This window comes from Sus scrofa, chromosome 5 (assembly GCF_000003025.6).
Source record: "Sus scrofa isolate TJ Tabasco breed Duroc chromosome 5, Sscrofa11.1, whole genome shotgun sequence".
In the NCBI taxonomy this organism is placed as follows: Eukaryota; Metazoa; Chordata; class Mammalia; order Artiodactyla; family Suidae; genus Sus; species Sus scrofa.
Window position 1 is genome coordinate 62061211 of NC_010447.5, and position 60948 is coordinate 62122158.

General features: G+C 36.3%; 2 protein-coding genes across 2 annotated transcripts; both read left to right on the forward strand.

Annotated features, from left to right (window-relative positions):
* CD69 (CD69 molecule) lies at positions 16924–23751 on the forward strand (the record flags this gene model as incomplete). Its single annotated transcript, NM_214091.2, is given in 5 exon segments — positions 16924–16993; positions 20673–20795; positions 21848–22050; positions 22399–22502; positions 23585–23751. Coding segments are annotated over 5 exon segments (603 nt in total). The 5' UTR covers positions 16924–16929.
* LOC100520491 (killer cell lectin-like receptor subfamily B member 1B allele B) lies at positions 45489–60184 on the forward strand. Its single transcript, XM_003481689.4, has 6 exons — positions 45489–46132; positions 49611–49697; positions 51214–51312; positions 55191–55360; positions 59126–59238; positions 59844–60184. The coding sequence occupies exons 1-6, from the start codon at positions 46051–46053 to the stop codon at positions 59959–59961; spliced, it is 669 nt and encodes a 222-aa protein (XP_003481737.1). The 5' UTR covers positions 45489–46050; the 3' UTR covers positions 59962–60184.

The following is a 60948-nucleotide window of genomic DNA, read 5'->3' on the forward strand; positions in this document are numbered from 1 at the left end:
CTGCCCCTACACTAGTCTTGAATACAATTATTTCTTTATGGCCACAGTTTATTCCCGTTCCTCCTGTGTTGGTTGGCCTGAGTGATCCCTCTAAAAAATGAATATCTGATCCCAGTTAGTACCCAATTTATAACACTTTAGAGATTTATCACTGTACTTAGAACAGTTCTAAACCACTTAACGGCATTAATTTGCTCCTATGTAGTTTGGCTCTGTTTCCTGCTTCACTCTCTAAATTTATTACAGCTTCTTGGATTTATTCAGTCCCTCTATCTGGTTATTCTCCTCCCATCTCTGAGACTTGTACTATTTATACTATTTGATCTCTTCTCCTGCCTTATTAACCTGGAAAATCTATGTTCAGCTTTACCCTATATTGAATATTCCTTTTCACATAAACCTATCCTCATACTTGAGTAAATCCCTCAATGTGTTTCTATAGCTCCCTTTATTTTTACTATCAAAAAAATAAATGTACTTCATTATAATTACATGTTTAATTATCTGGCCAAACATCAGCAGGAATGGAGTTATGACCTACAAAAAGCTGTCCTGTTATAAAATCAACAGTAACACTGACAAAAAAGTCAAAAATCAACTTCCTCAGAATGCCAGATATTAACCAAAGCCTTGTAAAAATCTACTATAATTTATTGAAGAAAACAGTTGCATCTCATTAAGGACAGTGATTTTTTTTTTTTTTTTTTGCCTTTTTGTCTTTTTAGGGCCACTCCCGCAACATATGGAGGTTCCCAGGCTAGGGGTCCAATCCGAGCTGTAGCTGCCGGCCTACACCAGAGCCACAGCAATGCAGCCGAGCTGCATCTGCGATCTACACCACAGCTTACAGCAACATTGGATTCTTAACCCACTGAGCAAGGCCAGGGATCAAACCCACAACCTCATGGTTCCTAGTCGGATTTGTTAACCACTGCGCCACGATGGAACTCCAAGAACAGTGACTTTTGTGGTGTTTTCTCTTGCTCTGTTCCCATCCCCTTCTTCTCACCTTCATAATAGCCTTAAAAACCAACAGGCTGCCAGTTACATTAGCTGTGGAAAACAGTAGCATAACAGGAACTGAAGGGGCATAATAAATTTGGGGTCCCCTCAAAAATGATACTCAGAGTAGTCATTATTTGAACTAACTGGCATTTCCCTGGAAATTCCCACCTGTCAGGTATACCTTTACTTAACTTGAAACAGTCAAATAGAACTTGCTCAGGCAAACAGCTTTTCCCCAGGGGAATTTGTCAAAAACAATCAGTCCCAGTTGCTAAATAGTATAACTTCCTGAGATAGAATTAAGAATTAAGGCAAAGAGAGGGCTGATTTAAAAAAAAAAAAAAAAAAAACTTGAGATAAACTTGGGAGATAAGCTGTTTATACAAGGCTTTGAAAAGATTTAATACATTACCAGGAATATGGACTGCTACGTGCATGTGTAGGGCTGTGCACATGCTCAAGGAAGACCTGAGAAGACACTAAATTCTCACTGCTGACTGACCTTAAGTCCTGTACAAGAAAAGAATGAGGCAAAGATTTTCAATCTGCTATTTTAAATATTTTCAAAGGACTAAAGCAACCATGTTCTTAACCATGTGTGAGAATAATGTATTAGCAAGTAGAAAATCTCAATAAATATATAGAGATTACACAAAAAGAAACAATGAAATCTCTAGAGTTGAAAATTACAAGTGAGCAGAGCCTTCTTCCCTGCCCACCGGCATCTCTCACAAGTGTCCTATCTTAATAAATCTATTTCTTGCCTATAAAAAATAATAAAATAAGTGAAATTAAAAAACAACTAGAAGGGCTAAATGGAAGTGTTGGCTGAAGAAAAATTGATGAACTTGAAGATAAATTGATTGAGATTATCAAGTCTGGGAAATAGAAATAAAAGGAATGAACAGAGCCTCAAAGAGCTGTGGAGCACTACAAGCATATCAATACGTGCATAATACGAGTTCCATATTGTTATATAAGTTTCAGGTGTATAGCATTATAATTCAATATCTGTAAACACTAACACAAGTCTAGATACCAACCATTTCACCCACCTCACCAACCTCCTTCCCCTTTGGAAACCAATAACCTATAAGTTTGTTTTTGTTTATTTTTGTTTGATTTTTATCCACATATAAGTGAAATAATATGGTATTTTTTCCCTCTAATTTATTTCACCTAGCATATCCTATAAGTTTGTTTTTGTTTATTTTTGTTTGATTTTTATCCTCATAAAGTGAAATAATATGGTATTTTTTCCCTCTAATTTATTTCACCTAGCATATCTTCAGGGATATCCTATTGTTACAAATGGCAGGATTTCATTATTGTAATGGTTGAGTTTTATTTCATTTTCTATATATACCACAGCTTCTTCATCTTTTAATTCATTGATAGACACTATGTTGTTTCTATAACTTTGCTACTATAAATAATGCTACAATGAACATAGGAGTGCATATATATCTTTTCAAATTACTGTTTTTGTGCTCTGCAAATAAATATCCAGAAGTGGAATAGCTGAGACATAAGGTAGTTCTAGTCTTAATTTTTTGAGGACTCTCCATAGTTTTCCATAGTTGCTGCACTAATTTACAGTTTTACCAACAGTGTACAAATGTTCCCTTTTCTCCACATCCTAACATTTGTTAATTTTTGTCTTTTTGATAATAGCCCATTCTAATAGATGTAAGTTAATATTCCATGGTGATTTTCATTTGATTTTGCATTTTATTTGCATCACTAATAATTAGTGATCTGAATATCTTTCCATGCACCTGTGGGCATCTGTATGTCTTCTTTGGAGAGATGTCTATTCAGATCTTCACTCATTTTTAATAGTGTTGTCTGGGATTTTTATTTTTGAGTTGTATGAGTTTTTGGTATGTTTTAGGTATTAACTTATTGATGGGCATGTGATTTGAAAATGCCTTTTATCATTCAGTAGGTTGCCTTTTTTGTTTTGACAATGGTTTCCTTTGCTGTGTATAAACTTTTTAGTTTAATATACTTCCATTTGCTTATTATCGTTTTTGTTTCCCTTGCCTTTGGAGTCAGATCCACAAAAATGTCATTAAGACTTAATGTTAAAGAGTGTACTGCCTATGTTTTACTTCTAGGAATTATATGGTTTTAGATATTATGTTTAAGTTTTCAATCCATTTTGAGGGCTTTTTTGGTGTGTGTGTGTGTGTGTGTGTGTGTGTGTGTGGTGTAAGATAGTAATCTAATTACATTATTTGTATATAGCTGTCCAGTTTTCTCAACATCATTTATTAAAGAATCTATCCTTTCTCCATTGTGGTTCCTTTGCCATAAATCAAATGTCCATGTATTTCTGGGCTTTCAATTCTGTTCAACTGATCACTGTCTTTGTTTTTTTTGTTAGTACCATACTACACATATATTTTTTTTCCTGTAACTTTGTAGTATGTCAATATCAGGGGACATAATACTTCCAGCATTGTTCTTCTTTTTCAAGATTGCTTGGGCTATTCATAGTCTTTTTTGGTTCCATATCAACTTTATGATTATTTGTCCCATTTTTTGAAAAATGTCACAGGTATTTTTGATAGGCATTGCATTGAATATGTAGACTGTTTTGGGTAGTACAGACATTTTGACAATATTGGCTCCCAATCCAAGAGCACTAAATATTTTTTTCACTTGTTTTTGTCTTCTTCAAAATCTTTCATCAGTATCAGTAAGTTTTCAAAATACAGATATTTTACCTACTTGGTTAAATTTATTCTTAGGTGTTTTATTCTTTTTGTGCAATTGAAAATGGGGCTGATAGTTTCTCTTTTCCGATGGTTTGTTGTTAGCATGTAGAAATGCCACAGATTTCTGTATATTAATTTTGTATCCTGTAACTTTACGGAATTCATTTACTATTTCTAGCAGGGTTTTTTTGGGTGGAGTCTTTAGGGTTTTCTATATATCATGTCATTTACAAATAGTGAAAGTTTTACTTCTTCCCTTAAACTTAGGGTGCTTTTTATTTCTTTTTCATATCTGATTGCTGTGGTTAGGACTTCCAATACCATCTTGAGTAAAAGTGGTTGGTGAACGCAGACATTCTTGTCTTGTTCCCGACCTTATAAGAAAAGTTTTTGGCATTCCCATTATCTATGGGTCTGTCATATATGCCTCTATTACGTCAAGGTGTGTCCTCCCATGCACACATTGTTGAAAGTTTTTATCATAAACGGATGTTGAATTCTGTCAAATGTTTTATACATCTATTGAAATGATCATGTGATTTTTATCTAATTTTTTGCTAATGTGGTATACAATGTTGATTGATTTGTGGGTATTGAATCATCCTTGTATCCTTGAACAAAATTTCACTTGATCATGGTGTATGATCCTTTTAGTGTAATGCTGATTTCTGTTTGCTATTTATTATTTTGTTGAATATTTTTACATCTATGTTCATCAAGAATATAGACCTGTACTTGTCTGCCTTTCTTTCTTTTTTTGTAGTGTACTTGTCTTGTTTTGGTATCAGGGTAAATCTGGCTTTGGAAATAGAAAAGTGAATCCAACATTAAATTTTTAAAATGCATTAAAAATATGCAGAAGACTTGAATAGACATTTTTTTAAACAAGACATGGAGATGGACACAGGTCCATAAAAAGATGTTCAGCACCAGTAAATATTAAATCCAAAAGCAAAAGCAAAATCAAGTGAAAAACCACCATAAATATCACCTCACACCACCAGAATAGCTATTATCAAAAAATAAAACAAAAATATTAGAGACAATGGGGAGAACATAGAAGTTTGTACACTGTTGGTGGAACTGTAAATTGGTGCATCCACTATGGAAGACAATATGGAAAATCCTCAAAAAATTGAGAATAGAACTTCAATCAGCACAACCAACTACATGTTTTAAACATTCATAGAACATTAAAAAAACCTCAGCATTATTTTCAAGTGGACACAGACATTCTACAAATAGACCATATGATAGGTCAGCATAAGTTAAAACAAGTCTCAATCAACTTAAAATGACTGCCATCATATAAGTTATATCCTTGGACTACAAATGAATGAAATTAGAAATTAGAAGCAGAAGGAAATTTGGGGAATTCATAAATACATAGAAACTAAACAATACACTCCTAAATAACAAAAAAGAAGTCACATAAAATTAGAAAATATTTTAGATTATAAAAAATAAGTACATACCTATAAAACAAACAAACAACAAAAACAATCCTTGTGGAATGCAACAAAAGTAGGGCTTAGAGGGAAAATGTATTGCTATAAACACCTATAGTAAAAAAGAAAAGAGATCCAAATCAATAAGCTAACTTCTCTCTGAAGAAACTAGAAATAAAAGAGTCAACTAAACTAAAGCAAGGAGATGGAAGGAAATAATGAAATGTGAGAGAAAATGGAGAATGAAAAAGCAGTATAGAAAAATCAATGACACCAGAAGGTTTTGTTTTAGTCAATGACATATTAAAACTTGAGCTACAATGACCAAGAGAAAATGAGAAAAACTAATTACTAATTGTCTACTTGATAGAGTGCATACTCCTTAAAAGCATAGATATCATAGCTGTTTTGCCAGATCTGTATTTCCAGTACCTAGTTTAGTGTTTTGCACAAAGTAGGTGCCCATTAAATATGTGTTAAATGAGCACAGCCCAGTTAAATACAGCAGCTTCTCTAAGTTCATCCAGTAATGGTGATTAATCTTCAAGTTGTATCCATTTATGATTTCCTATCCAAGGATCTATCATTTGTATCACAATACATGTTAAATTCTTCATTTTAAGCTTTTACTCTTGATATGAACTGGCTTTATTTTGTTTTCTTTTTATCTAATATTGCTACTCCCCACCCACTTCTTTAAATTCTCTACCGTAGAAAACCTCCATGGTGTTTGGACAATAGCACTTAATTTTGTTTTTTCAAGTTACCTGATGTGGTTTTAAAATTTCCTGTTAGGAGATCAAGATAAATGTAAGCTAGGACATAAAGTTCCAGATCTTGAATATGAAGAACAATACAGATTTCTCTTTGATAAATCTTTTTCAGTAGTTGTTGCTGGTTGTAATGATTTCCTATCCAGTAGACAATTTGTCTCTTCGTCCTTTCTAATAGAAATTAGAGTCTATTCACCTTGTTCTTTGTACCTGGGTCACATATAGACTTTCGAAGAATTATGTAAACTTAGTACCAGTTTGTTACTTTTCATTTAAAAAGTAATCTGTTAAGATTTTTGAGGGAGTTGAAATGAATTTTAAAATCAACTTGAAAAGAGAAGGCAAGCTTACAATGCTAACTTTGTTCATTCTCAAGCATGATATATCAATTGTTTGTGTCAATATTTCACAGTTTTGTCCTTTGAGACACTGATTCCCCAATATTTGATGTTTTTTTCTTTTTGGCCAAGCCCATGGCATGTAGAAATTCCCCGGCCAGGGATCAAACCTGTGTCACAGCGGTGACAATGCCAGATACTTAACAACATAAGGATTATTTTCAAGCGGATGTGGAATATTCTCCAAATGTTCTGCCAGATCCTTAACCACTAGGCCACCAGGGAACTCCAAAATTTGATTTTTGATGGAGTTGAAATTTTCTCTCTTTAAAATTTTATGCTATATTTCTTATCCTTTATATAAATTCAATTGTATATGTATATATTTATATTCACCTACTATCAAGAAATTTAGGAGTTCCCACTGTGACACTATGGGTTAAGAACATGACTGCTGCAGCTTGGGTTGGAAGAATTAATAACATTTTTTATACTATCTCTTCTAGAGAAGAGGATGAAATAGTTATTTTAATGAAGCTAGCTTTATATTACTTTGGTATCAAAGACGGTACCCAAAATAATTCATAATAGAAAAAATTCAAAAAGGAAAAATGTATCATTTCAACCTTTATCAAAATTAAAAACTTTTATTCTGTGACAGATTCCATGAAGAGGATGAAAGGCAAGCTGCAAACACATATCCAACAAAGGATTAGCGTTTAGAATACATAAAGAGCTTCCAAAAACAATAGTAAAATCACAAATAATCCAATTAAATCTGGGCAAAAGAACAGACACTTCACTACGGAGGACATACAGGGACAACTAAGCATGTGAAAGATGTGCAACATCATTAGCCATTAGGAAAATGCAAATTAGAACCACAATGAGATGTCACTGCATACTCTTCAGGATGTCTAAAATTAAAAAAAAAAAAATAGTAGCCACACCAAATACTGGCAAGGATATGGAGCAACTAGCTCACTCATACATTGCTAATGGGGATATAAAGTCATACAGCCACTGTAAAAGCTGAGAAATTTTGTAATAAACTGAATATGCATTTACCAAACAATCCATTATTCACATCACAGGATATTTATTCCAGAGACATAAAAATGTATCTTAATACAAAGATCTATACACAAATATTCACATCAACCAATTTTATTCATAAAACCCTAAAACTGGAAACAACCCAAATACCCCTCAAGGAGTAAATGGTTAAACAATCTGTGGAATACTATTCAGCAATAAGGAAGAACTGCTTGGACAAATCTCCAGAGAAATATGTTGAGTAGAAAAAAAAAAAAAAAGCCAACCCCAAATGGTTACATACTTTATGATTCCATTTATATAACATTCTTAAAATGACAAACTCACAGAAATAGGTTAATGGTTGCCACGGTTTAAGGACAGCAGCTGGAGAAAAAGGGGTAAGGGATAGGCTGGAGGATAGTGGATCTGACTCTAAAAGGAAAACCAAAATGTTTCAGGTGGTAATGGATTTATTCTGTATTTAACTGCATCAGTGTCAGTATCCCAGTTGTGATACCAGTTTTGCAAAACGTTGCCACTGGAAGAAATTTATTGAAGCTTAAAGAGATATTTTCCAACTGCATTTGAATCTACTATTACTTCAATTTTTGAAAAAACTAATTAAAATGTTTGATCTTTCTTTTCCATTTTTGCCTGTTTATTTATAATACATATTTGTTTATCCTTACTGCACTACTACTTCAGTAATGCACAACAATACAACCACCACAGCAACAACATTGGCGGTATTGACCATCATGTCATATTTCTGATTTCTCAGGAAAGCTTTCTCAATTATTCATCCTTAAGTCTGACACAATTCATAGGTATCTTTCTACAATCATTAAGGCAGTTCCTATGATTCTTTGTGTATTATGGCTTTTATCATAGATTTATGACAAATTTATAAACTACCATGTACCTTTTGAGTTAATATTTTTTCCTTTGAATTTGTTCATGTGGAAAACTGTGTTGATTGGTTTTTTGAATGGAAAATTAACATTGTATTCCTGGAATACATCAATTTTGCTGTGTTATATTATTTTTTACATTTTGCTGAATTTAGCTTTCTGAACATACATTCAAAAATATTACATCCATTTTTTTGGAGGAAGATTGGCTGGTCGTTTTTTGATTGGAGTGCTTTTCTTCTCCCCCTCCCCCCCGAACTGAAGTATACTTAATGTAAATATGATATAAAACCATGTATGTACAACATACTGATTCACATTTTTTAAAGTTATGCTCCATTTAGAGTTATAAATTTTTGGCTCTATTTCCAGTGGTGCACAATATATTCTTGCAGCTTTTTTATACCATACTATAGCAGTTTGTAGCTTTTCACCTCCTACCCCTATGATTCCCCCCGCTGCTTTCCTCTTCCACTAGTAATCACTAGTTTGTTCTCCATATCTGAGTCATTGTCGTAGTGTTTTCCTGACCTGATCTTTTTATATTCTCTGAAAGAACTTACAATTTCTTTTTTCTTCCTTAAATGTTTGGTAGATGGGAACACAGAACTATCTGGGCATCTGGGCATAGTGTATTTAATTTATGTTTTCATGTTTTATTTATTTCCCAAGGAGGATGTATTTAATTATGGATTCAACACATTTAATATTTATAAAACTATTACTATTTTTAAAAATTCTTCATATTTCATTTTGGAAGAGATATTTATCTAGAATGTGTTCATTTTTCAGATCCGAAGCATGTCTGCAACCTACACCACAGCTCATGGCAACACCAGATCCTTAACCCACTGGTCAAGGCCAGGGATCAAACCTGCAACCTCATGGTTCCTAGTCAGATTTGTTTCCACTGGACCATGATGGGAACTCCTGAAGGGCCTACATTCTGTATGATTCTAACTATATGACATTCTAGAAAAGAATGTATAGCATCAAGAGTTAACCCTGATCTGAAGGATTAAGATGGCAAAACAGAAGGACTGGAGCTCAACTTCTCTCATAAAAACAACAAAATTACAACCAAATGCTGAACAACCTTAAACCAAATGGACTGGAAACTTTCAAAAAAATCCTACTTCAGAAGACAAATAGAGGCCACATCAAGAGGTAGGAGAAGTGATTACACGATATAAGCAACCCCATACCTCCAGGGTGGGCAGCCCACAGACTGGAAAGTAACCATATCAGAGAGACTCACCTACAGGAGTGAAAGTTCTGAGCCCCACATCAAGTCCCCATGCCTGGGGATCTGTCATTGGGAGAAAGAGCCCCCGGAGCATCTGGCATTGAAGGCCAGTGGGGCTTGTGCGTGAGAGCTCCAAGGACTGGGGGAAATGGAGACCCCATTCTTGAAGGGCGCACACAGACTTTCATGTGCACTGGGTCCCAGGGCAAAGCAGAAACTCCATAGGAAGCTGGGTCAGACCCGACTGCAGTTCTTGGAGAATCTCCTGGGAAAGAGGGGTGACTGGCTTGTTGTGGGGGAAGAACATTGGAGGCAAAGCTCTCGGGAATATTCATCAGTGTTTCTGGAGGTGGCCATTTTGAGAAAATTTGGCCCCACCCATCAGTGCTGAGAAGCCCCAGGCCAAACAATAATCCAGGTGGGATCACAGCCCCATCCATCAGTAAACAGGCTGCCTCAAGACCCCCCTGACACACAGCTACCTCTAATCTCACCCAGAGACAAAGCCCCACTCACCAGAGGGCTAGGAATCAGCCCAACCTAGCAGTGGGCAGGCACCAGTCCCTCCCATCAGGAAGCCTACAGCAGACCTCCCATACCAACTTCAGCCACAAGGGGGGCAGACATCAGAAGTAAGAGAGGCTACAACTCTACTGTCTGCAAAAAAGTCACCACACCAAAAACCTATAAAAATAAAAATGAAAAGTCAGAGAACTGTACCTCAGATAAGGGAGAAAGAAAAACACCCCAGAAAAAGAGCTAAGTGATCTGGAGATTCTCAGCCTCCATGAAAAAGACTTTAGACTGATAAGGCTGAAGATGATGCAAGACATTGGAAATAAACTGGAGGCAAAGACTGATAATTTAGAGCAAACATTGAGCAAAGAAATACAAGACTTAAAACAAGCAAGCAGAGATGCAAAATACAATAACTGAACTAAAAAATTCATTAGAAGCAACTGACAGCAGAATACAGGAGGCAGAAGAACGAATAAATGAGGTGGAGAACAGACAAGTGGAAATTGGTGATGCAGAACAGAAAAGAGAGAAAAGATTGAAAAGAAATGAAGAGAGTCTCAGAGAACTCTAGGACAATGTTAAATGCACCAACATCCTTATTATGGGAGTGCCATATGGAGAAGAGATAGGGAAAGAGATAGAATGTGTTCATTTTACTTAAATTGTCAAGTACATTAGCTTAAAATTATTCATAATATACCATTTCGATATTTCACATCTGCCTTAACCTCTCCCACATTCTGGCAAATTCTTTTTTAGGGGCTTCATTTTTCTATCCTAATATCTTGGCTGAGTAAAGGCCAATTCAATGCATCAGAAATACTTTAATACAGACACTGAGCCAAAATGGGAACCCCCACATTGATTGCAAAAGAATATTAATGATCCCTGAATGTCTTTTACCTAGAGAGTTTTCCTGCACTATGTAAGTAGGTACAGACACATCCACAGGAGGTAGGAGAAGCAGTCCTGTTCAAATTCATTGTGCATTTATCAAGATTCAAATACCAATGGATATTTTTTTTTCCATCACTTGGTGATACAGGCCCTCATCTACCTAAAATTTCTATATGTTAAATTTGCCATTTCAACATTACTGTCTTTGAGAATATTCCCCCCAAATATTTTCTACATTTAAGAAGCCTGGAATTCATTTACCTAAAGTACTAAAGTGTCGTTAAGGACTGTAGCTCATCTTTGGTATAATTCTTTTGGGTCTTTTACTTTCAAAAATAGGCAGATTTTTCAGAGTCCATGTTTATGTATTCACAAACATTGTATTTTACCTTCACTGCCTCAAGTGAAGAAGAAGAAACTCATACCAACTCATACTTTCCAAACCAACTCACTTCTCTGTGTTTTAGGAGATGTTCCACACAAGAGGAAAATTAGAAAGTTCAAAGAGTCAGTTCAGAGAGGAGATAAGGTTGGAAAGTGGTGAGAAGTGGAAATTCCCCACTTCCTTACTCACGGTTACCTCTGCTGACCTTTTAAGGTAACCAATGGAGAGCACACACACATCTGTGATTTAAAAATAAATGTTACCATTTGCATAATTTGTATTAATTCCACAGGTGAGACCTTATAAATAGAACTTTGATTCCTAAGAAGATTGAAAGCAGTTCATAAATCTAATTCAGCCTTTGAAATTAAAAAAAAAAAAAGATGAACAGGTTGTCACCGGAAATTATCTCAGGTTTGCAGTTTGCGGTCTCTGAACATGGGCTGCCAGAGCATCCTGCTGAACTGTTGCCTGATAAGGACTGTATATCCTGTCTTCTCTGCATCACTTTGCATGCAACTCACATTACTTCACTTCCTTTCTGGAACCTTCCCCCGGATTCTTCATATAAGGTCAAACAGAGAGAGCTGCATGGAGCTCTGGTGTCCTGAGCAGCTTCTTCTAATTTTGTCCAGGCACTAGTCTCTCAAAGCCTCAGCTTTCTCAACTGGACTATGAAATCTTAATGCTAATCTTTGCCCCATGGAGATCCCTTAATGTTTTTTATTTTATGTATAAAATTAAGCATAGAAAATACCTCTGAAAAGTTGAAAGTTAAATACTATTATCATGTGTATTTTATGAGGATTTGGGAAAGATGGAAAGAGTTTATTTGCACAAGTATTCTTTCTTTAGTTTTTTTTTTTTTTTTTTTTTAAATGGGTTTCTTTGCTTTCGAGAATTGAATCCAGCAGGGTTGACCACACAGGAAGCTGGCTTCCATATTTAGATGAACAAGGAGCAACTGAAAAACCCTCTGACCCCAAAGTCTCTCCCACACTGCATCCTGACCCTCTCTACAATTTGCTCTGTCCTATTTAGTGTAATTTCAAGTGTGAGACACCCTCCTTTGATTTAACAAATACTTATTAGTAATATAAACATCTCATTCACTATACACGGGAAGACACTCTTAAAGTGGAAAAAAAAAACAAAAACAAAAAACCCTGCTTTTTTAATAATTAGGACCACAGGTATTAATCAGGACTGTGTTGCACAACCCCTATTCATTGTTTATGCCTCTACATGAATTTAAGTTGACTGCTTTCTCAAATCTAAGGCAGATTTCTTACACTTCAAAGATGACTGCAGAAGGGGAGAGAGGAGTGATGAGATAATTAATTTTGCAATAAAGGTCAAGCTACTATAGAGGACTTGAATAGCAGGAGGGCCAGCGGGTGCTTAAAAGGTCCACTGATAACAGATGTTCTTGGTAGTTTGGCTAGTTTTTGCGTTTGCAGGGTCTGCTTAACTCCCAACTGTACAAGTGCTAATTTCAACAAAATACTTTGGCTGCTTCCATAAAGACAAGCAGAGAAAAATGATTTCAGAACAAAGGTAACAAATTTTGATCAATGTTATAATGTTTAAATACTTTTACTAGCATAAAATAAGATCTCTAGACATTTTTCTATGTCCGATGGCATATGTAATATCTATTACATATATTATACATAAATATATGTTAACATACTTATGAATGTATATAGAGACATATATAAGTATATATGTATAACATCCATTTACCTGATTATGGCTGAAGAAACAAGAAAACATGAGCACATAAACAAGTGTCTTAATGTCGTGAAAGCTTATTGGTGGTTGTAGGAGACTACGAATTCCTCTGTCTGTCTGTATCCTAGACAGACAGGAGTCACATTGCATCATATAAGCAATTATGCTGTGACTTCTCAGTTATTATCGCTTAATCTCTTACATCAAATGAGGAACTCTTCTTTCTCATGACCTGAATCGGACTCAGGTCATATGTCATCAAATGCCTAATATACACAACGACTGGTAGAAAACCAATTGTCTTATTTACGATGTTTTCTTAATGAAAGCCTTATAAGCTGGATGCTAATATTTTCATTTTACACATAACACAGCCAAAGTTCAGTGCAGTTGTATAACTTTCCCAAAGCTGCATAGGTAAGAAAGGCTTCAGTTGATATTCATTATTTCATGTATCCACCCAAGAAATATTTGCGGAACTCCTCCTATGTTCTAAGTCCTATTGTGCGCACTGGAGATTCACTGTTGCATAAGACAGCCTTGTTTCTGCTCTTCAAGACCTTATTTTCCAGTAAGGAATAAATAATAATTATTATTATTTTTAAAACTATATATATTTATATAAAAATGAACTGCAAAATCTTAAATGATAATATGTTCGATACACTAAAAGTGTGAGCTAATAAATCATGACTAATAGGAGGTAGTTTGTGCAGATAGTCAGGGACGGTCTTGTTGAGGAGCTGACATGTACGGTAAATATAAGCGAGAAAAAAGACTTAGCAGCATAACTGAATCACTTTGTTGGACAGCAGAAATGATCGCAACCTTGTAAATCAATTATGCTTCAATAAAACTTAAAAAAAAAAAGAGCCATGAAAAATATGAGAACAGAGGGAACAAGAGCAAAAACACATCAAGTGAAACGAGAATAAGCTTAGCTTTTTCAAGGACACAGTGAAAGTCAACATCGCTGGCATAGAAGGGGTGATAGGGACCATTGTGGAAAATAATGATCTTCCTGTAAAAACTGCATTCTTTTCATAACATTAGCCTGCCTACTTGTTCTGAAGTATTCAAATGTCACAGGTCGTTGGTGTTCAGCTAAGAAAATTAGAGTTTCACACTTCCATGTGAATGTCAGCGGGAGAAACGTACATTAGAAAATGGTATAACTGTACCATGGTGTCTGTGTTAGTCCAATAAGCTGTTGAGAAACCCTGCTTTGCCCTGGAAGAGACACACAGCAAGGATTATTCATGTGTGTAAATATATTTTCTTTCTTTCTTTTTATATCCCACAAATGTGGAAAAGTTCCAGTGCTGCAGATTTCTAACAGTGGTATTTTCTTACGTATTCTTCACAACATGGTGTGTATAAGTTGGTCAAAGTGTGGACATTAACTCAGATTCCCAACTCAATGATACTTAAAAAATTGAAATTTATTTAACTCAAAGAAACTAACAGAGACATCAGCTATTCCCTTAAGTATCAATCTGTATGCCCCCTTTGTCTTTCATAAGCAGTATTCAAGTGTGCCCTTGCTACCTGATGGCAGTCTAAAGCCATATATTTCTCAATCCTGCAATCCCACTAACCTCCCTGAGCAGCACTCTCTATTTCAGAACTTTTATGTTTTTTATACATACCCTTTCATTAACTCATATTTATTCCATCCTTCAAAAGTATGCACTAAGTACCCACTAGGCTCCAGTTACTATGTAAATGTTAGAGACACAGAAATGACAAGTCAGAAAAAGTGCTTGCCCCCAAGCAGCTTACAGTCTAGTAAGGAAATTAGATGATAAACAACAATGTAATATCAGATATTGATAAGTGACATAGAGAAAGATAAAGGCATGTGGAGGCATAGAGCAGGAGGTTCTATTTTGCATAGAAAAAGCAATCGAAGACCTCTCTGGGTAGAAGACAGTTGAACAGTGAATGAACCGAATTTGAGAGAGGGCAAGACACGCAAGTAGGTTAAAGAAGAAACTTTCGGGAAAATGCATGACCCTGTAGTAGGAGTATGCTAACATTTTTATGGAGGAGACAAGAGGTGACTGTTGGAGAAGGCAGTGGCTATAACAGGGAAAATGGTAGGAGAGGTGGCCTGGGACCAGATGATGGATAAAGCAAAGTCTACTCAAATATGCAAGGTCTTTGGATTGTATGGTAATTTTGGTAGGAAGCTTTGCAGAGTGGGAGAAGGGAAGAATTAAACATCTCACCAAAATTGTACTAATTATAAGGCAACCCCTCTAGCAGTTCCCTTCTGGCACAGTGGGCTAGGGATCAGGCATTGTCACCACAGCAGTTGTGGCATGGGTTTGATCTCTGGTCTGGGAACTTCTACATGCCACAGAAACAGTCAAAACAAAACAAAACAAAAAACAAAAATCCCTCTAGCAGCTACATGGAAAACATACTATGAATTGACTGAAAAATAGAATGAAAGCAAAGAGAGCTTTAGGACTAAGATGCACTTCTCCATATCTTAGGTAAACCAATAAATATGATGGTTTAACTAGCCTACAGTAGATGGTAATTTCCCACCCACTTAACCATAATGTTTTCACAAAGGCTTTATTCTGAAAACAGGATATCCTTACTCTAAAGTGATATTAATGATAACTTGGGGCACTAAGATTATTAATCAGTATTTTGATCCCCTCCTTAAATCACCATATGCAGCCATTCTGCATTCATTTCGCATTAATCTTAAGAAAGTTTCCAAAGGGTATTGATACCATAGCAATATGTTTTTATAGTAATCACACACCAAAAGTCTGAAGTGGCAGAGAGAAGTTCCTGCTGTGGCGAAGTGGGTTAAGGATCCAGTGTCGTCACACAACAGCTTGGTCGCTGGGGAAGCGTAGGTTCAAATCCTCACTGGTGCAGTGGGTTACGGAGCTGGTATTGCTGCAGCTATGGAGCAGATCTGCATCTGTGGTTCAGATTTGATCCCTGGCCCAGAAACTTCCATCTGCTGTGGGTGCGGCCAAATAAATAAAGTGTCAGAGGTACATGAAAATAATAATCTAGCAGACAGGAGAAAAATAGAAGAATAAGATATTACTGAGGAAACATAAGGGCAGTGTAAATGCAGTAAAATATCACAAGAAAATTAACAGGAGCTGAATGAAACAGATAATTTGAGATAAATAACTTTAGAACGTAGAAAGGAAGTGCCAGCCACAAGGTTTCTATTTCCTGTATTAAAGCAACTACTTATTAAATGACACCTTAAAAAAACACTAGTCCCCAGGGAAGAAGTGAATGACACTTCTCTGAAAGCCAGTTTATAGCTTACTATGTAAAATTCTTCCAGACCCAAGAGAGGGCCATGAAAATAGAGATTTTAATTTTTTATTCATCAATAAACCCTTCAGCCCCAAACAGCATCCAGTCTATAGCAGATGTTCAATAAATACTAGTTGTCAATGTATAATTAAAGGAATGAACAGAATTCCAGGGAAAGAGCGTTCTCCAAATTATTTCCATCTCAAAGACAGGAATCCCTAACTCACAATTCTTTACTTAGGTATTCTGTTTCCTAAACTATTTGTTGTCTACAAATTTAAGAAAGGAGATCTCAGATTCCGGGAAAACCCTGCTTGTCTTTTCAAACTGCACCTATAGTTGTGAGAAAGCACATTTTAGACAGCAGGGAAAACCCAAAGCTCACCACAACAACACATTGTAAATTGTCTGGGTCAGTGGAGCATAAATTAAAGAGAACAGGTGTAGCTGAATGATTAGGAGGGAAGAGGAAGGGGGTGGAGACAACGCAAGTGAATATAAACACTGAGATATCTCAAAGACTCAGAACTGAACAAGAGCTCCAGCAAAGACGTCCACCGTAGACTGACTTGACCTGGGATTAACCAGAGGATTGTGACGAAGATAAAGATGAGTTTAGAAGATGCTTCCACAACAGAGACCAACTCCTTGCATCCGAATAGAGGACAACCAAGTAAGCCATGTCCTTATGTGTATTTGCCTCTATTGATCTATGATATATAACAGTAGTTGGGGAAAATGAAACTTGTCTTCTGAAGAACTTGGTTATCTTCTATTTCGGTTGGGATAAAGGAGAAAATGGGGAGAAGTAAGTATTTCTTTATCTATGAGAATACAGACCACCTGAGACTTGGGAGGAAATCACAGGGTGAATTTTAGAAGCTCTTTAACCAGCAATTTCTTTGTTTTAGTTTATATCATCTCAATTTTTCAGAGTTAAATAAAAACCCCCTTTGCCCTAGACCAGGGAACTCTCCATCATTTTTGCATATCCATCTGGACATCCTTTAGGAAGCTCTGCCCCTCTGTATGGAAAATTCTGTTTTCCACGTACACAATTACATTCTTGGTTGTCTCTACCTTGTACCATTTTGTGCTCTCGGTGTGCCTTATCTTATGTTCTCATGACAGCATCTTCTGGTTGCTGGAAACACAAGTTGTTTCCAGTCTTTGAGAGAATAGATTTATAAACGTCTGACTATTTAGTGTCCAGTTCTAGTTTATTAGGAGAATGTATGAAAAAATTCTTGAAAATGCAGTCTTCTTCTACATTCTTCATTAAGACACTTCCTCCATTTCATTCTCCTATTTCATCCTTCTAATCACTGGCTTCAAATTCTTCATGAATCAATCATTTTTTTTTCCTTTTTCTTATTTTCATACGATCATCTTTGCTATATACCTTTTCCTCCTTTCTATTTGCCTAGTCTGTCCACAGACCTTTCTATTTCCTAGTACCAGAATTTTCCCATTGTTTTATGATAATTTGCTTCTGTGAGGCTTTCTTGATTTGTTTCATCTATCTCTCTTGTCTTCTCTAATTAGTGAGGTGCCCCAAACACTAGCTTGTAGGAACTAGACTTTACTTGTAAGCAAAACTATCCAGTAACAAAGGAATGCATTATCAACAGCAGAGCTTAAACAATCTAGAGAAAGGAATTGTTTTCTGAGTATGTGTTTGTTAGAGTGGTTTGTTTTAGAAAATTATCAATTACCACTGGTAAACCCATCTTTTACTTAAGAATGCAAAATCAAGTGTGGAAAACAAGGATAAGTCACAGAAAATTTTTGGTAACCAGATTAACTGTAAATTTATGGTTCAGTTGAGCTGCCCCAAAGAAAAGAATGTAATTAAAAACAACAACAACAACAACTGCTCAATAGAGAACCCAGTTGAAAGAAGCTTACTTAGGTATTCTTAACTTTCCCCGAGATCATCCCAATTTTTTGTTGAATAATTTGCGTGGAAATATTTATGATGCTCTTGTTCTGGCTTCATTTGTTTGAACGATTATTGAGCGCCACCCTTGGATGATTCAGTACCTACCGGTGGATTTGTTTTCAATTTCTCTGTTAATGGACAGGGCTTGTAATCAGAGTGGAAGTATGCTTGCAGGGGAGTGTTTTGTCACCTAGGTGACAAATCAAACTGTGAGTAACAATAGCCCTCACTAATGGTACAAAACACTATCTGAAGGTCACCTGCACAGCTTACCCACTGGGTCAGCCAATAGATGAGTCCAACCGATAACCCATGGACTATGGAGTCCATGAGGTACTTGGATGCCTTGGTGTTTGCTCATGAGGCAGAGATGTTGCTACATTGAGTTTAAGCAGCATGATTGAGTCCCACATGGCGAGAAGTGAAACGAGACAGAAGTTCTGAACTTGCTGCCCTAGCTATCAAGAGCTGCTTCCGGTGACAGTGGCATGCCGGCATGCAGGTAGAAAAAAAAAAAAAAGAAAAAAGAAAAAAAGAAAGGTTTGCTTCAAGAAACTGAGAAAAACAGAACCAGACAGGAGTGAGGTAAAGTCCTCTCTTGCAAAATCTGAATGCAGATCTCTGCTGGGAAGAACAATCCTCAGAAGAAGCAAAAGATGATGTTGACACCTAGTTCATGATAAATTTCTATGAAAGAAAGCAACATTCCCTTTGCCTAGTTTAACTTTAGAAAAATGTTTTAAGGGAAGAAAATACATGAATTTCAAGTTGTAGATAACCTACCTATATATCTTTTTAATTATGAAAGTCATCTATGCTGAAAAACAGGATATTTTTTGCATATTGAGGTTATTTTGGGTAGTAAGTTTTAATATCATTCAAGTAGACATTTTACATTTAAGTTTTTGGGAACACAATAGGGAACTATATATTTCTAGTGAGGTCAAATTTAAAAAATCCTGATAGCTCATCCTAGCAAAAATCAAATCCAAACTCTTGGATCACAAATCCTCATTCTCTCCTTTCTCTGTTATTTATCTTCTAGAACAGATATCCTAACTTTGTTGCTGTTTTTGTTTGTAACTAAGAACCACCATTCACATCATACTCACATTCTAAATCCTTCCACAAAAATATTTTTTATTGATGAAATAAAACTTTTACTTTGTTTTAGCATTACACAAAGGGTAAACTAAAAAACTAATTTCCACCCGTATTTGGTCTATAATAGTTATATCTCAGGTATTATTTTAACTTCTCTTGGAAAACTCAAACATTTTACTTTTCACTGACATATTTTCATTGAGGTGTAATTTACATACAGTGTACGCACAGATCGTAAGTGTACATGAGTTAATGAGTTATTACTACAACTCCAATTAACATTGGACATTTTTCATCACGCTAGACAGTTCCCAGTCAAATTAGTCTTCCAACACATAAAAGCAACAGCTTTTCTGATTTCTATCATCATAGTTTAATTCAGCTATTCTTGAATGCCATCTAAATGAAACTATAGTATTTCATTGTATATTATCGTGGCTGGATTTTTTTCACTCAACATTTGTTTTGAGATTCAAACATGATGTTGCATGTACCAGTTGTTACATTTTTAAATTGCCAAGTAGAATTTGCTTGTATCAATATACCATCATTTGTTTATCCATTTTCCTATTGATGGATATGTGAGTTATTTCTAGGATTTAGCAGTTAAGAATAAAGCTGCTATTAACATTATTGTATAAAGCATTTTGAAGACATATTTTTATTTCTCTTGAGAAAATAATAGGAATAGAATTCTGGATCATAGGGTAGGTGTATATTTAACACAAAATAGTTTTTCAAAGTAATTTTTTCCATTTTACTCTCCCATTCAGTAATTTATGAAAAGTTCAATGCTTCACATCTGCACCAGATTCAATATATATCAATCTTTTTTTAAATTTGTAGTCATACTAGTGGTATACATTTTTATATCAAAATTCAACTTTTTTATTATATTACCCACATTTATACCATCTTCTTTAAACAGTAACTACAGAGAACTTAAGAGGATTATACTTAGGTGTTCTATGTATATGTCTTCTAGGTCATCAGGTATTTACTAAAAGTTCCTATTGTGATGAAAACAATGAAGTTATATTTTTAGTATTTTCATAGCTACTGTATATTTATTTGTGGGAGATATTTCATGATCTCATTATTATGATTGGACTGTTTCATTTCTAGCCAAAAATAAACTATCCAGATTCACTCAAAACTTGAGGGAAGTTAACTTATAAATTTCATGTAAGATGGGGAGACACCTGGCTTTTTTAATTATTATTATTTTAAATATCTCAAAGAAAATCAAACATGCAATCTGACCTCTCTAGCCTACCTAACCTCATCAGTGACTTTCTCTCTTCAGGTAATGCCACCGGGCCTCATTTTGCAACACATCATGAAGGGTCCCTTCAAGTTCCTATCCCATGTGCTGTGGTGAATGTGGTCTTCATCACTGTTTTAATCATAGCTCTCATTGCTTTATCAGGTGGGTGGTACTTCATAAATTTATCAAAAATTCTGATTAATTTAAGATCATCTCATTTTTCACACATGACCAACTTCTGAATAAACGCCATTTATGATGCCACATTCTTTGGACAATATTTCTTTTGCATTTTCTAAGCTTTAGAAACATGAAATGTGTCTGTGATTTATCTAGTACTGTTGGAGACACTTACATGTGAGCAGGTGCTTAAATCTGGAGTAAGAGGGGCTGATTTAAAGATATAGACATTTACCTGGAAAAATGTGGACTGCACATTCATAGTTGATGAAAACAATAAATTCTAAGCCAGAAATTAATCAGGAAGAGGCCAGTCTCTTATCTCAAAAACCACAGAATGATGGTATGAGTAATTAACAATACAGCTAGAAGCTCCCAGAGAGTCAGTTACAATACCGTATTCAAAACATGTAACTGTACGGATACATTTGTGTTCTGCACAAACATGAAATTTTACAATGTTATGAAACAAATCTTCCTGTATTCTGAATGCTTCTCTGCAAACTGTTCTCTCCTCTACCTCCCACTATAGAGTTATATATACTACATCTTCAAATTCTTCCACCTCTGCATTCAGATGCAAAACCTTACTTGAAATGTATAATGTATTTTACCCTTTCTAGTCCAAAGACTATTTTCAGGATTTTTAAATTTTCCTACCACTTTCTGACCAAAGTGACACCCTCTTATTTCTTATACCTTCTACAAATGATGATTAGGCACAACAAGAGATCCAGATAAGGCGAGGAACTACCTCTTACTCTTCACAGAACTTGCCTTCCTTTTTTATAATAACTTTAAATGGAGTATATAATCTATAAAAAGTTTGGATCATTATGTTGTACCCTAAAATTAATATAATATTGTAAATCAACTGTACTTTGATAAAGTTAAAAAAAAAAAGAATTGACCTTCTTTCCTCTCATCCTTTACTCTGTCACCTAGCACAGCATAGCATCCCCCGAACTGGTTTTGTACACTGTGGGTACTTGGTTTCTGATGTTACTAAAAACAAACTGTTTTTCTGTTCACAGTGGGCCAGTACAACTGTCCAGGCCAATATGTGCCCTCAGTGCCATCCAACATGCATGTTTCTTCATGCCCAGATGATTGGATAGGATACCAGACGAAATGCTATTTTATTTCCAAGAAAACAAAGAACTGGACCTTGGCCCAAAGCTTCTGCTCCAAACACCACGGTGCTACCCTTGCTCTCCTAGAGTCTAAAGAGGACATGGTAAGATAGTATTCAAAAACAATGCCAGAAGCTATTGCTGTTCTGTTTTATATCATTAATTTGTGGTTTCCTTCTAAGCGAAGACATTGTATGTTTCCCACGAAGGAAAATTTGTCACAGAAAAGTCACAGAATCAATTTGAGGTCAAAATGAGACTTTTTAGCCTTTGAATGTGATTTGGTTGTTTATCTTCAGAGGCCAGAAATCCAAATGAGCCAAACCTACATAACATTGAGAACTGGTCAGCTTAGCTTTCATGGCTCAAGTTGCAGATTTGAGAAACAGGATTTACTGCATACTTCTCAGGAGAGGTGCTTTAACATGCACTTCCTTTGTGCTTTCTTCAAGGTCTTTTTAAAACAACATGTGGGGAGAGCTGAACACTGGATTGGGCTGAAAAATGAAGATGGCCAGACTTGGAAATGGTCAAATGGCAAAGAATTTAACAACTGGTGAGTTTCAAGATCTCTCTCTATCCTCCCCTAGGCTGGCAGCTGGGCTGCGGGGGGAGGAACCACTTTCCTTTTTTCCTTTCAAAGCTCTCTTCTATATAAGGTGTGCTCTTTATAAGCAAAGCTTTAACAATCTCTTTTGTATATTATCTCTATGGAATTATTTAAAGAAGGGCTTCAATATTATCTTTTTTTCTTTTATCTGCTTGGAATTCATACACTAAATGCTTCTAGTAATTTGATCCCAATAAATTCTAGCGTGAGTAATAAGATTCAGTTAGAAATATATTCCGAGAATGATTACAAGGTGAAAAAAATCCAACATTTCCAATCTCATCTTTATATCTTATTGTTAGTTTAGTTTTTGGAAAATAATTCCCTCTTTCACTTTCCCTGTTCTTATTCCACAGAGATAAAGAACAATAGTTTCAGTATTTAATTAGAAGCTCTATGGATCTGAGAGAAAACTTGCCCCAGCATTAAAGATGCTCACTTTATTTCCAATACCTGTAATTAAACTACATTTGAAAGTGTGAAAGACATTGTATAAGTTTCATGTTAATCCTTGCCGTCTGCAGATTCAGACGTGTTTAAATTTCTAGCTGTTTAAATAGTTTTATGATAATTAGAGATATGGGGAATTAGTTTAAATCCCTAGAAAAGGAATTCTTACTATGTGTCCTATGGTATCACACCCACAAATGAGCATCAGGGGCCATTAACTCCCTGAAATTATCTGCACTAGCAGCATGATTGTTGAATGTGTATACTCTCTGGGAATGGTTTCTTGAAGGATTTGTGAACGCAAAAATGAACAAGAGTTACCCCTCTGGTGATATGCCAGCCAAATGAATACAGCTCTTTTCTCTTCAATCTACATACTATTTTTTCAATCCTTGTCTACAGTCTCTACAAATTAGTTGATGACCTGTGATCTATGACTATGATCATTTGACTGGCACACTTGCCTCTAAGGGCGGGGGGGAAGCAGAGGCCACCACCACCAGCACAAAGTTGATTCTTAGGTAACTGAAAAGAAATGATGAACTGAAAATAATTCTAGTTTCTTTATTGTTTGACAGGTTCAAACTTACAGGATCCAAGAACTGTCCATTTCTGAATAGCACCGAGGTCGGCAGCATGGAATGTGAAAAGAATTTACACTGGATATGTAGTAAATCCTCCATATAAAGAGGACTCCTATCTGTTTATAGACGATTCTATCGTGGAATTGAAAGAAATGTGTGTGGCGAGTGCTGCTCTGTGGTCAGAAGTTTTCCATAAAGACTTTGTGGAAAAAAACAAACAAACAACTTTGTATTATTTTGGAAACTTTCTTCCAAATAAGACTGTGGAAAAAAGGGGGAAAAATTCCAGGAATATCTACATTATGGAATCCTCCTGCCATGAGCTGAAAAAGTCACAGGTTGACTGATAATTTTGTCCAAGAATGAGAAGAACGACTTCAAGCTTACGAATGCACTTTATATTTTTTAAATTCAGAAATAATAAAATAACTAGGTTAAGAGTTATTATTTATTGTTGAATGACTACGAACAATGAGTGTCCCTCATGCAGCTGCACGATATGAAGGAGTTAAATGATGATGGTATGAAAAACTGAATGTAGACAAACGATATTTTAACCAGGAACACAGATATTTAGTCTAGATGCCTTTTCTTTAACTCAGAGAACATTTGTAAGGAGGCAAATGCTTACGAAACGAAGCTTTGTAATATTTCTCTCTTTTTAAAGAAGTGTCTCAAGTTACTTTGTCACTTCCTCCCCCAAAGAATGGGATGATCCTGTATGTATGTTGTTTATTTTTTTACTTCTTCATTGTAGACTTGTCTTTTTTGATGGTACATGGTTCACTGCCTTATAAACAGTGTTTTATAGAGATAAAAACAAAAAGCAAAGAATAGGAAGAAAATTTGTAAAACAGATAAAAGTGTTGGAAAATGTGCAATATGAGATGTGGCAAATCTGTAACAGGAAAAAGTCTGTATTGTTCAAATCTAGAAAAATTCTAGTTCTATCCAATTATAAATTAGTGCCTTTCCCGATCAATTCTATCATGTGCAATACTTCATGTAAAGTATTTTCTAAGTGCAATAAAGTGTTTTTGTTTGTCTTTGTACTCAGTGCAATTATAAGCTGCTTTTATGTATGTTAAAATAAAACAAACAACAAAATTGTTTCTAAGAAGTGTTCATTCCTTCAACATACACTAAAAATTATATCTCATACTAGAAAGCAGGAAACAGAATATTGCAATTTTTTTGAAGACATATCTATAGTACAACCTTAACTTATGGTTTATAATTTTTAAGTTGTTTTTATGTGTGTCTCAAAGGGCTGTGTCCACTTTTCTGTATATAGCAGACATTCAGTATATATTCTAATTGAATTGAAAGAAATTTATGTCATTTAAAGTTTTTGAATCTATGATTTTCTTCCTTTTTTTATTGTTTATCATGCTGACAAGATACATAGAAATTAGGAAAGACCTAAAGTCACACAGCAGGGATTTTTTATAAGCTCATCCTCTCTCCAAAAACAGAATAATTGGTCCTCATAGCTGATGCTCTGAAAGCATCTTGTTCAGTTCTGAAATGCTATACATATTGTAGCTATTTCCAGAAAATAATTCATTAAATAGAAATAAGGCACTATATAATCTTCATAAGCTATTTCAATCATGGAAAATAATATTACCTTCAAAGTTGTTTTATGAATGTCTTTCATAGTATTATCTTTTTCCAAAAGATGAAACTATAGGCCGTAGGTGGTACCTTTAAACTGTTGTCACTGGTATGGCTTACTGAAAAGAAATCTGGGTTCCGGACACTGCTTAGTGAAAAACAATATAGAAATTTCTTAATCTCAGGGCCCTTCAGGTTCCATAGCCTCCCAACTCTAATAACCCGTCCTTAAAAAACAGCAAACCGCTCCTCAGTCTTGTTAGAAAACAGCAGCTTGGATCCATGCCCTGAGAAATGTGCAAGCAGAAAGTGCAGCTGTTAAGAGCTCAAGTGAAGAAGAAATACTGTCCCAGTTTCATCTCTGCCACTCACTGGCTTTCCAGGTATTTTAGTTGGCACTGGGTATAAATTCAGTCAAAATTAGCTAGAAATTAAGTTAGCTAATTCAAGAAAATGGACTGAGACCAGTACTTGGCTCGAAGTGAACTGCAAGGATGTACTACATTTTAGTGATAATTATAAGTGGAAACATCATGTCATCAAACTCCCAGTATTGGCATAAAGCAGCATCACTACCTAGCATGTCTATTTCTATACAGCATTTTTTTTGGACAGACTTGTTAAAAAATTTATTTAAGGAGTGAATATTAGTCAACAACCGCTATAGTGGACAGTAGAGTTAAAATACTAAGGAAGTGTAGCATGACAACTAGCCTGGTGGAATTTATGGCCTGTTTATAAAATTAACACTAAGGTAAACATTTATATTATGGTGGCAATGAAGCCCTAGATCAGGGAATATGTAGGGTGCTATGAAAGTGTATTACAGATATCCTAATTTATTTGGCTTTGTAGTCAAATTGTTTGCTTTCAGTGATCTGTATTTTATTTGGCTGTGCCAACATAATTTCCTCTGGAAATGGGAATAATAGTTTACCTGCTTATCTCAGATAACTATAGGGATTCAATAAATTTAAGAGTATTTTTTAAAAAAGATAAAATGCCATTGAAATGTTAGATCCTATAGTCAGTATTTAAATTGATTCAAAGCTTTTATAATACTAATATAACAATTTTTTTCCAAGTTTATTCTCAATTTTCACAATTTTGACTAGATTTTCACACCTGAAAATCTATCATAACTGAGATTAAAATTCTAATAACCTTTCTAGAGAAAATATTAGAAAATAAATGACTAGAAAGGCTCTTGGTGATTATATAAACTGATATAGTTCAACCTTTGGAAAACAGTTGAAAACTTACCAAAAACCTTAAAAAACAGATTTCTCATCCTGGCTCAGCAGGAACGAATCTGACTAGTATCCATGAGGACACAGGTTTGATTCCTGGCCTTGCTCGGTGGGTTAAGGATCTGGCATTGCTGTGAGCTGTGGTGTAGGTCACAGACACAGCTTGGGTCCCCAGTTGCTGTGGCTGTGGCACAGGCCAGCGGCTGCAGCTCCAATTTGACCCCTAGTCTGGGAACCTCCGTATGCCTCAGGCGTGACCCTAAAAAGACAAAAAACAAACAAACAAACCAACAAACCTTAAAAAGATTCTTATCTTTCCTATGAGCTAAGCTTTTTTTTTTTTTGAGGAGGGGGAGCTTTAAAGAAATGATCTTGGATGTTCAAGACATAACCATAAAATTTTTTTTTTTTTTTTTTTTTTTTTTTGCTATTTCTTGGGCCGCTCCCACGCACATGGAGGTTCCCAGGCTAGGGTCAATTGGAGCTGTAGCCACTGCCTAAGCCAGAGCCACAGCAACACAGGATCCGAGCCGCGTCTGCGACCTACACCACAGCTCACGGCACCGCCGGATCATCAACCCACTGAGCAAGGGCAGGGATCGAACCCGCAACTTCATGGTTCCTAGTCGGATTCGTTAACCACTGCGCCACTAACCATAAAAAACGCCACTAACCATAAAAATATTTATCAAAGGTCTAATTTTAGTCACGATAAATCAGAAGTCACTAAATAGTCCAAAACAAGAACTAAGTTAAATAAATATGACTTTACTACATGATGAAATAATGTACTAACATTGAAAAATAATGTCAGGGAATTCCCACTGTGACACAGTCGGTTCAGGATCCATCATTGCTGCAGCTGTGGTGTAGGTCACAACTGCAGCTCAGATTTAGTCCCTGGATGGGGAACTTCCATACGCCGCAGCAGGTGTGGCTAAAAAAGAAATAATCGTGAGGAGGAATGTTTGTGTATATGAGAAACCACACAAAACGTTAGTGCTAAACCAGCTAAAATAAGAAATCCAATAAGATTGTACCCTGTTAGATATTTAAATGATCCATGTTTCTATGTGCTGAAAGAGAGACAAACACAAAGGTAAGCACAATGGTTTTTCCTGCAAGGTAAGCATACGGATCGTATTGATTTTCCTCTCTATGTTTCTCTACAGTTTCAAAACATTCTATAATGAATAGTTATTTTACTTTTAATTAAAAAAAACCTTCTATTTTAAATAAGCCTAAGTATAGTATCATTAAGGAAGTAATTTCATTATTAGAGGATAATTCTACTTTCTGGTGACCAATTGAAACGGAGTCCCCCTCCAACTGAGTTCCCTTGCTGAGTTAATGCTTCATCTCTCCATCCAAAACTTTCTGCCCATTCTTGTCCTGCCCCTGTTGCCTTCAGGATTAAGGACAATCAAAGAAAAGGGGGATTGAAACCAAGAAGAATCCTGGGGGGACCCTCCCAGGTGCAAAATTCTTTCTGTGTCCCCTGTTTCTTTCTTTCTTTTCTTTACTTTTTAGGTCTGTAGGCATGGCATAAGGAGATTCCCAGGCTAGGCGTCCAGCGGGAGCTGCAGCTGCTGACCTACACCACAGTCCACAGGATCTGAGCTGCATCTGCAACCTACACCAGAGCTCACAGCAACCCCAGATCCTTAACCCACTGAGCGAGGCCAGGGATCAAACCCATATCCTTATCAGATTCGTTTTCGCTGAGCCACAACGGGTTCCCCATTTCTTCTGTGCTGAAAAAGGACTTTAGTCTCTGAGGCCTTTCCCCAGTTCCAGTGAACAAGTTCTAGTTAACGATCAGGACAAAACAGTCACAGGATACCTAGTTCCTCCTGCAGGGATACAGATAATCTGATGCATGTCTTCGAGTTGTTCTGCAGAAACCAAAACCCACACCCACGTGGAGGGTGATGACTATATGTTGACCACAAGCCTGCAGAGCCCAGTCTGGCTGGAACCAGAATGTTGAGATTCTGGAAACATCACCCTGTTACTTCCCCCACCAACCAATCAGAATAAGATCCACAAACTGTTTGTGCATTCTATAACACTCTTTTCTAATGCTAACTTCAAAAACGCTTACCTGAAAGCATCAGAGTTTGGGTTTTTTGAGCATGAACTTACCTGTTCTTTTTGCTTGGCACCCTGCAAATAAACCTTTAATTTGCAGCAAACAGCCACTATCAACATTTGGCTTTCTTTGCAGGGGCACAGGAGTCCATGCTCTGTAGCGCAATTACAAGTATTAAATATAAGTTTGGGAGTTCCCGTCGTGGCACAGTGGTTAACGAATCCGACTAGGAACCATGAGGCTGTGGGTTCGATCCCTGACCTTGCTCAGTGGGTTAACGATCCGGCGTTGCCGTGAGCTGTAGTGTAGGTCGCAGACGCGGCTCGGATCCTGTGTTGCTGTGGCTCTGGCGTAGGCGGTGGCTACAGCTCCGATTCGACCCCTAGCCTGGGAACCTCCATATGCCGCAGGAGCGGCCCAAGAAATGGCAAAACGACAATATATATATATATATATATATATAAGTTTGTGTAAAGAATCTCCCTTTGCGGTCTTCTTTCCCAAACACTGTGTGGGCATCCACAAGCTGCAGTGTCATCTAGTGGCTGGTTAGAGTCACTGCAGTTTTGTTTTGGTTTGGTTTGTGTTGTTTCTTGGTCCAGAGGAGGTATTCAGCCTGAGAACAGTTACGGGTGTTTTTTTAAAAAACAGTTCAAAGTTTATAGGTTATATAAAGTTTCAGGGTTTCACTATAGAGATCTTGCACTTGGTTTCTGCCGCACAGTGCAGAGCATGGAGATGATTTACATCCCAGATGATAACACCTGACATGTATTTTTGTTTCATTTTGGGGTTTTTCCCAGCTTTACTGTGGTATAATTAGCATATAAAAAAATCCACCTAATTAATGTATACAGTTTGGGTGAGTTTGATCACACATATTCTCTCGTGTTACCACCACCACAATCGGGTAATAAACATACTCGTCATGTCCAGAATTTTCCTTGTGTTTTTTGGGGATTTTTTGTTTGTGTTGTGTTTCAAGAATGCAACATGAAATCTAACATCGATGAATTCAGTAAAGCTGCAAGATTCAAAATCAACATACAAAAATCAGTTGCATTTCAGATACCAGCGGCACTCTCTCCGAAAGGGAAACTTGAAAACAAGCCTATTTATAGTAGTACCAAAAAGAATAAACCATCCCATTTACAATAGTATTGAAAAGAATAAAATGAGAGTTCCCATTGTGGCTCAGCAGTAATGAACCTGACTAAGAACCATGAGGATGTGGCTTCCATACCTGGCCTTGCTCAGAGGGTTAAGGATCCAGCGTTGCCATGAGAGGTGGTGTAGGTTACAGATGAGGCTCGGATCACGCATTGCTGTGGCTGTGGTGTTGGCTGGTAGCTGCGGTTCCAATTCAACTCCTAGCCTGGGAAGCTCCATATGCCACAAGTGCAAGCCTAAAGAAAAAATGTTTAGTATGTTTGTGCGTGCGTATATGTGTGTGTGTGTGTGTATGCATACATAATTACAACCAGCATACAGAGAAGTGCACATTATAAATGTACACTCATTTTCACAAAGCAAACATCTATGAAACCTCTACTCAAATCGACATGAAATGTTGCTAGCACCAAAGACAGCCACCTGTCCTTTCTCAGTCTCTATCTCACTCATCTCGCCCAGAAACACAGAAATTATCCATTTTCCTATTTTCTAAAATTAAGGTTTGAGATTTGTTCTTGAGCCCTCTGTGGGTAGAATCATGTGGTATGCTTTCGTCTGGGCATAATTTCCTTCAACATAGTTATCCAGTTTGAATTCATGATCAACATTATGTGGATGAGTTCTATTGGTGCTGTTATGTGTGGCTATATTTAATTACTTTTCATTACTGTGTAGTATTTCATTGTTCTAATAGAAAATATTGATAGATATTTGGTTTGTTTTCCTGTTTTTAAATAAGGCTGCTATTGGTATTCTGGTACTTTTTCTTTAGGTATATGAATGTACTAACTTCTGTTGACTATTTATCTGCATCATGTAATGCAGGCATATTGAATTGAAACATAATTTTTTATAATTTATTTACATATATTTTTTTCTACTGTACAGCATGGTGATCCAGTTACACATACATGTATACATTCTTTTTTCTCACATTATGTGTTCCATCGTAAGTGACTAGACAGTTCCCAGTGCTACACAGCAAGATCCCATTGCTGATCCAACCTGAAGGCAATGGAACAGATAATTCTTAATAGATTTCAAAAGTGGTTTTAACCATTTATTTTCCCATCCATAGTATATCATTTCCCATAGCTCCATATACCTTGCCAAAATGTGATAGTAGAGTCTTTTAATTTTTAGCTATTTTAGTGTATGGATTGAGGCATCTAATTGTGGTTTGAAGCACTTGCATTTTCATTATTACTACTGAGATTGAACATTTCTCATAGGTTTACTATTCATTTGGCTATTATACTTTGTGTTATGTCACTTTAATCCATTGAATTTTTTTTTAAAGGCCACATCTGCAGGATATGGAAGTTCCCAGGCTACGGGTAGAAACAGAGCTACAGCTGCTGGTCTATGCCACAGCCACAGCAACGTGGGATCTGAGCCAAGTCTGTGACCTACACCACAGCTTATGGCAGCACTGGATCCTTAACCCACTGAACAAGGCCAGGGATTGAACCCACATCCTCATGGATACTAGTCAGATTCATTTCCACTGAGCCACAATAGGAACTCCTGAATATTTTTCTTTCACTTTTATGTTATTATTCACTTATAGGATTTTTTTAGGTAGATAGATATAGATGATAGATGGACAGATACATAGAGATAAATAGATCCCTTTATCAATTACATGTGCTACAATATCTTCCCCTTTCCTGCTCTGTGACTTGCTTTGTCACTCTATTAATAGTTTCTTTTGAAAAATACAAGTCTCTGATATTAACGTAATATGGAATATCCATTTTTCTTGATTTTTGTGCTTTTACTTTTTTAAGGAGATATTTTCCTACCCTGAGATTGTGTTTTCCTGTTATCTTCTAGAAGCCTTATTGTTTTGTGATTAATTTGCATTTGTACGTATAACTCATCTGCAATTACCTTTTGTGTGTATGGTTTAAGGTATGAGCCAAATTCTCTTTCTCGAATGAATATCCAATTGTGCCAATATAACTGACAAATTTTACTTTCTCCAGTGCTGTACAGAGCCACTTCAGTCATAAACCCAGTTTTCGTTTGTGTATAGTTATTTTCCAGTCTATCTATTCTGTTTCATTGATATGTATGTTTATTATGCCAAACTATGTTTTCTTCATTACCAACACTTTATAACAAGCCTTGATATTTAGTGGAGCGACTTTTCCCACTTTGTTGTTCTTTATGGGTATCTTGATTACTATTATTATTTTTTGGCCATGCCCATGGCATGCAGAAGCTCCCAAGCTAGGGATCAAACCCAAGCCACAACAGTGACAGTGCTGAATTCATAACCAGTACCACCAGGGAACTCCTTGATTATTCTTAATTTTTAATTTTTCCATATAAATTTTAACTTTTTACATTTTTCAAAACAGACTTACTGAGTTCTTAAGTGAGAGTCAATGAATTGATTGACCAACTTGGCAAAAATTAGTATTGTAAGTCTTTTACTCTATGCCATAATTTAATTCTCCACCTATTTCAGTCTTCTTTAATTTCTATCTTTAATTTCTTTCTATACTTGTGCAAAATGCATGTACATCTCTTTGCATTTATTCCTAGATATATTATATGCGTGATGCTATTGCAAATGGTGTCTGCAGCAGAATGGAAGGTGTCACCTCAAAATAGTCTTCTTTGACTTAAGGATTATTTTAGGCTGATTATTGTTTGAAAAGTAACACTCACAGGTGAAGCTCTGAAAACTGAGTAGATGTCACATTTTTGTAAGAGACATTTACATTTAAAAGGGAAATCTTCATTTGGAAGGGTGTCTCCCTCTCTGTATAGGAAGAGAAGGACAAGTCCAAATCTCTAGAGACTTTTAACAGCGGTGCAGACAACTTAAATCTGTGTCATAACTTTACCCTTGTTTCCTATGCTTTTCGTGGTAACCTCTGTCTACTTAAAAAAAAAGTACAACCTAAAAGTTGAGAGTTAAGTTTTATTTGTGGCAAAATTAGGACTTAACCCTGGGAGACAGCATCTCAGGTAGCCCTGAGAAAACCACTCCAAGGAGGTGAGGCGGGAGCTAGGATATACAGGCTAAAGATGAAGGGAGAGGTGAATGCAGCCATAAACATGTTTTCCAAAAGGTTGCTTCTGCTCTCAGGAAGGTAACTGTTAGTCACAAAGAGCAGACATCACCATGAAGGATTTTCGTGGTTTTCTAGTTACAAGGAGACCCAAGAAGTGGGCTCGTAAAATCGTCTCCTAAAATAACTAACTATCTGATGATCTGTTCTTCCAGTTTTCCCAGTGCACAGAGTGCCTCTCTCCTGGTCTCCACCCTGAGCTCCCTCAGGGGGTGTGGCGGGTTGGTGACTGCAGTGGCGCATGATTTAACTCATGCAGAGGCTGCAGGCAAGTGCCAAACTCCAGTTCACACCTCCATAACTGACCTCCCCATTCTCTCCCCTGCATCTTCTTTTGTCTTCACCTGGAGATGTTATTTAAGGCTGCTGCTTGGGCCATTTTGAAGAGTGACTCAGTTTTCCTGGGTCTCTCCCACATATGCAGGAGGTATGCATGTAATTAAACTTCTGTATGTTTTTCTCCTTTTATTACAGGAAGTGTCTCAGTCAAGAACCTAGAAGAGTAGAGGGGAAATTAATTTTTCCTCCTCCACATCGGCAAAAGAGCCCCTCCTCCAGTATTCCCATCTTTGGAAAATATGAATATGTTACATTACACAGAAAAAAAAAATTTAGAAGCAATTAATGTTACAAACTTTCAGATAAAGAGATTATCTTGAATTGTCCAGGGGGTCTCAAACTAATTACAGGCATAACTCATTTTATTGTGTTTTGTCTTTTCACAAACTGAAGATCTGTGGCAATCCTGCATCAAGTAAGCTTTTTGATGCCATTGTTTGAACAGCATTTTCTCACTTCCTATCTCTGTGTCACCTTTTGGTAATTCTCATATATCACTATATATGTTATGGTGTTCTGGGATCAGAGATCTTTGGTGTTACCACTGCAGAAAGATTATGATGTACTGATGGCTCAGACAATGGTTAGCATTTTTGAGCAATGCAGTATTTTTTCATTAAGGCATTTACATGTTTTTAGTCATAATGCGACAGTTCACTTAGTAGACTACAGCGTAAGGAAACATACCTTTTAAATGCACTTGGAAACCAAAAAAATTTTGTCACCCACTTCATTATGACATTCCCTTCCTTGTGGTGGAACTGAACCTGCAACGTCTCTGAGGTCTGCCTGTATATGAGCCTTTAAAAGCAAAGAAATTTATCTGCCTAGAGATAGAGAGAGCTGGCGGAAAGAGAAGTCACAGAGAGATGAGAAGCATTTTTGCTAGCTTGAAGATGGAGCAGGCGGCATGATAAAGAATGCTGTTAGCCTTGAGAAGATGAGAGAGGCTGACAATCAGCAAGCAAGTGAGGACAAAAACATTTCAGCCAAAGAAACTGGCATTTCCAACAACTTTTCCAAGGTCCTCCAGGAGGAAGGGAAGTGCTGTTGACACTTTGATTTTGGACTCAGACCCTCAGCAGAGATCCAGCTGCGTCACACTGAGACTGACACTGGACTTCTGAATCATAGAAGCTGCAAGATAATAAGTAGATGTTGTTTTAAGATGTTGACTTTGTAGTAATTTGTTATGGCACCTTTTATATTGACTTTCTGTCCAGGTAGCTTCTCAACTCACTTCTTGATGCTAAGACTGTATCAATAGATTCCTTCAGAATTTCCAAAAGAATTGTTATCTGCAGCTGATAAGGGCTATGTTTCTACCTTTCAAATCTTTATAACTTTAAAAAAATGTATTGTATGTCTTAAGGTTGCCAATAATGACATTAAATAGACATGATGATAGTGAATATTTTGTCTTGTTCTGAATCTCAACACTTTAAAAACTAACACTATAGTATTTTAAAACATTTTAAAAACTATTACTATAGTTTTCTTTGGTTGTTTGCTCATTTTCTGGTGATGGTGGGGATACATATTATCAGATTAAGACAATTTCTTCTATTTATTCTGAGAACTTCATTTTAATTGTTATAGTTTTTAGTTTTAGATTTTCCATTTTCAACTTTTTTTATAATCTCCAAGTTTCAGCCTAAATTCTAATATACGTATTTCTTCCCTTGAGCTCATTTTAAATATGCTATTATTTCAAAATATCTACATTTTAAAAATATAAAATACATATATTTAAGAAATAATCCTATATATAAATCTAATTTTCTTTTAATTATATTTGAGCATCCTTATGTCAGTCTGTGTCTGACATTGTACTTTCTGGAGCCCTAGGAAGCATTCCCCTGCTGTCTATTATTTCTATTTGTTATTTTTCATGTCGTCTTATTTACTCAAATATTCCTTTTTTTTTTTTTTTTTTTTTGGATCATCATTGTTGAGTGCGAGATTTTGTCTGTGAAACACCATAGTAATTGTCTGAGAACTGGATCGTGTTATATCCTTTGACCAAGTCGGACTTAACGTCCCTCTCAGTGTAACTAAATCTCAGACAGGTTTCTTCCTCATTTCCTGCCCTCCCTTTTCCTAGAGTATTTATTTGAAGAAAATTGTAACTGAAAATTCTCTCTCTGTCCCTTTAAGACAGAAATCTTCTCCCAACCTCCTGCCAGTTTGACAGCCCATAAAGGTCTTTTTCAAGGACTTGGGAATTATCCCTTTGAAATGGAGAGAACACTTTTACCTCCCAGTCTCTGTGGACCATAGGGACCTATTTTAGAAGCAAAATATCAATGGACAAATTAGCACCAATTAGAAAATACAAATGGCCCAAGCACACTGACCAGCCTCCCTAACATTGTCCAGTACTTTCTAACCCTGGCACTTAGAATCCTCTTGCCTCTTGTTTCAATAGAAATGAGTTCAATCTCCCTTATCCATTGCAACAGTCTTAATTAAAGGCTTCCCTTCCTGTTTAACTTGTTCAGTATAATTTTTCTTGGACATCTTATAGAAGTTAAAATTGCTTCTAGTAAATCATCACAGTCACTAACGATCTGGGATCAATTCCTTTAACTCTAGCCACTGAATGGATTTGAGGTTGAGCTTCCTCAAAGACAAGTTTTCTCTCAAATCAGCCTTACCCCTAGGGCAGTGGTTTTCAAACTGGGAGGATTTTGTCCCTCAAAGAATGTATAGCAAAGTCTAGAGATATCTTTGGTTGTTCAACATGGTGGGGAGTAAAGATGAGGGGAACTTGCTGATAGGATCCAGAAGGTAAAAGAAAGGAATCCCCCCCCCGCCGCGCCTGCTTTTTAGGGCTGCCCTTGTGGCGTATGGAGTTTCCCAGGCTAGGGGTTGAATCGGAGCTACAGCCACTGACCTACACCACAGCCACAGCAATGTCAGATTCAAGTTGCATCTGCAACCTACGCCACAGCTCACTGCAACACCAGATCCTTAATCCACTGAATGAGGCCAGGGATTGAACCTGTGTCCTCATGGATACTATGGGAACTTCCAAAGGATGCTTCTGAACGACATATAGCACGCAGGACAACCTCCAACAATGAAGAATAATCTGACTCAAAATGCCAGTAGAGCCTCAGGTGGAAAATTTTGTCTTTGGGTGTAGATTTTGGTGAACCAACCCAACCAAATATTCTGATTTTTCAGTCCCCCTCCCCCACTTGAAGACCAGAGCTAAACCCAAATCTAAGATAGCAAATCCCCGTTCAGCAGCTCAACTTCTTCATCTGTCTTTGAAAGTCTTCTGTAAGAAAAGGAGCTCTTCAGAGTTCCTGTCAGGGCACAGAGGAAACAAATCCGACCAGAAACCATGAGGCTGTGGGTTCGGTCTTTGGCCTTGCTCAGTGGGTTAAGGATCCGAATTGCTGTGAACTGTGGTGTAGGTCGCAGATGCGGCTCAGATCTGGTGTTGCTGTGGCTCTGGCATAGGCTGGCCGCTGTAGCTCCTATTAGACCCCTAGCCTGGGAACCTCCATATGCTGCGTGTGCAGCCCTAGAAAGTCAAAAAGACAAAAATAATAAAATAAGAAAAGAAGCTCTTCTTCCTGGATTTCAGATTTCTCTTAGAGTTGCATTATGTTATTCTTCACTAATTCATTATCCCCAAACAAATGCTTATCTTTAATATAGTTATATATTGTTATGTAACTTTAATAGTTTAAAATATTTTACCTGCTTGGCAGGTATTTCTTAGTGGGGAGAGGGTTGTTATGACCTAGTAAATGATTATCCATGCTTTTAACGAATAGCCAAATAAAAGTCCTTGAGGTTTCACGCTGCCTTTAAGAAATCGCTTCTGAATAATTCTCAGAATTTTGGGGAACTTCTTAAAACTTTGTGTAGTGCTTGATATCTCTCCCTTAACTGTTGCTCCGGGCTTTTCTATTAGTCACATGTTGCTGAGTTACACTTGATTGCACGTGGTGCAGTCTTCAACCCACACTACTTTGCTGACTTTGAGGACATTTGTTCCCCATATTACCCAAAGCATCAAAAGCATGAAAGTAACAAAAAGTTCACATTGAATGATTCTATTATTCTAATAAACATAACTAAATACAGCAATAATTATAATCAACATTGTTTCTTCTATATTCAGAAACTTAATAGTTTACTTTTGATCAATTTACTTAATCCTCAAAACAACCCTAGCATTTAGGTTTTATGGAGATCTGACAAGGAAACCAACTCTTAACAGAATTAAGGACTTTGCCCAAATTTATATGGAAGATCCAGGTTTTGTACCTAGGCAATCTGACACTTTGGGAAAACATGGCTTGTTTTGGCACATAAAAATATAGACTATTTAAAATCCAGTATCAGTTTCATGGCTGTTCAAGTTTAGGGCAACCCCAATCACACAGCACCCCCTACTGATAGGACATTTTCTTTTCCTCCTACTTCTGCCCTGTTGCTAAACCTTGCCTACTCATCTTCCCATGAGACACTTTTTATTAACAATTTTTATTTTTCCATTATAGCTGGTTTACAGTGTTCTTTCAATTTTCTACTGTACAGCAAAGAAGTGACCCAGCCATGCACACACAAATATATATATATATATATACTTTCACATTATCCTCCATCATGCTCCATCACAAGTGACTAGATATAGTTCCCAGTGCTATACAGCAGGATCTCATTGCTTATCCATTCCAAATGCAGTATCTTGCATCTATTAACCCCAGACCCCCATTCCATCCCATTCTCTCCCCTTCCCCTTTGGCAACCAAATGTCTGTTCTCCAAGTCCATGAGTTTCTTTTCTGTGCAAAAGTTCATTTGTGCCATATATTAGATTCCAGATATAAATTATATCATATGGTATTGTCTTTCTCTTTCTGACTTAATTCACTTAGTATGAGAGTTTCTAGTTCCATCCATGTTGCTGAAAATGGCATTATTTTCTATTTTTGTGGCTAAGTAGTATTACATTGTGTATACACACCACATCTTCTTAATCCAATCATCTGTCATGGACATTTGGGTTGTTTCCATGTCTTGGCTATTGTGAATAGTGCTGCAATGAACATGCAGGTGCATGTGTCTTTCTTAATTTGTCTGGATATATGCCCAAGAGTGGGATTGCTGGCTCATATGGTAGTTCTATATTTAGTTTTCTAAGGTACCTCCATACTGTTTCCCATAGTGGTTGTACCAATTTACATTCCCATCAACAGTGTAGGGGGGTTCCCTTTTCTCCACTTCCTCTCCAGCATTTGTTATTTGTTGACTTGTTAATGATGACCATTCTGACCTGTGATGTTGAGCATTTTTTTCATGTGCTTGTTGGCCATCTGTATATCTTCTTTGGAGAAATGTCTATTCAGGTTTTTGCCCATTTTTCAAATGGGTGGTTGGGTTTTTTGCTGTTGAGTTGTATATGTTGTTTGTATATGGTAGAGATATAAAGCCCTTGTCAGTTGCATTGTTTGAAACTATTTCCTCCCATTCTGTAGGTTGTCTTTTCACTTATGGTTTCCTTCACTGTGCAAAAGCTTGTCAGTTGGATTAGGTCTCATTGGTTTATTTTTACTTTTATTTCTGTTGCCTTGGGAAAATGACCTGAGAAAACATTTTTATTTTTTATTTATTTATTTATTTATTTATTTTTGTCTTTTTGCCATTTCTTGGGCCTCTCCCGCGGCATATGGAGGTTCCAAAGGCCAGGGGTCTAATTGGAGCTGTAGCCGCTGGCCTATGCCAGAGCCACAGCAACGTGGTATCCAAGCCACGTCTGCAACCTACACCACAGCTCACAGCAACGCAGGATCCTTAAACCACTGAGCAAGGGCAGGGATCGAACCCTCAACCTCATGGTTCCTAGTCGGATTCATTAACCACTGTGCCATGACAGGAACTCCAAAAAACATTTTTAGGTTGAAATCAGAGAATGTTTTGCCTATGTTCTCTTCTAGGAGTTTGAAGGTGTCTTGTCTTACATTTAAGCCTTTAAGCCATTTTGAGTTTATTTTTGTGCATGGTGTGAGAGTGTGTTCGAGTTTCATTGATTTACTTGTGGCTGTCAAGTTTTCCCAGCACCACTTGTTGAAAAGACTGTCTTTTTCCCATTCTTGCCTCCTTTGTCAAAGATTAAATGACTGTAGGTGTATGGGTTTATTTCTGAGTTCTTTATTCTGTTCCATTGGTCTGTATGTCTGTTTTGGTACCAGTGCCACACTATCTTGATTATTGTGGCTCCATAATATTGCCTGCAGTCTGGGAAACTTATGCTTCCTACCTGGTTTTTGTTCCTCAGGATTGCTTTGGCAATTCTGGGTCTTTCATGGTTTCATATAAATTTCTGGATTGTTTGTTGTAGTTCTGTGAAAAAAATGACATAGTAATTTGATAGGGATTGCCTTGAATTTGTAGATTGCTTTGGGTAGTGTGGCAATTTTTATAATATTAATTCTTCCAACCCAGAAGCATGGAATATCTTTCCATTTTTTTGAATCCTCTTTAACTTCCTTGATTAATGTTTTATAGTTCTCAGCATGTAAGTCTTTCACCTCCTTGGTCAGGTTTATTCCTATGTATTTAATTTTTGGTGGAGCAATTTTACAAGATATTGCATTTTTATATTCCTTTTCTAATATTTCATTGTTAATATACAGAAATGCAGCCAATTTCTGAATGTTAATCTTGTGTCCTGCTACTTTGCTGAATTCATTGATCAGTTCAAGTAGTTTTTATGTGGAGTCCTTAGGGTTTTCTATATATAGTATCATGTAATATGCATACTGTGACAATTTTACCTATTCTCTTCCAATTTGGATACATTTTATTTATTTTGTTTGTCTGATTGCTGTGGCTAGGACTTCCAATACCATGTTGAATAAAAGCGGTGAGAATGGGCATCCTAGTCTTGTTCCATATTTTAGCAAGAAGGCTTTCAGCTTTTCTCCATTGAGCATTATATTTGTCATAAGTGGCTTTTATTATGTTAACATATGTTCCTTCTATATCAACTTTGGTAAGAGTTTTTATCATGAATGGATGTTGGACATTGTCAAATTTTTTTTGTATCTATTTAGATAATCATGTGGTTTTTTGACTTTTTTTTGGTTAATGTGGTATATGACATTGATTGATTTGTGTATGTTGAACCATCCTTATGAACCTGGGATGAATCCTACTTGGTCATGGTGTATGATCTTTTTTATATGTTGTTGGATTCAGTTGGCTAAAATTTTGTTGAAAATTGTTGCATCTATACTCCTCAAAGATATTGGCCTATAATATTCATTTTTGGCAGTAAATTTGTCTGGTTTTTGTATTAGGGTGATGGTGGCATCATAGAATGTCTTTGGGAATGTTCCTTTTTCTTCAAACTTTTGGAAAAGTTTAAGGAGGATGGGTATAATTTCCTCTTTACATGTTTAATAGAATTTGCCTGTGAAGCCATCTGGTCCTGGACTTTTGTTTGTAGGGAGTGTTTTTATTATGTATTCAATTTCATTTCTAGTGATCTGTCTGTTAAGTTGATCTATTTCTTCTGGATTCAGTTTGGTAAACTGTTAAGTCTCCAAAAAGTTGTCCATTTCTTCTACGTTGTCAATTTGTTGGCATATAATGGTTCATAGTATTCTCTTTTTGTTTGTTTGTTTTTTGGTACTTCTGCAGTATCTGTTGAGATTTCTCCTTTTTCATTTCTTATTTGTTTTATTTGGGTTTTTTCTCTCCTCTTCTTGCTGAGTCTGGCCAGAAGTTTGTCAACTTCGTTTACCTTTTCAAAGAACCAGCTCTTGGTTTTATTGATTTTTTTTCTATTGTTTTTTTGAATCTCTATTCTATTGATTTCCTCCCAATCTTTAAGATTTCCTTCTGCTGACTTTAGGTATTTTTTGTTCTTCTTTTTCTAATTGACTTAGGTGGTGGGTTAAATTGTAGATTTGAGATTTTTCTTCTTTTTTGAGGGAGGCCTATATCACTATGAATGTCTCTCTAATCACTGCTTTTACTGCATCCCATAGTTTTTTTGTTTTTTTTTTTAAGAGTTTTTCCCTTTCTCCACAACCTCTCCAGCCTTTATTGTTTGTAGACCTTTTTTTTTTTTGCTATTTCTTGGGCCACTCCCGCGGCATATGGAGGTTCTCAGGCTAGGGGTCCAATCGGAGCTGTAGCCGCCGGCCTACGCCAGAGCCACAGCAACTCGGGATCAGCCATGTCTGCAACCTACACCACAGCTCACGGCAACGCCGGATCGTTAACCCACTGAGCAAGGGCAGGGACCGAACCCGCAACCTCATGGTTCCTAGTTGGATTCATTAACCACTGAGCCAGGATGGGAACTCCTCCCTCTAACTTCTTAATCTGGTTCTTGTTGGTCTACATTCCCATCTCCAGGTAACTAGTGTTAACCACCTGCGGGATCGTCTTCCTTACTTTTTCCATGCTAGTTTTGAAATATACTATTTAATACAACTCCTGCATCCCATAGATTTTAAATGGTTTTGTCCTTTCAGAATTTTAAATATATTGTGCCACTCCCTTCTGGCCTGTAGTGTTTCTGTAGAGAAATCAGCTGATAGCCTCATGGGGTTTCCCTTATAATTAATACTTTCAGTTTCTCTTGCTGCCTTTAGAATCCTCTCTTCATTTTTAACTTTTGCCATTTTTATTATAATGTGTTTTGGTGTGGGCCTTTTTGGGTTCAACTTGTTTGGGGCCTTCTGTACTTCCTATATCTTGATATATGTTTTCTTTAGATTTGGGAAGTTTTCAGACATAATTTCTCCAAATGTATTTTCAATCCCCTTTACTCTTTCTTCTTTATGGTACATTTCCCTGTGGTTAGGCCACTTACTCATCAGCTTTATTTCTTAATGAAACTAAGTGTTCTTATTTTTGGTTTTCAATGTTTGCATCTCATTTTAAGTTTCACTTTGTCTCTGATGCACTTCCAGGCTGCAATAGAACCTCATGCATTCTCTGTTGGAAAATTTTTTGCTTCATATATAAAATGGTAGTCAGTGGTTGGTTTACCAATCTAAACTTTTACATTCAGTCAAGCTACATTTCAAGTTCACAAGTGTAAAAAACCCATTCAGACAAATTCCTGAAAACTATAATTTCTCTCTGTCTCTGATATAGATGTTGTCTTTGCTGACAAAAATCTCTTGACCCTACTTTGAACAAATTTCTGGGCTGATAATAAGTCAATGTTTCAGGTATTTTTGACACAACTTTCTAGTTAGAGACAGGTCCCTCTACTTGTGCTTCAACCTCAGTCTATGTGTATTTGAAGTGAATGATCCTATGGTTTCTTTTAAGGTAAAGTTTTACTCTTTATTTTAAAATATAGTTCCTCTTTTTGCAACTGACAATGCTGATTTGCACAACTTCCTTTTCTTAGATATTGCCTGATATGTGGTTAATTTCTTAACACACCGTATAATCTGTTCTGTATCTTTGACATTTAACATTATGGACATTAATCTTTTATTGTGCTTTTGTATCTTATTTTTCTGCGTTGTACCTTAATAATACTGGTAGAAAAAGGGGCTTTTCCAAATTCTTAAGAATGCATACAATTTATTATTAAATATATTTCCTTAAGCATTACTATTTTAGTCCCTTTTTCTAAACACAAAATATCTATTTTAATGGCACTTAAATTAATTAATGGAAGAAGAAAAATAAAATAAAGCACCATAAAAGGGTGAGGAAGAAGTTAGAGAAATACCATGGTAAATGTAAAAGGAAGCCGGTGATGTGCAAGAGAAAAATAGGCGTATTTACAGTTTAACATGTTACAATATCCCATATCCTATGATAGTCCTTCATATCGTATCTGTTGTAGATTAGAATATTGGCATTAAAAGATAAATTTGTCCAGACTTCTTTAGCTGCTACCTTTTTTAAGTCAAGATTCAGGCCTAGGCTTTTAAAATTACAAAGCCAACACTCTTACAATGGACTATGATGGAAAGTTGAAACTAAATAATACAGGAAAAATGAAACAAACTAATTTAGCCACATAATATTCACCTTGAAAAAACATTTTAAAAGAATATGATATGAATATAAAGATGTTTAAAATGGATAGCACTATGGATTAAGAAGAATCAGACTTAAAATCAGTCAGAAAATTTAGCAAACACATGCAAAAATGCTTTCAGATATTACAGAACAGAAAGCTCAGGACTGTGTTCCTTCAGAAAAGGGAAGCAAAAAGAGTTCCTGTCCTGGCTCAGTGGTTAATGAACCCAACAATTATCCATGAGCATGGGGGTTTTATCCCTGGCCTTGCTCAGTGGATTAAAGGATCCAGCATTGACATGAGCTGTGGTGTAGTTCACAAACATGGCTTGGATCCTGCTTTGCTGTGGCTGTGGTATAGTAGAAAGAAATAAAATGAGAAAGAAAGGAAGAAAGGAAGAGAAGCAAAAAAGAAGAGCGCTAAGATGACTCCAGATTTCGCTGGGAGTGATTTTCCATAATACAGAAGCAGGAAGAACTATCCAAAGAGAGCTAGCAGCCTCATTGAAATTGAGGAGACAAAGATAAGGGTTTGAGGAATCTGGGGCAGTTGAGAGAGTTAAAAAAAAAAAAAAAGTTCCCTTAATTCTACTGAATACTGATATTCATAGAGTTAGGATGAAAATGCACAAGTCTGGGTAAATGACATCAAAGCAGTTATCTGCAGACCAATTCAAAATTATCAGATGCCACTTTACCCTGCCCCCGTGGGACAGCCATGAGCAACAAGATGAAAATTAACAAGTGTGATAAGGCTGTGAGGAGACATACATTGACAATGAGAATGTGAAATCTTTTCAAGTTTTACGAGAATTTGTACTACTGATTTTTATATATTCCTGTTTTTGAGGTGACAAAATCTTGGGAAATCATTGAGTTATGATGGCATTTCAACATTGATCCTCCTCAAGCTCAAATCAGTACTCTAACCTAATGATGACTTGTCTCTGGTTTACTGTCCTTTAAATGTCAGCTCTATTTTCTCAGAAGTTGTGTGTTTACAATGAGTTAGTGCTTTTCCTCAGTGTGAGCGGTGGTCTGTCTCTTGATTTTGGTGTACGTGTTTTATTCCAAATAACTAAATCTGTAGTCTACTCTGTACGTGTGCTCTTAACTGTTAATTTTGTTCGTGATTATTTTATCTTGCTTGAAGACTGATTCATACTTCTTCATTTGATAAAGATAGGGTTTTTTCCTGCTTATAAAAAAAAGACTGTAAAATGGTGAAGCCTCAGTAGAAAATAGTTGGACCATTTTCAAAAGTTTAAACATAGTTACTAAATGACCCAACAATTCCACTCCTAAGTATATATCCAAAAAAAAAATCAAATCCATATGCAAATGTTCATAGCAGCACTGCTAATAAATGCCCCAAAGTAGAAACACATCAAATACCCATCAAATGATAAATGTATAATCAAAGCATGATATATCCATACAGTAAGATATCCTTCTACTATAACAAGGAATGACATACTGAAATACTACAATCTGGATGAGACTTGAAAACATTGAATGAAACAGCCCGACTCAAAACTGTGTGACAGTCTACTTATGTGAAATGTCCAGAATCCTCACATCATGTCAACTATATCAATATAAAGATGTTACATAAAAATCATGCAACTGGCAGCCCCATTATTCTTCTTCTCAGAAGAACCTGTTTGTTCACTGTTCTAAATCATCACTGGTAAATATTCTTTGTCTGGGATTAGTAGCCACATATCTTAAATGGCTTCTGTTGCCTTTTTTCTTTCAAGGAGGCTAACTTGGATTTCAGCACCTCCATTAGTTCAGAGATTATAGTGAACTCCTCCAGATGTAAGCAGCACACTAAAAAAAAAGTGCTTTTTTTTTTTTCTTTCTTTCTTTTCTTTTTATGGCTGCACCTGCAGCATGTGGTTCCCAGGCTAGAGGTCAAATTGGAGCTGCAGCTGCCAGCCTCTACCACACTCTCAGCAACACCAGATTCAAGCTGCGTATTAGACCTATGTCACAGCGTGTGACAATGCTGGATCCTTAACCCACTGGATCAAGGCCAGGGATCAAACTCGCATCCTCACAAACATTATGTCAGGCTCTTAACCCAGTGAGCCACAACAGGAACTCCAGCACCTAAAACATCTTGATCTTTTCTTTTAAGGTCCTTAAGTAAAGAGACGCTTAAGGTTCATCTAAGTAAACATGCAGTCAGATATTTCCAAAAACATTGCTTTGCCACAAATTGATGGCTGGAATAAGAAAATGCTGACTATCCTGTCCTCCTACTAAATTTAGAATCTCCAAATTTAGGACCTGAAACATGCAACACTATACTTCTCTAATGAGTTAGTGCACAGTGATAAGCAAAGAAAGTTCTCAAACATCTATTTTCCCTCTAGAGTAAGGTTTAGTGTCTATCAATTCTTTCTATTCCACTCACAATAGTATCTCTCTCTCTTTTTTTGTTGTTCTCTCCCTCAAATTGCCATTCTGCTTTGAAGAAAATACTAGAAGGTCATAGAGTTTCTGCCGGAGAGCGTGTCTAAGAAAAAAGAGGAAGTGGTTCATAGTTAAGTAGAACAATATCTTCTGTAATATCATTAAAGATTAAAATGATTCCAAACATAGGCGGAATACTAACTGTAGAGCAAAAAACTACGGCTTAAATAGTCCTTTTCTTCTATGACATGCAAGGGTTCAAAAATCTATTACCTTGATTAATAAGGCTGAACACATTGCTTTTGAGTGTTATTCATCGGAGAAACAAACCAAACTCGGGAGAGGGGAAGAAAATCATCCTTATCAATTTATCTAACTTACAGGAAGTTTGCCAACATATGGGACTCCCTTCAGCAGAATATCACTAGTGGGCTTCTCTCTCGTTTTAACATAGGCAATGGCTGGAGATATAGTCTATGCTGACATCAACATTGCCAGGACTCTTTCTTCGGAACATTCCTCTTCAGTACAGAGATCCGGTAAGTTGGATTTAGGACTCATTAAACTTAATACTTTACTTTTAATTTCCCTTATTGCTGCCCTGTGTCTATATTTGCCTTACTGGAAATAGTGAAGAGACTGGATTCAAAGCAGAACTTACTGAATGCAAGAATGAAAGTCAATGTTTTTAGTGACACAAAATGTTCGTAAAGTTAATTTTAATTTTAGCCTTAATATGTAGAATTTCGCTTTGGGTTTTCATAGACCCTCTATTCTTTATATTTGTTGTGGTGAACATTTATTATACTTACATCAATCCTCATGTCTCCTTTCTCCTCTACAGCTTTACTCACTCCAATCAAATCTTCCCTTTTAAAATAGTTTGATCAATTTATTTACACTGAGGAAAATATCTCTGGCAATGATTCGCAATGTTATTTATCCTTTTGGAATTTGAATATTGGTAGGATAAAAATGTTAAGCTAAAGACACAAAATATTAGTATTTTATTTCCTGAAGTTTAGGATTGATGACTGAGTAAGAGAATATTTTTGGAACATAAATAGATAGGCATACAGCTAAAGAGAACACTGTACCTTAATCACAAACCACCTCGAAAATAATAAATTTTCAAATCCAGTGTATTTTCTATATACATTATATACACATGAAGCATTAGAGAAATTTCTGTATTTCTTTCCTATTCTTTCCTTTAGGGTAAGAATTTTTATATTATAAACTTTATTTAAAATGTTTAAATAACTTAAAATCTCCTCATTGTGCTTGGCCTTGTGGTGTAAATCTGATGTTTTGCTTTTCTATATTTCCCAAGAATGCCTTTCTTCTCCTATATTTTTAAGCTTGCAGTTATCAAATGAATCTGAGGTGTAGTTTTCTCTAGTTGCAAGAACATGTTATTTCCTATGTTTAAATATTTTCTCTCTGCCTTGCTGAATAGAGGCTTATCTCTTTTCTCCATAGACCAGGAATTTTCACTTTAAATTAGCTAATGGAACTTAGTTTAAAAAACTATGTGGACTAGAATTGTATTCTTATTTGCCCATTTCCCCCCAAATCTCATATAATTGGTCAGTTTTTCTAGAGATTAACTCACTTCAAGCAACAAAACCCATATATATATATATATATATATATATATATATATTATATATGTATAATTTTATGGCCACATCTCCAGCATATGGAAGTTCCCAGGCCAGGGACTAAATCTAAACCTCAGCTGCTACTTACACCACAGCTGCAGCAATGCCAGATCCTTTAACCCACTGCTCTGTGCTGGGGATCAAATCCCACACCTCTGTAGCAACCAAAACTGCTGCCGTCAGGCTCTAAACCCACTGTGCCACACCTGGAACTCCAACAAAACCAATATTTTTGATTCTGCATTCTGAGATTTAATTTCTTCTGATGATGGAAAGAACATTACTCTTTTCCTTGTTTAAAGATTTGGAGACAACAATTTTAATGCTGTCTAGTCCAATATTCTAATGTTTAAAAAAAGGAAATATGACTATAATAAAGATTAAACTACTACCTATAGTCATGCTTATGACCAGATGTCAAATTTCTTACTACTCTTTCACTGCACATCTCTATTTTGGACAAATGCAACTTCTGCCCTCATGCATCATATCACTGAAGAGAGAAAGAACTATTTGATACCTTGGTTTGTAAATGTCCATGGAGCCCCACACAATTGTCCAGGGCCTTTCTTCCTAACTTGCTAAATGTCACTTATTTTGCTCTGGTTGTTGACTTTCTTTTTGTTCTTTAAATTTACCATATTCCTTCCCATTTCAAAGCCTCATCTATGTCGAAAGCCCCTCCCCAATCTCTTCATTTTTGTATTCCCCGCACCCCTCACGATATTAAGTACATAGCAAGCAATCAATAGATGCTTGGTAGGTGGAAGAATGTATAAATGGACAAATAAACTAATGGATCTCATTAGGTACTTAATAAATATTAGAGGTTTTTCGGTTCTCCATGATATAAAAAACACGGCTACTACCATGAAGCTGAGTGAAATATGGGTGAGAAGTGTGATTCCACTAAGAATACCCCAGGCTATGATTTGGGAATTCATAGCGTTCTTAAATTTTCCTTCAGCTGCCTAAAAATATGAGCTAGCATCCCACATTAGGCCTTTTATGAAGTTTGAAGATTTATTCTTTAAGTTTTTAGGTCTGTAAACTCAATTCTTCATATTAGAAGCTAGTGCTGGGACATCATCACCTTCTTCTTCTGATTGCCTTGATTGGTACAATTTGAATTGTTTTGCCTAATAAATGAAAACACATGGACTTCTTTAAAGTTTTGAGAATAAATTCCCACTAAAGATGTTTTACTTAGCAGGAAGAATTTGAACAAAATCCCATAATATTTCACTAAATAAGAGTTCCTGTTGTGGCTCAGTGGGTTACAAACCTGACTAGTATCCATGAGGATGCGTATTCAATCCCCGGCCTCACTCAGTGGGTTGAGGATCTGGTGTTGCCATGAGCTATGGTGTAGGTCACAGACATGGCTTGGATCTGGCATTGCCATGGCTGTGGTGTAGGCCAGCAGCTGCAGCTCCAGTTCAACCCCTAACCTGGGAATTTCCATATGCCACAGGTACAGCCCTAAAAAAAAAAAAAAAAAAAAAAAAAAAAAAAAAAAAAAAAATCACTAAATAAACACTCAGGTTAATCAGTCTGGACACTTGACTTTGTAACTGGTTTTATTTCAGTATCAGTTATAGTAGTACTTTCTCAGTATATTGTATGGATGTGTGTGTCTATCACATATTTAGTGGAATTGATATACTATAGCTATGTTGGGTAAGAGACTGTTGGTTTTAACTATTGGCTCAAAGATAAAAATGCCAATTTCTTTTAATGATTTATTTATCTTTTGATCATGTGGCTATTGATTACAGCACTAATGTAGTAGTCAAGAGACCTGAGGAGGCCCTCATCTCTGCTATCAATTGTGTGGTTGTAGATTTGAAATTCCCATTTTAACATGCAGATGTTGGATAAGATTATCCCTAAAATTATTTTACTTTAAAATGTATAATTTCATGAAATTATAATTCAAATCACAGGAAATAGGTGCATTGTATAAGGGAGGGGACATAAAAGCATGGATCAATTCAAATAAGTCGGTGTTGTCTGTAAGCTTATGAGAGAATCCTGAGAATTTCGTAGTCTTATATAAAAGCTTAGGGATGCAGACAGTAGACCATAAGCAAGGCTAATACTGAGGAACATATATGGTGAATCAACAAAGAAAAATTTATATCCATTCATAGTTTTCTAGGTCTCTTTTCACAAACTAGGGGACCAGATATGTTCTGTGTGTGAGTGTGTGTGTAAAAGGAAGCTAGACTACATATTTCAAAGGAAAGTAATTGAAGAGCATAACTGACAAAATTTATTAAGCATTTCCCTGCCTCTCACTACCTAAGAAATTGTCTACTGGGCTTGCTAGCATAATCTCTCCATTTTATAGATTCTCACCACCATGGAATTTTCTTGAGAGTTGGATGTGCAATGATTGTCATTCTTCTTGTAATAGTAATTGTGCTGAGCATTTTTGGTAAGTAATTATGAATACCATTCATATATCCTAAAGTATTATTTTATCATGACCTGTTGTAGTAGTGTTTGCTATTCAAGTGGTTCCTAAACAACAAAGTATGACTTCAGAAAAGCATGAAATTTGACACACAAGTAAAATTAGAGATATTCTACCAAACTTCAGCATGTGATATAATACATATTGTGCAATTCTTTCATTGATAAAGGAGAGATTAGGTTTATATTTTTATGATCAAAATCATAAAATGCATTTTACACACAATGCATTTCCCAGTGCAGTTTGATAGTGAGTTAATAACAGCTTTTCTGGTATACACTATGTAGAGTGAAAATAAATTAAATTATGAAGCATATTTCTATTTGTGTTCATTCATATTAATTATTCCTAGGCATCATAAATCTTGTATCTACAGGTGGGAAATTTGTCTAAAATCCGTCAATTCAATCAAGCATCAAAAAATTATACTCATAGACTATGCATATAGCTAAGTATAGCCCAATTTCCTATGGCAATTACCTTAACATTTATTGAATCAATGCTTGGAGAAAAATTCTCAGATGATATATCTTCTAAGGAATTCATATTTCCAGATTAACTCAAGCCCTAGAACACACCAAGGCAGCACCTGCATATGTTGCCCTGTGAAAGTTATTAGTAGTTATGAATGTCATTAGTAATTAGAGGTAAGCAGAGTCATAAAATTTTAGGACTGGAGGGTGCTCTAGAAATCATCAAGGTCAAACCTCCAGTTGAGGTGATCAACCTAAAGCCCAGAGTGATAATTGGTTTGACTATTTTAATCTAACTCCTCAGTAGCTAAACTGAAGCTTTAACATTAAAAGGAAGAAGCAAAAACACTTAGCATTAAACATATCTGCAGTATTGCTTTTGGTTGTAAGGTAGATTTGTTTGTTATTGAAACAGTCATTGTTAGTAAAATAGATTTTAAATATTTAATTGCCTAATACACACTACTATGAGATTATAAATTACCAAAATGTAATTTCAGTTAAATGCCCATCAGAAGTACCGATGTCTTCTTCATATTAGAAAAAAAATACTCTGGGCTCACTCTACCCTTCTATATGTAATATTTACATATACAGTCTCAAAAGGAACAGAATCATGAACTGAAATCAAAACACATAAAACCCTTTCCATGAATCAGGTGACATCTGATACAATTAATAGGAACTCACTAAACACAACTATCCAAATTAGACTTTTAACAAGAACTGGTTATTTTGTGATTATTCCAGTAAAAAAAAAAAAAAAAAAAAATCCAGTAAGTATACTTCTGGTCCCAGGTCATATTTTTCCATTTCTCCTAAAGTTAACATTAATAAACAAAAATGCAAAGGAATGTTCAGAAGCAATGTTGTTCTTCCTCTTAAATTTTTAATCGTTTAGCTTACTATGGAGTTTCCACATTAATGAACTTCACATCGTCACTAGAAGTCAATAGTTTTGTGCTTTATATTTAATCAGGAAAATATGTTTCTTCTTTTCTTAGTTATCCAGTTCAAATCTGCAAGACATATTAAAGGGGATAATGAATCAAAGGAGAAAAACTGTGCCAGGCAAAATGAATCTGAAACACTCACCTCAACAGGTAACATTATTTTTTAACTAGTTAGACTATGATGGCAAATTCTGTGGGACATTATCCCTAAAGCAATTTTACTTTTTGCTGTGCTCATATCCATGATACGTGTGGTTATAGTGATACTAAATAAACCTCTAGTTTTAAATTCTGTCAAACTTGCTTTCTAATCCTCCTTCCCTTGTAGATGCCCTAACTGTAAACAGATCCTAGAGTCCTTGTTTTAATTCATCAGGAGTAGGTACCAACTCTAAATTTGTTTGATCTTGAAAGCTTTCAGCTTTTCTCCATTGAGTACTATATTGGCTATGGGTTTGTCATACATGGCTCTTTTGATGTTGAGATATATTCTTTCTATACCCACTTCTATACCCACTCTAGTAAGAGGTTTTTTTGTTTTTGTTTTTTTTTTTTAATCTTGAATAAAGGGAATGGGATGGATAGGAGTTTGGGGTTAGTAGATGCAAACTGTTGCATTTAAAATGGATAAGCAATGAGGTCCTGCTGTATAGCACAGGAACTATATCCAATCTCTTGGGATATACCATGATGGAAAATAATATGAGAAAAAGAATGAATATATATGTATATATGACTGGGTCATTTTGCTGTATACAGAAATTTTTCCAATGTTGTACTTTCTGATCACTTGAGATGGAACATGATGGAGGATAATGCACTGTTACCTGGAAAGAGTTTGAATTAGGTATACCCTATCAATCTAAGGTAGAACTTTACAAGCTATGGAAGAGTGTGGACTTAATATTGAAAGTAAGAACAAATGTTTTTTTTGTTTGTTTGTTTGGTTGGTTGGTTTTTTTGACCACCCATGGCTTGCAGAAGCTCCCAGGCCAGAGATTGAACCTGCACCATGGCAGTGACCCAAGACATAGTAGTGACAACACCAGATCCTTAACCCACTGTGCCATCAGAGAACTCCTGAAATGTCTTTTTAAAATATATTACTTACCTTATACCATAGTGTTTACCAAGATATTTTCCTTTTTTGATGTTATTCTTTCTTGAATATTTAAGTTTCCATTTATAAACATTTCTCATCTCCGTGAAGAACCTCCTTTAACATTCATTATACTGACTATCTGCTGGCAACAGTTTCTTTTAGATTTCTTTTATCTTAAATTTGCCATAATCTTAGAGGATATTTTCACTGATATAAATACTTTGTTGACAGCAATTTCTTTCCTTCAACAATATGAAGATATTTCCATTATATTCTGACCCCCATAGATTGTGATGAAAATGAGAACTTTTAAGTAATTTTTCCTTTGGTAATATGCAATTTTTATCTACCTTCAAGGTTTTTCTGTCTTTAGTTTCAAGCAATATAACTATTTTTTCCTATACAGATTTGCTTCATATTTATCTGGCTTCAGGTTTGTTGAGTTCTTGAAGGTATAATTTATAAATTTAAACAACTAGGGAAATTTTGTCCATTATCTTTTTTCTGCATTATTTTCTCTTTTCACTGATTCTAGGGCTTGCATTTCACTTACATCAGATATTTTTTATATTGTCCTGCAAATCCTTCAGGCTCTGCATACTTTTTTCCATCTTTTTCTGTTTTTTCCCCAATTAATAGTAACCTAATTTTCTGTTAATTCGCTGCTTTAAACCTGTATTGTATTGTATTTCTCAATTCTGAATTTCATTTAGTTCTTTTATATACTCTTTATTTCTTAACTGAAGTATCCTATCTTTTCATTAATTGCAAGCATATTTTCTTTCACATCCTTGTGCATAGTCATAACAGCTGCTTTAAAACAAGTCTAACACCTTTGTCACTTTCCTGTTGTGATGCATTGATTCTCTCTCTCTTTAGAATTGGTTACTTCCAGGTTTTTCTTATGTCAAGTGACTTAAGACTATGGCCTGGATATTGTGAAATTTATGTTAAAAAGTCTGTAGATTCTGCTATATTCCTCAAAAGAGTATTGCTTTTCCTATTTTATCATGCATTTGGTATAGTGAGACTCAAATTTAAATTTCTATCTTTTGGACAGTAGCTCAAATCTCAATTCAGTTTTGTTTTGTTTTGTTTTAACCCTCAGCTATAATTCACACACATCACCTGGGGACTTGGAAAATTTTTACAACCAAAGTTGGTGCATACCCTTGATTTTTTTAAAAAAATGGGATTTACTCTTCATTTTCAGCATCTGTCATTGTCCCAAATTGTGTTCTTTGGTTATTCAGAATAGAAAGACTTCAGATTGTCTACCAAAACTTTACCCACTCTACATGGCACCAGCATTGGTTTGTCTTAGGCTAAAAGTTATAGAAATGGAAAATTCTTTTTTTTTTTTTTTTTTTGTCTTTTGTTGTTGTTGTTATTGTTGTTGCTATTTCTTGGGCCGCTTCCGCGGCATATGGAGGTTCCCAGGCTAGGGGTCGAATCGGAGCTGTAGCCACCGGCCTACGCCAGAACCACAGTAACGCGGGATCCGAGCCGCGTCTGCAACCTACACCACAGCTCACGGCAATGCCGGATCGTTAACCCACTGAGCAAGGGCAGGGACCGAACCCGCAACCTCATGGTTCCTAGTTGGATTCGACCACTGCGCCACGACGGGAACTCCAGAAATGGAAAATTCTTACCTTGCTATACCTTACGTTAAATGTCAGCTACATTCCAGACCTATCTGCTTTTGTTTACTCTTCAACAATGACTCTTCAAGTCACTGTATGATATGTATGTGTTCTTAAAGAATATTTATTTGAAGTTCCCATTGTGCCTCAGCAGGTTGCAAACCCAAGTAGTATCCATGAGGATGCAGGTTTGATACCTGGCCTCACTCCGTGGGTTAAGGATCTGGCACTGCCATGAGCTGTAGTGTAGGTTGCAGACAAGGCTCAGATCCTGAGTTGCTGTGGCTGTGGCTGTGGCATACAGCTGAAGCTCTGATTCAACCCCTAGCCTGGGAATTTCCATATGCTACAGGTGCAGCCCTAAAAAGAAAAAAAAAAAAAAAAAAAAAAGCAAAATAAAAAATATTTATTTGTAAAAAAATAAAATAAAGAATATTTATTTGAGAGGACAATGGTGTATGTGGAATGCCTATGTGTCATCATCTAAATTTACTAGCACATATAAAGTAGTTCTGTCTGTTATCTATCTGCACATTTTTAGATGTCAAGATCCTTTTGTTCACAGGAGGGTCAACCTATGAGTTTTGGGGGTCACCTATTACACAAATTTTACCCAAGAAAACTCTTCCAATGCTATATATAATTCTCAAAATGTCTAGTTTGTTGTTAGGCCGCTAATTAAAATCTCTAATTTCTATTTCTATTTTTCCTCCAAAATGTTTATCTTCCTGAGGCCTGAATATCCATTGCTTTTTTTCTAGTGTCTGGTGCATTGCCTCGCTGATAGAAAACAATATATTTTAAGAGAATAAGTTGCAGTTTCTGTCATGGCACAGTGGAAACGAATCTGACTAAGATCCATGAGGTTGCACATTCAATCTCTGGCCTCGTTCAGTGGGTTAAAGATCCGGCATTGCCATGAGCTGTGGTGTAGGTCACAGAAGCGGCCCAGGTCTGATGTCACTGTGGCTGTGGTGTAGGCCAGCAGCTGTAGCTCTGATTGGACCCCTAGCCTGGGAACCTCCATATGCCACAAGTGCAGCCCTATAAAACAAAAACAAACAAACAAACAAAAAGGAATAAGTTAAATAGAGAAAGAAAGAAAAAGATTGCAATTTTTTTAATCTTTATTTTTTCCAAATCCACCCTGAGAAAAGCACACTTTTGTGAAAGACAGTTTAGGCCATAATTTAACAAATTCGGAGAGGTTTTAATTAATGTACAATATTAGGGGTATAGTCCCAAGATTCTTTTAATTAATCATCCTTTTTTCTTTCTAGTTTCTTCCAATTCTTCTACCACTCATAAACCATGCCCCTTCAAAGACTGGAAGCTACATGGGGGGAAATGTTACTGGGTTGCAGAAAAAAAGAAATCTTGGAATGAAAGTAAAAATGACTGTGCCCAGAAAGAGTCACATCTCATGGTGATCCGAGACTTCACTGATATGGTAAGATGCAAAATTTGGAGGTCATAGCATCTTTCACAATTGCCATGGATTCTTTGTGTAACAAATTTGAAAATATCTGTGAAAAAAAATGTAAACCTCATTGCTATTAGTTATACAAATGTTATCTGAATCACTGAACTATATTATTATTTTAGGCTTTATTTTTGGCTAGGTATAGGAGGAATTCATTTGGTTATACACCTAAGTTCTTCTCTACAGTGGATCCCAGGTTCCATTTTAAAATATATAACATAAACTATCTGATATCCCATGTTGAATCCATTGCTCACTAAGATTGTGGTCAGATATCATGGCAGCTGAAATGAAAGGTATTGGGGGAAAGGTAATACAGCATAGACCTCATTAAGACTTTGTTCCTCCTTGGGATAATTTAAATTGGAATTTTGCAATGTGAAGGTTGGACACTAAACCTTCTAATTAATAAGGCCGGTGTATATGTTAATTGGCAAATGTCAAATATGGGTTCTCAGCATGATTGGTATGTTGGAATCAGAAGCTATGTCAAAGGCTCAGTTTCAGAAAACTCAGTGATAGCTGTGCTTCACAATTTTGGTTGAACAACAGCCATCTTCAGGGATTTACATGAGGGCAGCTGTTGAAATTTCTGAAGGGGGAAGAAATAGTCCTTCTGATTTTCACAGATATCCACAAGAAAAACAAAATTAGAAGTAAACATCCTTCTATGTAAACAGTAAAACCCCAAATATCAAATGATAAGACTCTTTGTCAGATGCAGTTCAAATTGGTTCAAATATGAACCAAATCCAGGATAGACCAAGAACTAAAAAGAGACTTGTTTTCTTGGAGGTCAATTTTAAGACAAAAACGAAGTGGGTATCAACTGGAAAATGTCTGATAAGAATGCCCTGACAGGAATAAACATTAAATCATTGTATGCAGAAATAGTGCCATGAGAGACTTCACTAAGAACCTCATCCATTTTCTTCTCACCATTAAAGGGAAGAATGCTGAAATGCAGAAAAGGCATGTCTCTTTATTAATTGGGACAATTAATAAACCCAATTTTAGAGAAGAGTTGGACTGAGACAACTTATTTTAATGGAAATTTTCTCCCGTCAGTTTAAGTTAAACCTCTTCACATTCTTAATCAAATGAATAAGCTAAACATAGTTATTCCCTTTCAAGGATAGATAAAAATCCATCAGGAACCTGTATAGAATTTAGGCATAAGTATTTCCATTTGTAATTTCTCCAAGAAAGGACAAGTAAAAGTCAGATAAGACGTATATTACAGAATAATAATTATCACAAGAAACAGGAAGTTATTTTCTATCAAATACTTTTCCAGCAGTTGAATAAGTTAAAATGATCAAAAAATTATTCGCCCATCTAGAATTCCCAGGTGTCATCATAGTACCAAACTCAGGTTCAGCTGCTCACCGTCCAAAAGCCAATAACTGAAAGGCAAGTATCACAGAAAGAAAAGATGCTTTAGGAGTTCCCGTCGTGGCGCAGTGGTTAACGAATCCGACTAGGAACCATGAGGTTGCGGGTTTGATCCCTGTCCTTGCTCAGTGGGTTAACGATCCGGCATTGCCGTGAGCTGTGGTGTAGGTTGCAGACGCAAGCTCGGATCCCATGTTGTGGCTGTGGTGTAGGCCGGTGGCTACAGCTCCGATTCGACCCCTAGCCTGGGAACCTCCATATGCCACGGGAGCGGCCCAAAGAAATAGCAAAAAAAAAAAAAAGAAAAGAAAAGATGCTTTAATCAGAAAAGCTGGAAACCTGGGGAGAAAGTGGACTCATGTCCTGAGACCAACTCCGAAGATTCTGCCCAGCCATGGCAGTTTTAAGGGAAAAGAGGGGGAAGAATCTCAATGAGTCAAGGCAGGAGGTTGGATTCTGCATCATGCTCCATTGTGTGCAGACCAGCTGACTCTGGCTGACTCTTTCTTCAGAGATTATCTTGCCAGTGTGATCTCTCTCCAAGACCGTTAAGGGGACTGCTAGGGGTAGAGAGCTAGTCATTCTTACTTCTGTTTATCTAGGAAAAGAATCAACAGGTTAATTAGGTTCTTTGAGGGTTGGAGGGGAACACAAATTGGCAAACGAAAAGAGCTGCTTTCAATCACATGGCAAAAAAAAAAAAAAAGAATAAAGAAGGAAGAGGAGGAGGTGAGGTAGAAGAAGAGGAGGAGAAAGGCGTATTTTCAAAAAGCAAGGGAGATCTAGAGTTTTCATTATATGACACAAAGATCTGGAAGAAATATTGCTACCTTTTTTACAATGAAATAAAAGTGGTGCTAACTTTAAATTGCCAACGTTTTTCAAGTCCATTGGAGAATTGAGATTGAGGAGCCAAAATCTATGGTGAAACAGGCATCTGTGAGAGAGAGGAGACACATTTTCACTTACTTGCAATTGACAACTCAAACATTAGATATCAGAGAGTTCAGCCAGAGTAACTGGGGAAAAAAACGAGCTTAAGATGAGTGTAGGATGGCAGAAGAGTATGAAGGTGCTAAGTTCTGCAGGAATTGGGGAATTCTACCATCTCTTGAAGGCTGTTTCTCAACAAACCCCACCAGCACTCAAAGAAAACATTGGAAAGAACTATAAGAAAGTGTTCATTGTGTCACAGACCTGGGAGAAGAAAACAGCAATAATGCATACATAGAAAGAAAGACTACCAAGACCCTTCTACCTGTCTGCAATCTACACTATGAACAAAAGCTTAATTTATGTATGTGTGGGAGAGAAGAGCAACAAACGTCGCTGCCCTTAGGGAACCAGTGAAACATCATCAGGTGAAAAAGGGGATGGGGAAAAAAAATACTCCTGTGGTGGTGGGGCAAGAATGCACACTGGGACAGCAACTACATCCGAGGTAGGGATAGCAGAACTGGGAAAGCCAATATATTGGAAATACAGGGATTCAGTGTCTGCCTGAGACTGAAGCATAATCAGAACCAGAAAGACCACTCCTTTCACCATCTTTTACTACCACACCAACAAATTTCAAATAAGATGTCAGGAAGAATACTGCGTATCTCTCTGTGCGTGCACATTTCTTCTTCATATAAGAACACCTATCAAATTGTATTAAGACCTAACCTAACAGTCTCATTTTAGCTTAATCACCTTGCTAAAGGCTCTGTCTCCAAATACAGTCACATTTTGAAATATTGGGTGTTAGAGCGTAAATGCATGAATTTTGATGACACAATTTAGCCCATATTATTCTACCATTTGGCCCAATATTGTTGCTTTCTTTAATTTCCCCCATATATTCTCTTGCTTCTAGATATGGCTCCATACTTGCATTTAGTAGTAATCAATAACATTTATGTGATGAATATTTATGATGTAAGGAACATTTATGATGGTATTAAATACTATTATTTAATAAAAAATAAGAATAGTTCTTTGAGATAGATACTATATAACCTGGGCTTTAGTGACTGGGCAAAAACTAAAGTAAAAATATTGAATGATTGTGCAAAGATGCATAGCAGTGTATAAATAGCAGTGCTAAGACTCAAATTGGGCAGTCTGCCTACATAGCTTTGGTGGCTACTACACTGTATCTAATTGCACTTTAGCTGTTTGTCCCACGGTGTTGCAGTACTTTGTCCCTCCACGGTGATCTTTTGAAATCATGATGCATGTCTTAGCTGTTCACCCCTAGCTTCTAGTGGAGTGCCAAGCATATAGAAAGTGTGCAAAATATGTTTCTTGCATCTATAAGAATCCATTTCATATAACATTCCTTATTCACTTCAGAGTTTCCTATGGCGGAACCTGAATATATCGGAGTTTTATTGGGTTGGTTTGAACATTCCTTCTGGAGGGAAATCATGGACCTGGGTGGACAACAACACTTTTGACCCCCATCTGTAAGTTTATTACATTTTATTATTTTTTTGTGGGTTTAACCCCATATTGTATGTGACAAGAAAGAGATATCGGATGTTCTTGGCCTTGAGCTGATTAAACCGGTATGAATTTCCTGATTCTTACAATCTGCTCAATAGCCTATAAAGTGGTTTGCACAGAAAGTTGAGAAAGAAAATATATCTCACCCTATCCATTCAGAAGATGTATGTGTGAAAAAGAATTTGCACTGCTGCCTTTCTCTTTTATCTTTTTATCTAAGGTAAATTAGTAAGCATAAAATCTCTTACGACTGCACAAGTTTAGTTTACAAAATGTAAATTTCCACTCATTTCTTACAGTGATCAATTTTTAAATGATAAAAAAGTCACAGGTGATATTTTAACTCTAATGAACTATTAGCTTCTCTAGAAGAGGTTTTGAGAAATGAAACTGAGGATGGAAAGAACTGCTTTGCCTATCATATTGCTGTGTATTGTTTAAATTGTTTTAAAGATCATATTTTCATTAAAAATTAGAAAATATTTTCTAAGGTCCTTTTTAGCGTCTGAACATATACATGTTTTCATTTCTGATATTAAGATAATCATTTGCTTTCTTTCTGCAGGTTTTCAATAGAAGAAAATAAACCACGGACCCGGAGCATGAAATGTGCCAAGGTGTCTTATACTGAGATAGCTAAAGAAAATTGTGCAGAAAATAATCATTGGATTTGTCAACTGTAATCCACTGGGCAGAAAATTGGTCTATTTTTGTCTGACTGAGAGACACCACGTGAAGTTTGAGCTCCGGTCATAAGAAAGTTCAGAGAGTTGCATGTGTCCTAGAGGGCTGTGCATGCATATGTATGTGTGTCCATTTATGATTCATGTGGGTAAAGTACTATTTCCCAGAAGTGACAGAGAAAATAAAGTGTTTTAGAAATTGATGGATAGATTTTTACATCTGAATTATCAGTGTAATTATTCAATCACCCATCTCATTTTGCCAGTATTTTGGAAACTTCAGTCTTTATCCCTTTTTTTTTTTTTCTTTTTTCCCCTTCCTTATTTTTCATTTTATTTTTTTTCTTTTTCTTTTCCTCTTTTTCTTTCTTTCTTTTTGTAATAGCTGCAGCTGTGGCGCATGGAATTACCTGGACCAGATATTGAATCCAAGCCACAGCTGCAATCTACATCACAGCTGCAGCAATGCCAGAGCCTTTAACCTATTGCCCTGGGCCAGGGATTGAACCCATGCCTCCGCAGCAACCCCAGCCACTGCAGTCAGATTCTTTTTTGTTGTTGTTGTTGTTGTTGTTGTTGTTGTTGTTGCTATTTCTTGGGCCGCTCCCGCGGCATATGGAGGTTCCCAGGCTAGGGGTTGAATCGAAGCTGTAGCCACCGGCCTATGCCAGAGCCACAGCAACTCGGGATCCGAGCCGCGTCTGCAGCCTACACCGCAGCTCATGGCAACGCCGGATCGTTAACCCACTGAGCAAGGGCAGGGACCGAACCCGCAACCTCATGGTTCCTAGTTGGATTCGTTAACCACTGCGCCACGACGGGAACTCCCAGATTCTTAACTAACTGTGCCACAGTGGGAACTCTTTATCTTTTCCACGTATTTTCTCTATGATATCCTTAGCTAAACTTTTACATTTTCCCTGTTTCAATTGCCACATACAGAGCAATGTGTATCAGTTATATCTCTAGTCCATATCAGTCCTTGAT

Coding starts and splice junctions, on each gene's coding strand:
- LOC100520491 (XM_003481689.4), top strand. CDS start 46,051: ATGGCTGGAGATATAGTCTATGCTGACATCAACATTGCCAGGACTCTT. Junction 51,313..55,190: donor TGAAACACTCACCTCAACAG/GTAACATTATTT, acceptor TTTTCTTTCTAG/TTTCTTCCAATTCTTCTACC. Junction 59,239..59,843: donor AACACTTTTGACCCCCATCT/GTAAGTTTATTA, acceptor TTCTTTCTGCAG/GTTTTCAATAGAAGAAAATA.